This window comes from Aplidium turbinatum, chromosome 4 (genome assembly GCF_918807975.1).
Source record: "Aplidium turbinatum chromosome 4, kaAplTurb1.1, whole genome shotgun sequence".
Lineage (NCBI taxonomy): Eukaryota > Metazoa > Chordata > Ascidiacea > Aplousobranchia > Polyclinidae > Aplidium > Aplidium turbinatum.
Genome location: NC_137475.1, coordinates 4,141,568 through 4,201,953, shown reverse-complemented (window position 1 = coordinate 4,201,953; position 60,386 = coordinate 4,141,568). Strand labels below are relative to the sequence as shown.

The 60,386-nt window shown below is 38.9% G+C and overlaps 2 protein-coding genes and 1 non-coding gene across 4 annotated transcripts; 2 read left to right on the top strand and 1 right to left on the bottom strand.

The window, feature by feature from the left end:
* Positions 1-18,506: 18,506 nt before the first annotated feature.
* LOC145768400 (uncharacterized) lies at positions 18,507-23,860 on the top strand. Its single transcript, XM_082579883.1, has 4 exons — positions 18,507-18,643; positions 21,975-22,190; positions 23,327-23,789; positions 23,857-23,860. The coding sequence occupies exons 1-4, from the start codon at positions 18,565-18,567 to the stop codon at positions 23,858-23,860; spliced, it is 762 nt and encodes a 253-aa protein (XP_082436009.1). The 5' UTR covers positions 18,507-18,564.
* On the top strand, positions 23,748-39,940 carry LOC145769488 (uncharacterized). Of its 2 annotated transcripts, XM_082581134.1 has the most exons (7): positions 23,748-24,652; positions 26,720-27,064; positions 29,176-29,271; positions 31,271-31,339; positions 31,919-32,184; positions 32,418-32,600; positions 39,437-39,940. In XM_082581134.1, exons 1-7 carry the CDS (start codon positions 23,872-23,874, stop codon positions 39,497-39,499), a joined length of 1,803 nt encoding a protein of 600 aa, XP_082437260.1. In that variant the 5' UTR covers positions 23,748-23,871; the 3' UTR covers positions 39,500-39,940. The 2 variants fall into 2 exon arrangements, with proteins under 2 accessions (XP_082437260.1, XP_082437261.1); XM_082581135.1 differs by lacking the exon at positions 31,271-31,339.
* Positions 39,941-55,010: 15,070 nt separating this feature from the next.
* LOC145769761 (U6 spliceosomal RNA) lies at positions 55,011-55,117 on the bottom strand. Its single transcript, XR_014289077.1, has one exon. It is a non-coding gene; the product is annotated as a U6 spliceosomal RNA (small nuclear RNA).
* Between the last annotated feature and the right edge of the window lie 5,269 nt (positions 55,118-60,386).

Here is a 60,386-nt window from a genome sequence, read left to right as displayed (position 1 = left end):
TATCCTGACTCCCGAGGCTCAACACAATACCCAAAAATCACCACTCGCTGCTGTTATCCAACGCGCATGGGACACGCCTTCTTGACGATAAAAAAGTAAGGGTTTTAAATTTCCTGAAACATCCATCAATAAATGAGCTGCCAGAGCAAGAAGACACATATGGTCGCTCCGAAAAGATGTATCTTTAGCTTCTTTCTTGTGCTCATTTAAAAGCCATAAGATCTTGGCTTTTAAATGATTTGCGGCTATAGCTGTGATGGAAACTTTACAATCTTGTCAGATTTTCAGATGTTGGGGCTGAGGTTTTGATGTTTTCATAATTCTGTTCATCAAACCACCATCTTCGTATGCATTAGGGCTAGGCGCGGATTTATGGGGGGGACCGGGCCCCCCAAATTTTTGTGAGGAATTGTTGTAATTGTATGTTTCCCCATTAAATGGTTTGATATGCTTCTAAATAGCTGATATTAGTCCCACGGTGGACTTAACTCCCGGAGGGGGAGAATAATTTTTTGTTACTATTATGGTTGAAATTATATACATCGATCAGACTCCGTTATTTTCTTTCATACAACTTCAAATACATTTTAGCAGCAACATTTGTTGGAGCTGACTCAGCTCAAACCAATGCTGAACCAAATGACGTCAGTTGAAACAATCTGAAACATTATAATTTCAATCAATTACCGTACTCCGTAGGCTATATGGGGGAAAGGTGTGTATTTTGAACCCCTTAAAGAAAAATAAGCACAACTCAGCCAACTGCCGGTCAATGTGTATTATTTTTCACCCAGATACAGTCTAGGTAATTGCAAACTAGTGTAGAAAATATAAACCACGTACAATAAAAAAATACAGAATAATTAAGCAATAAAAAATGTTCAAAAATGGTCCAAATTACATACATGGTGTGTATTTTGGACCATTGGGGTGTGTATTTTGGACCATTGGAGTATGTAATTTAAACCAAAGTTGCTCGAGGTCTTCGCAATGAAATTTCTGGATGACGGTTCAAGAATCTCTTCAACCAATCTTTTCCAGCCAGACTCTTTTCACTGTTGAAGCGGGTATTGATATTATTGGCAGGCGCAATGTCATATGCAAGCTTTCTTAAGTCTATGGCCCTTAAACCATAAAATCTTGACTCCATTTCCAAAACATGTTTGACCAGTTGATCTTCAATATTTTCGGGAAGATCAAGTTGTCGACCAATAGTTTTTGACCCTTGTGTAGCATATTTATTGGTAGCGTATTATTGACATGCCTTAACACTGAAGCTTTGGGAATTTTGAACTGACGCGATGCTGCATAGGTGTGATGACTGGTCCAAATTACACACTGTCATGCACTGTTAAAAATTACCAACTATGACCTCCATACTTAGTTATAAGTCTTGTAATTGATCACAACATCTCCTTATAGGTTAAAGATAATACCAACATCATATCAGACTCAAACGTCATGCCAATGACATCTGAGCGCTAAGCAACCAACTCCCCAAAATAACATCAGCATACCCAAAACCACAAATTCCAATCTCCCATCCACGTTTCTAAACCTAATGAGCTGAGTTTTTCACATCCGGGTTATTATTATTTTTTCTTTCAAGCTGTTCAAAAATATTGACAAAACGATTTTTATTTTTTGAGTTAGGGGACTGGTCCAAATTACACACTGGTCCAAGTTAGGCTACACCACTTTCCCCTGCTGCAAACATAGCCACAACATACAAATAGTTTTGAGGGCATATATTGAATAAACGGACACATAAAAATCAAAAGCAGCATTAGAAAAATTGTTTTCATATAAAAAAAAAGTCATTTGCATAAAGATTCTCTATGGATATTTAAAGTTGTTTTCGTAAAAAAAAATCAAAATGAACAGACTAACGCGCAAGACGATGAAAAATCGTTTATTGTAAATAAGCTACATATAGCCTATACTAACGTTGATCGACATGGAAAAATCTACTGTTACATCAGTATAAGGAATGTACGACTTCTGGCAATTATCCATTACTGTGTTCCATAATTCTCGAATTGCAGCAAACTTGTAATTATTTCTTGTCAAACTTGCAACTTATTATATTGTTTGGGTAACTTAGCCTATGAAAGAAAGGTAGGCTACACAGCAAACTTCAGATGCAAACCGAAACCACCTCATACTTCCACTTAAGGAAATCATTGATTGCAACTTTCGAAATATTTTTGTAGCCTTGAGAATTATTTTACGCATACCAGTAGAGTTAGACTATCGTCAACGGTTGGGAGTTGAAGATTGAGGTTATAGCACACTGGGCACATCGCAGTTGAACATTATAGAGAATGACAAAAAAAAATTGGCAATAACAAAAAGAAAAGATGACCAAACCAATAACTTAGGTGCAAAACACGGTAGCCTACTTGACCGAAAACTTGAAAGTAGACGGACATTAATGATCATCGTAGCAATGCCGCTATGATGATCACTTTAAACTTTACAACAAGCCACTGTAGCCTAATTGATAAAAACAATAATAATAAAAAATCTTACCATCAACAGCCCAACAAAGCACGACAAGATTTTTAAAATAGAATGTGGAAGCAATTGGACATCATAAATTCTTTTAATCCTCAGGTTTGACTTTGTATCGTGAAAAGTTGCAACAAAAACAAACAAAATCTTTGTTTTGATAGAACTTCTCATTCCAAATGCTTGGCAGCAAGTTCCATTATTGTGTCATGATTAGGCCAACTGAGCCAAGTGCAAAGTTAAGAACTTAATTTCTTGTTTTACGAAATGGGAAGGTTAAGTGCACAGTTCAAACAATTTTATTCTGTTGTTTTGGCAAAAACTTAAATAATTTTTTTCAAAATGTTGGATCTAAAATTCTACGCCAAACATAATTTTATCAGGGAAATAATTTGTGTTCAGTTATTTTGAATAAAAAAACAGACAATTTGTTTGTGTTTGGAGTTTTCAGCTCTCCTCACTTTTCAGTTGGTTTAATTGTAACTCAATGAGTCAATTCAGCGTTGTTGTGCTTCTTAGGTCATTTGTGCTGAAATCGAAAAGCATTCCAGAATATCCCTTTCAGTTTACTGTGTTGAGAAAACCATCCACGATTTGTTTTGAGTTAGCTTCTCACAATTGTGAAAATCCCGATGCTAATTTCCGGTGATTGAAACGTCTCATTCATAGGCGTAGCCAGGGGGAGCGAAAGGGGTCATGCCCCCCCCCCCCCCAAACCCCAAATTTTCAAAGTTTGGATTCCGAAGTTGAACCCTTTGTTGAAAACATAATATAATTTGTATAAATTTATATCGTTTTCCAAGACATCTGTTTGTTTGTTTGTTTATCTTGTGAAATTTTATCTTGTGAAATTTTCCAAGACATCTGTTTGTTTGTTTGTTTATCTTTATCCTGCATTGCGGGAAAGCGGACGTGAGCGCTATGCATCGGTGTACGTCTTCCGACATACACCTGACCCACGCTGCAGCCGACAGCAATGTCTGTTTCCGGTTGTCTACTCTACTTATGACTTAAATTTGGTACTACCTATTAGTACTCGAAATCGATCACTAGGTAGAGGCAATTATCGTAAAGTTTCTTGCCAGAGAAACAACAGCAAGTGCGGGTGGCTGGAGTCGAACATGCAGGCTCTCGACTGCGAGCCCAACGCGCTAACCACTCGGCGGCCAGATTAACACCCCGATTAACACCCCCAGGACTTGTTTTAGACACACAGAAAGACACCAATAAATTTTGCAAATCGTAAATCGTGCAAAGTTTACGCGATTAACCAAAGGCGCGGGAAGTAGGGGTGCTCAAGGGGCTGCAGCCCCCCCTAGAGCTAATTCAGCCCCCCTGGAATTTTCGATTATTGCTTCAGCCCCCCCTAGAAAATTCTGACAATTTAAGGTACATGACGTTGTAAAGGAGGTGAGGCTTATTGTCGATGCCTACTTCGTTCAAAGAGCTGCAGTTGCAATTGGTGAATAGTCTAAACGTAAATCTTTATTCATGTTGCTTTTTGGTTCTGATGAAATTGCCTGCAATTTGCTGGGTTTCTGTCCTACTCGTTGGTGCGTTCGTGCTTCTGCCCTCGCTCGTGTTGTTAAGTGCTACCTTACCCTGTTGCAATGTCTGACCGACATGACAGAAGATAGTGCAATGAGAGGAGACGCACGTACAAAGATATTCGGCTTGGTAAAACAAGCACGCACGTTGCGACTTTATTTTGCGATTAACTGCAGCGGCCGGTGAAGTTTTTCAGCCTGCAGAAGCCGTCGCAAGATAGCTTCAAAACAAGAAGATCTCTGCTTCTACAGCTTTAGAATCCATCACCATTCTCCACAAACGGATCAAAAATCTCAGAAAAAATGAATCCATTTCCAAGCTTATGGAAGCAGCGAACGTCTTTACGCCTGCCTATAACCTAAAGACGCCAAAGGATCCCCGAGTAAGCAAAACTCCAGTAAGATTTTGAAACACAGAAGAATCGGATGCCTTGACGTCTGCGGGAGAAAGAACGTGGAAACGGCAATACACCGAAGCCCTTAATTTGGTTCAAGCTGAGCTTGATCGAAGATTCGACCAGGCGGATCTGCTTACAGCAGCCAACAAGGAGAAGGCCTTTCTGAGCTGTGTAAACGGTGAGGAAAGATCTGATACTGGAGATCATCTTACCCGATGCCATCAGAAAGATCGCCTAAAAATGGAACTGACCTTGCTCAGCGATGTTGTAAGTGGAAAAACCGCAAACTCCGTTCAAAAGGTTGCTGAGATACTATCGCAACTAACCCCTCAAACACTAGATCTTTTCAAAGAAACGCGAAAATTCGTGGAGCTCTGCCTTTGCCTCCCGGTTTTAGCTGCATCATCAGAACGTTTTTTTTTCTGCTCTAAGACGCCTGAAAACATGCTTGAGAAGCTCAATGACACAAAAAGACTTAGGCTACTCATCTTGCGTTGATACATGTCCACCAAAACACTGTCGATGCCAAAGAACTCATGACACAGGTTATACAGAAAACACCTGAGCGAAAAACAATCTTCGAAAACGTGTGAGAACTCATTTCCACAAACTGTCGTTTTCATATCACTTTCTAATTTGTTCGTTTTCATTTTGATTACCTGAACAGCTGCTTTGTTGTTATTGTTCTTCATTTGTTACAATTTACAAAGTGTGTGACTTGGCGTCGTTTCTGACACAGGAGGGGACCGAATGCTTACTACCGTACCATTTTTTTAATGTTCTCCCACATAAGGGGGGTCTGGGGGGCGAAGCCCCCCAGAAGCTGACAACACTACGGCAGCTTCAGCCCCCCCTAGAGAAAAATAGTTCCCGCGCCACTGCGATTAACGCTTCTATTAACTAATCTGTGGAAGCAATTTCAGAATCGCTTACTCTGTTGGGTTTTTGTGTAGCTGAGTTTTTTGTGTTCTCTAATTTTAGTCGTAGTTTTTGCCCGTTCGTGTGTAACAGTTACCTTTAATAAGTTAATAGCTGTTTATCTGCCTATAAATTTCATACAAATATTACCCTGAAAGTGTTTCCAGAAAGCGGTATAATCCATTATTTGAGTGTAATTTTGCAAAACTTTTAATAGCCGGCTGCCACGGCTGGCTATTATCCTATTAACACCCCCAGGACTTGTTTTAGACACACAGAAAGACACCAATAAATTTTGCAAATCGTAAATCGCGCAAAGTTTACGCGATTAACGCTTCTATTAACTAATCTGTGGAAGCAATTTCAGAATCGCTTACTCTGTTGGGTTTTTGTGTAGCTGAGTTTTTTGTGTTCTCTAATTTTAGTCGTAGTTTTTGCCCGTTCGTGTGTAACAGTTACCTTTAATAAGTTAGTAGCTGTTTATCTGCCTATAAATTTCATACAAATATTAACCTGAAAGTGTTACCAGAAAGCGGTATAATCCATTATTTAAGTGTAATTTTGCAAAACTTTTCCGGGGGAGCATGCCCCCGGACCGCCCTAGAATACACGTGCCTTCGGCACGCTTTAACCTCCTGCCAGCTTTATTGCTTCTCTTGCTTCACCCACCAGGATACGCCACTGCACATCAGGTGGCGATGTCTTACATCAAACACTTTGTTGTTCTCTTTAATTCATCAAATATTTGACCCCCCCCCCAAAAAATTTTTCTGGCTACGCCACTGGTCTCATTGTAGCCTACTCAATTGCAATTCATCCAACTTGAGTCACGTCTTGCATAATCATTTGTTTCTGCAAGTTTGCTGAATATAAATTGTTAGTTTTATTTTAACAATTGTGGAAATCCTGCTGCTAATTTCTTTAACCTGAAATACAAACGTAGCCTACTCTTACTGTGCTCCAATCTATGTGATCTAACTTGAGTCATATTGAGGCCATAATAGGCCATTGCTTTATTACTCTTTGAGACATTGCGCGACAATGAAAGAATTGATGAGGTTTAGAGATTGTTTGATTTGCAAGCTCAGCATTTGGTTCATAGAAACCAGCATCGGTTATAACGACGACTTCACACGAAAATAGAAAACCACCCACCGTTTGTTTTGACTTAGCTTCAAACAATTGTGGAAAACCCGCTGCTAGTTTCCTTATCCTGTAATACAAACGTACTCTCAGTGCGCTCCAATCTATGTGATCCAGTTTGAGTCATATCTTTGTTATTTTCTCCTCGATATTTTAAACTTTCTCGAGACCCACAGGTCTCGTGTGGGTCCGAAAAAAATATCTCTGTTGATTCGGTTAAGTACGTACTTAGGTGTTTATATACGTAGCCTAACTGTTTATTGGAGTGATATTTTGCACAAATGCTTTCACTTAGCTGCATTACCAACACATTAAAATTGCGATTTTATAAATGTTCAACGACTGTTAACACTTTGCTCCTCAAAGGGAGGCCAGATTTGCCCCCCCCCCTCATATTTCCTTTGATTATTTGAAGCACAGTAACGCCATGTAGGCTACTTGGTTTTTCTTGACTTTTTCTAAAATTGCCAAGCGGATCTGATGATATTAAATTTGATGCTAAAAGTTGTGTAGTTTTCTTGTAAATTCAAGATTTTGGTGAATTTTTGCTATTTCTAGCTAACTTCCAGCAAAGCGTGAAATGGATTACCTTGCGATGACAAGCCATAAGCTCATAATTTCTTCGTGCATCGATATGCGCGAGCAGAGAGAAACATCCTCTTGTTTTCCTTTGTTTGGTTTGACCTCAATAATACAAAAGACAAAATCTAGACACAAATTTTACTGTGAAGCCGATCTGAGATGTGCATTATCTGCTACGAATCATCGAATTGAACAATTGGTCACCAAAAAACAGTTACATCATTTGCATTAATGCAACTTATACCTGAAAACGAATTGCTGTTCTGCGTAATGTTTTTTTATTATTTTAAAACAAGGTGGGGCGCGAATTTTGTTAGAGTTGTAAAAGGGAGGCGTGTCTCAAAAAGTTTTAGAACCACTGATCTAATCAATAACCATTCCGGCACAATTTCATGCAGGATTCGATGTTTGCGTCTGCAAAACGTTTGTTTGATTCAAAACGGACAATGATCGCTCTACAAACGCTGAAAGAGGTGGAATTTCTGGCAATTTATACGTCTATAGGAGTTGCTTAAATTGCATCCACAAAATCACTAAATTTCAAATTAGATTTTGTTAAATAAAAACAAAGCATCATGTTTTCTGAATTCAAACAGCAATATGAATAACATGTCAATTAAACATCAAAGTAACATAGTTTTACGTTGTTATCAGTTTGTGTACCACCAAAACATGTACAGTAACTACCCCAATGGCTCTACTCATTGCCAACAAATCCATACAAAGCCGAAGGATATGAATTAAAACATTCCATTTGCTTTCGCAAAACACCAAGCCAAGTGTGATTGTGAGTGTGAGTACGCTTTGACTTGTTTAGCATGAAACGTAGATGTAACGTTGTTTGAAGGGAAAGTTTAAACAAACGCAGAATCAAGCAGTTGCAGCAACAAATGAATTGCGTGCGAACGATGAAAAGTATTTCTGCTTCACTACAATGTAATTACAATGTAACTACAATATTTTACGTTTCAGTTATTTGTTATAAGACGAAATCAAGTCAGCTTTTAAAAAATCTCTTTGGAGCCTTCCAGCCATGAGACAAGAGCATCGCCCATTGTTGACGCAAACGTTAGGTCACTATTGTTGTGAATACATAATTGTCTTTTAGAAATACTGTACCTTGAAAAAAAAGAGTTTATTTTGCTTTTCCAAAAAATTCAAATTAAACTGTAAATATTACCAGCCAACTAATTCTTGAAGAAACCATTCACTCAGGTAACACGGTCGTCGTCGTCGTCGTGTGAGCGTCTGGGGCCGAGGGTCTATCCTTTTACCACCCCAGATTCACGATGTTCCCGGACTACACTGGAAGGCTACTAGAGAGCAGCCAGTCTTTGGTTTCATCATCCATGACACGCAGCCCTTCCACTCCGTTAGGTGGCTTGAAGATGGAGCAGTCATTGATGATGTGGTCTGCGGTCTGTTCCTCGGCACCACATTCACAGGAGGAAGAAGAGGCCATTCCCCATTGGTGCATGGTTGAGCGGAAAAGCCCGACGCCCGTGCGGAGACGGTTAAGGCGTACCCATGCCTGTCTTGGTAGTGTTAGACCGATGAGGCGTGTGTTGGCGTTGGGGATGAACGAATAGAGTCTGGTTGCGGTTGACTTCCTTTCAGAACTCCATTTATGGTCCGCCCAAGCAGCCGCAGACATGTCTTGTACATCAGCTTCGTTGATAAGAAGTTGAGCGGCTGGCACGAATGGGTGTCTTGATTTCAGTCGACGGGGTGCTCGTTTGGGAGAGCAGAGATCTTGTGGTGGAGAAGGTGGTTAGGCTCCAATGCCCGTCGACCGAGGGACAGAGTGGCTTCTTCGCGACGAAGCTCAGCGGGTTGGATGCCAGCGAGAATGGGGAGATTGTCCAATGGTGTGGGACGCAGACATCCAGTCACTGTGCGCAGGGCGCTGTTTATGGCGGTGTCGATGTTATGGCAGTGAGCACTGCGGCACCAGACAGGTGCACAGTACTCTGCTGAAGAGTAGGCAAGGGCTAAGGCTGCTATACGCAAAGTGTCAGCCCTCGCCCCCCAGCTAGAGCCTGCCAGGCGCCTGAGTAGCGCAGCGCGGGATGTGAGTTTCTTGCGCAGTGACACTAAATGGTGGCGGTATGTGAGCGATCTGTCCAGTGTCACCCCAAGATATCTTGGTTCGGGGCAGAAGGACAGAGATTTTCCGTTGTTCTGGACGTGTAGCTCACGACCAGCTTCCCGATTGAGATAACACGGTAACTGGTATTGTAGAATGTACAGCATTTGCGTGATGTATTCAATTTGAATAAACTTCGCGTTTGACTATGTTCACTCAAAGATATTATTTATCAACCGACAAAATAATCGGCTTTGGTTCAGTTTTGAACTGAAATTTCGTATTTCTACTTCAGCGGAACAACGATTATATTGTCCAAACCAGTTAAGTCCAAAATTCGTTTAGAAAATAAGATGCTTCTGATAATCAAATGCAACTTTATAGCTTCACAGTTTTCAACTACAAACTACTGCAAAAAAAGACACATGAATATAATTACAGACTACAAAACCATGAAGTACTTGGTGCAATGCGGCGATTGGTTAGTCTATAAACAGCAGACTATATTGGTTTCAGTTCAGCTTGTTTTTTTTGACTTCCCACATTTCCATGCTGTAACATTTACGATATTTTATCACAGAAGATATGACCAATGACACTTAATAGCGCGCTCGGGGACGACATGATATACGGCATTAGAATGAATTTGGCACAATCGTAACATCTTGCAATAATGCACATCGAAAATAAGTCACTTGTGATGTATAGTTTTCCCAGTGCATCTATACTGAGTCTACGTTCTATGTTGGCCAACAACGACCGATTCCATTAGAACTTGATTGACCGACAAAAGCAACAATGTCATAAGCATACGTATGTGTCTTTAGACACATACGTGTGCTTTTCAGAAAAAATTTTTGCCTTTCAGAACGATTTAAAATCAAAAAATTCTTTCAACGAATGTGAAATCACGAGCAAAAGCTTTTTAACATTTGCCACATTTTTTTGAGATTTTGAGACAATTTTGACCAGAATGGGGGACGTACATCGACAGCACGTCAAAGCGTATTGTGAAATCATAATGCAATATTTTGAAAGTTTTGGATTTACTTTCATATTTCCGTGGTCAGTGTAGTAATACCAGGTGGTAATAAGTTTAACTTCAACTCTTCAAGAGTAAACTAGAATGATAACGCTGAAAAGCCCTGATCAAAGTTTGTTTGTTCAATACCGATACATTTTCACTGGAGGTCTTGAATTTTAAATTTATCTGGAAGACAACCCATTTAGTTTCAGCGTTTACAATTGCTTATTTGCATAATTCTGTGCTTTGATGATGTTAAACTCCTCATTATATTACATCATAATTTTGCGGTCTTTCCATCATATTCTAGCCACCCACGATTATGACATCACAGCAGATAAATCCATGTAATTTCAAAAATATGAATCCAAACTATTATTTGTTTTTCTGTTGCACCAAGACAATAGCGATTGTCGAGAAGCGTTCACTTCTTTAGTACACAACGTAAACTTGACGTATTTAAAAGGAAGATAAACTTTTAAGTCAAATAATGAATGCAGCAAATTGGTGGGGACAAAATGAAATGCTTGAGAGGGATTGAAAATATTTCTGTTTCCACTTAAAAAGATTTAAAGCAATTTTACGTTTCACTTGCTTTCAACAACAGGATATCAAGCAGACTTTAAAAAATCTTCGGTGAGGCTTTATGGTTTTTCAAACTTCTAACTTGGGAACGTATTGCTCGCACGATTATTGTCCGATCTTAACACTGTAGCCTACTAACAATTACGTCACATAGCTTATAAACGCGTGAGTTTCAACCTCACAACAAAAATGTGACACCGGTTACTAGTTTGTTTCAACTTAATTTTCGTTTAGTTTACAATAATCTTGAACCCAAACGTAAGGCTTAGGTTTCCTATGATATTTAGACGTTTAGAAAACAGCGCTGTAACTACGCGTTTCAATAAAGACGTATTTACCCAAGTAATACCGGCATACAAATCATGGATACTTTGACTATTCGACAAATTTATTTTTTTTATCCAGGCACCCGGTGATTGAAGAATTAGATTAAGTGATTTGGAAGGAAGCCAAACTTCATGACCACCTTCAGTCATGCCTTTGAGTATCCTCACTTCCTGAGAGTGGGGGGGGGGGGGGGTAATTTAAGCTGGGGCGGGAACGATGTTTTGACATCGACAAGGGCTTATTGGATTATCGCATCACATATACTTCTGGAAGGTGGCTCCCCAGACCCCGTTCGCATTACTGAAAGCTTCAGTTTCTTATACAGCGTCCTAGGCCGCATGTTTCGCGCCGAAGGCGCAAAATTTTTGCCTTTCAGAACGATTTAAAATCAAAAAATTCTTTCAACGAATGTGAAATCACGAGCAAAAGCTTTTTAACATTTGCCACATTTTTTTGAGATTTTGAGACAATTTTGACCAGAATGGGGGACGTACGCAAAATCCCTCTCTGTGTTCTTCCTTGGCTCAAGTCCTCTAAATTTGCACTTCAGACGCTAAAAGATTAGATTTAAAAGGCCAAAAGCGTTAAGGTCAAAGCTATAATCTATAAAACTTAATTTACAATTACATGAATACAGCACGACAACCTATGCCATAAGATCCACAGTGAAATGAAACGTTTCAGCATCTAGGGTTAGGCCTACATTCAACTCAGAAAAAAAAAGAAGCTAAAATGCAATAACTTTTACAAGAACTGAAAATAAGAAGACATCTTGATTGATACTACAAGAAGGCCTACCATCTGCGCCGTATAAGAAATAACACTAAACAAAAAATGCCATAACACCCAGGTAATACCTTGTGCCAAAATCTCACAAAAACTACAAAGAAATAACATTATAAACGAACACCTCAACTCAAAACAAAACACTGTGTGCACTCTGCTTCTATTCAAAGCAGAACAGTCACAAGTCGCCAAAGGCTTTAAATCTTTGTGCATTGTTGAAACAAATTCTTTGCAGATTTCATCTACGCTTAGTTCATCCAAATACACTTAATGGGCATGGCACATGGCAATGAAATTGAGTCTTGAAGCAGTCATTGTGCTTCGGAGCCATGTTTTTAAGCGGCGTAGCGAGCTAAACGATCTTTCAGCTTCTGCAGAAGAAGGGCCAAATAGCAATTTTACAAGTTTTTCCACACTGGCATAAAACTCTTTGACAATAATAGGCCTAAGTCCCATTAACTTGTTTGGAACATCGCACACATACTTGATCGGCCCAAATTTCTGATGAAAGTGACTTAAATCTTGGCCCAAAAATTTCACGTCGAAGCCATATCGTTCCAACGCTGTAACAGCACTGTCGTTGACTGTGCCAGATACTAAAACTTCAAGCATTCGGTGACTTTTAATTGCTTCGCCATTGAAGCGGTGGGTGAGGCCTTGCACCATGCTGTCAATAGATGCATAAAACTGCCTTCTGTAATGAGAAGCGAGGTCATGGAAAGCACTTTGCTCATAAGCGCTTTCTTGAAATTTGGACTTTAGCTAAGCCTAAAGCTATCTACTTGCAGCTGAAATTCCTTGTAACTGCATAAATTGTTCTTCTTTTCTAAGATTCTGGTACCGTAATTAACTTTTGAGTTTTCAACCAGCTCCATCATGTCGCTGATGGTATAAGACCTGATCTGCAACAGGCCAGTTATCTTTTCAAGTGGTTTGAATAAAACTTGGCAAAACTGCAATGCAAAGTATGTGTTGCCTTGCAATAATTGGGAATAAAGGCCTAATGATTTTGCATTGTTGAAATTTTGAAGTGTGTTTAGCAATGCTTCGTAGTTTGATAACACTGAAGAAATGGCCGGTACACGAGTTAGCCATCTTGTTTGGCACAAAGTGTGCAAGCCATGGTGTGGGATTCCTCCTGCAGGGCGATTTTGAACTTGCCAGACTGATTTTGCAAACTACTTAGCTCCTGAACAATTCCCATAGCAGTATGCAGGTCTCTATTGTACAGCATATTTGCGTTGTCTTGCGAGTCGGAGTTTCCAAACAAACAACTAAAAAGTTGTGCAACAAAATAAAAAAATGAAAATAAAACACAAAAGTAAAAAAAATATAAAAATTAAATTTTTATCTCTACATTAGTGGGGGGGGGGGGGATTATTTTGCAATAGTTACCCCCCCCCCCACTCCAATTGGTGGGGGGTAATCACCCCCGCGGCCCCCTCTAACGGAGCCCATGCACGTATCCTTTTCACTTCTTCGATTTAAAGTAAAAACATGACTAGGTTTCGGTGACTTTCGTAATGTACAAAAAGAGAGCTGGTAGTTGCCATGCTAAACATTTACCTTTTGCAACAGATTGAGTATTGCTTTTAGCAGCATGATCGTTGCTTACTTCACAATGCAAATATTAATGACCTGTTTTGGCCTATTTACCTTTTCATCAAACTATTAAATCGTATAGAAAACCTTCTAGACAATATGCGTTTTCATATTGAAGAAATGGCTGCTCTGATAAACCAACAATCCAAAGTTTGGTTCTTGATCACTTCTTCCTCTCGTTTTCAGGTTTATGTCAAGTAGTTGTGGATGAGAAGGTAAATTTGTTTTGTTCTCTTTTTCATGTGTGTTTTAGCAAAACGTTCTTCCAGGACACAGCTGCTTGATTTCGATGAGTATCGAACCAATGTTCAACTACTCAGCCTCAGAGCCAACAAACGTATCTTTTTGCCAATGTAATGATACGCAAAAAAATTGTCAACTCCACGTGTTTTCATTTGTTTAAAGCATTTTATGTTTCGCTCATGCTACCTTTTATGCCTCGCAATTGTTTCATAAATATCGTCTTGTTTTGATCGTTTGCGAGTGGCTTCAGTGGCGTAGCTAGGGAGGGAGGCGGACCGCCCCGGGCGGCACGTCTGGGGGCGGCACTTTCAGACTACGATTTTGGATTTTGATTATAACACAGGCCAACAAAAAAGTGTTTTTAAAAGGCACAACATGTTAGAGTCATTTTAAGGTATTTCGAGGCCCCTGATTCCGAAAATGCACTTGTTTTTTTCGAATTGGCTCTAGTTTTTGAGATACAGCAAAAATATTTTTTCGCAATTTTGAGCCCCTATAGATTTAACGTCGTGTCGGTTATTACATAGACAAAGCTGAAAGTAATCCCAGGCACATTTCTCAGTTGTATAAACGCTATTTGGAACCAATCACGTTGATTACAACCCAAACAAACAGCTATTCAACGTTTACTGGCCCAGTAACAATCAAAATACGACATGAAGCAAGCCTGAGGATACAAGATGTAGAATAATTATATAACTTGTGTTTTGCGTTAATATATTTGTTGACTTCAACAGTATCAGACTTACTAAGTAAGCTACTAAGTACAAACAAAATGCATACATTGTTTTGCTTAACAAACTAGACAAATAAGCAAAACAAAGCTATCGATGAACAAACCCAACTCTTTATTATGGTACGCCTACTGAGCAACACTCCATCAAGGTATGAAGGCCATTTATGTAACTACAGAATACAAAGTTATGTTCTTCAGTAAAGTAGCTGCTTAGAATTTTATCCTTGTTGCAGAAGAAAGTAATCTTGGCCTCGGAGTCAAGAATGCCACGTTGATCGAGATGAGGAGCCAAAATTCCAGCTGCCACTTTTGATAACTAAATCTCTATCTAAGTTACAATAGGTGGTAGAAATGGTTTTGAGAAAACCTTGACCTTGCTCCAAAAATATTGCTGAAGGTATTGAAGGTACTCTCGGTCATTCCCGTTTAACTATTGTTTCAAGCAAATCACTACTTGAAACAAGAGAGGGCAAAGAAAAAATATAAATAGCAACGTCCAGCAATGGCCGCCTTGCACACTCCATGTAAACATGATGTTCCAACTTCTTTTGTGACGACTTCATGCGAACACGTTCACCATACAGAAGTATCAATAAGGTGATTTCACGGCTCTCTTTATGCCATGGCACTCTGAACTTCTTCTTAGCCTCGAGCCCAGAAACGGGTTTGAGTGCAATGTTTGCATACTTTAGGAGGAACCCAGGACTTATCTTGATCAACCAGTTTCATGTCAAAGTAATAATAATAATGCTTGTTTTTATATAGCGCTGTATCCATCGCAGAATACGTTGCTCCTCAGCGCTTTACAATGCAGACAATGTCAATGCAGCCGTATAGAGGACATAGCATCCTATACTCGTCAAAGGCATATTTTATTAGCCTATAGATCAAAAAAAACTTCTTGCAGCAAAGACTTGGCCTTAACAAGGGCTTAGAATAAAATTTCATTTGTACAAGTATCCATTTCAGTAGGTCTATACCTTTTCAATATAAAGCTGCATTGATAAACACATAACTTTCGGGCTATTTTTCTTGTGAGGTACTGATTCACAACTGTTTTCATTGAATATTCACGTCTCCCTTACATTAATCACAGTTCATTTCAACCCTTGCTTGCGTTTTGAAGTTTCGTACAATATCAACCAATTGAACTAGACAAGTGCAATTATGACATCACAATGATAAGCAGGGCTGAAAATAATAGTGTGCCAATTGAAAGCTTTTGAGTAACGACTTTAAAAATATTTTCATTGTCAAATATCTCGAAAACGAGAGCCAATTCGAAAAAAATTAAGTGCATTTTCGGAATCAGGGGCCCTGAAATACTCTAAAATGACTCTCACCTTTTGTGCCAAAATTTTTTTGTTGGCCTGTGTATAATCTGATAAAAAACGCTTTTCATTTTTACATGCTTTTTCTTGAAGGGGCGGCAAAATCTGATTCCGTACCGGGCGGCACATTCCCTAGCTACGCCCCTGAGTGGCTTACAATGACTCGTTTAGAAGGCTGCACAATCTTCCACGCTATGTAAGCGCACGTAAACATCACATTGATTGTAATATTATTACATTTGAGAAGGAACATCTTTTCGTTTATTTAGCGCTGCATTAACTCAGGCAACAGGCTAAAAATGTCTTTGATTAAATCCGATTAATCAGACCACTTCAAACATTATCAGAAGGCTTTTTATTTTGATCCAGTGGTGTAATTAAAGGGAGGAAATTGCCCCTCCTCTTGCCCCCCTGCAAAAATGCAGCTAATGAGACGTTAATCAGGAACAACTGTTTTCAATTAGAATTGTGTATCTCATACTACAGTGCAGTAGTTTGCTTAATTAATCAGATTCGGTTAAATACATCCGTTATCTTGATCCAGCTGAAAACAATATGTCACCGTTGATCACAATTGGTGATGAGTTATCTAGATTCAGCATGTTCGTTTTGTAGAAACTGTCATTTGTGTCGCTTTTCCTTCATTTATAACCAAACTAGAATCAGCAAGTGCAATCCGCATGACCAGGAGCGTAGAAGGGGCAGTTGCCTCTCCCCTCCGAAATGTTTTTGTATATGCAACCGACTAATAGATTTGTATAAGCTATTCGACGTCGTTGTAAGAGTAGGCTGTAAGAGTATCTGGGGCCGAAGGTCTATCTTTTTACCACCTCAGATTCACGATGTTCCCGGACTACACTGGAAGGCTGTTAGAAAACAGCCGGTCTTTGGTTTCATCATCCAAGACACGCAGACCTTCCACTTCATTAGGCGGGCTGAAAATGTTGCAATCATTGATGATGTGGTCTGCGGTATATAACTATTGAAAAGCTGTGGAAAAGTTTGTTAAAAAGTTATCTTTCTTTGATCAAATTTATGCGTCATTTATTAATGTAACACGTTTTGCTTGCTAGTAGGCTACTAAACTAAATAAAAAAGAATCTGAATCTAACACTTTGACTGCTAATAGTAGCGTAGTCCGAAACAGTGATATGTAAGTTTGTTGTTTAACATTTTGCTTACCAGTATCCTCCTGCAATGTCGAATGTTTGTTTCTACGTATACGACGCACACCTGAGATCTAATGTAAACATTTAATTAGTTTTGTGTTGTATTTTGTGCGAAAAGTGCTTATATCTAACACGGTCGAAAGCTTTGCTATAGTCCAGAAAGCAGAGGTACAGGTCTTCCCTGTAGGCTATTCTATCGACCTGTCAGCAAGTTCCATTTTTACAAAAGTAGAACTTTAAACCTTCCTTGATATGATAGATATGTAGTCACTGACGAAGCCACACTTGTGTGGCGAAAGCTTCACATTAAACTTGAATTTATCAGTTTAATGCGGTAGCCTACTCTCCACTTCTTTGTTTTATTACTAATTTGTCCTGTGTTTGATTTCTTTCATTGTTTCAATAGGAAAACATTTCCGTCGTGAAATAAAATGTCAGCTCAAGTGTGAGAACAAATCAAAGCATATTGCTCAACTACTTCTTTCTATCATATCTGAGCATAGGAACAGTGGTTGCGGACTGGAAGAGAAAGTTTAGTGTCAACTATTCGGATTGTCTTTCAGCAAAGTATTTTATCTTACCAAGACACAGGTGCCTGATTTAGCTGGTATCGCATCCTCGTTCTTGCAGCATCGTGCAGGCGTTTACACAACTCACCCTCATAGCCACAAATGCATGTTGCTTCCTCATCGAATGAAAAACTAATAAGTTGTCATCTAGGCCTATAAAGATTGTTTTATTTAAAACTTCTCAATGTTTTTTTTTTATTGACGTTCAGGTCTGTTTAAAACAAAACTTGGAATTATTTTTTTCTTTGAAAAAATTTGTTGTTTTAATTTCGTTTCAAATTAAACTCGATGTACAAAGCGATACAATAATCTATTGTTCCATTTCATTATTGCTTCTGAAGATAAAATATTTCAATAAAAAAACTGCAGTTTCAACGTTTGACTAACGCTTGAATATTGGGAAATAAAAATAATTGCAAATCAACTTCAAATTGAAAACTAAACGATATTTCAACGTTTTGTAGCGTTGCTATTTTGCAAAGAAAAGAATCGTTCTGTTTATGCCTGTGAGTTGAAAAAATTTTTTTCCAAGAACATTTCTTTTTTTTCTGTTGAGTTTCTAGCCACGCACTCCTCACGTGATCACTGTTATAAAACGCGAGATGCTGAGCGCTTCTGCACAGAGGACGAGTTGGTTGGCCTTGGTCTGAATCTAGTGTTGGTCAAACTGGAAACAGTAAAAGTATAACTTGCTGTGTTTTTTCGGTGGTGAGAATAAGTTAGAGTTAGAACAATAATGTATGAATCCCGCGTATATGAGTTTGTACCATTTGACGTTAAACAAGGAGACTTGACGTCATAAAACATGGAGATTAATGAGCCGCTGTAGAAACTATTTTTCAAATCATGCGTTTGTGTTGGTTTGTTCAATATAAATTTTCGTTGCTTGATTTGTCTTGTTTACTTTGATAAGGAGGAAAGATGTTTATGACTCACAATTGTGTTTTGTAGCATCAACTACGTGTTAAGTTTTATTTTGATTTGGTGACTAACAGTTCACAAAAAAAATGTCTTTCACACAAAATCAAGAAGAAAACAGAACAATTTCAACTGAAGAGACTAAAGGTCCATTGCCAGGAAGTTCTGGTAGGTTCTAAACAATTTGTCTGAGCGATTCTTAAATTTAGCATCTTCAAGTTTATTACATTTACATAAACATAAAACTACGCAACAAATTAAGTATCGAACGTTTTCGACATCACAAGATGTCCTCTTCAGGAATAACATACATACAAATTAACTACATCTGAAAAAAATACAATGGTTAACTAAATCTATAAACAGAAAAAGACAAAAAACTGCACAGTACTTCTGACTAGCTCAAACTCAACGATATAGGCTCCACGAAAATCAAAGGTAACTGCATCAAAAGGTGTTAAACAGGTCACATGACATGGTAAAAAGGCAAGATGCGAAAAAACTAATTTTAAAATACAGAGAGCAAGAAAGACGAGCCGCAAGCATACAATTGTCTGTTTAAAAGTGGATTGTGACGTTTTATGTACAGGGCTTCCAAGATCTTAGTTTGATCCTCAGACCTGCCTCTAGACATGATCTCAAACTGCTTGATAGAAACGTTATTTTGGCATTCTGTACATGAAAAAATGTGATCTTTAATTGCGCTTTTCTGTATAGAATTCAAATTCAGGTGTTCCCCAGCTCTAGTCGATAAATGTCTTGTTTCGTTCAAAGTAGGCAGATATTTTCAGCTGAAGTCGCCTACGCCCTTTGCTTTATGTTCTAATGTCGTTTATAAATTCAGTTGTTTGCGTGATGCAAGCCTGTTCAAAGTAGGCAGATATTTTCAGCTGAAGTCGCCTACGCCCTTTGCTTTATGTTCTAATGTCGTTTATAAATTCAGTTGTTTGCGTGATGCAAGCCTGACATACATCGGTATGTCATTGTCAACAAGACATTTATCGACTAGAGCTGGGGAACACCTGAATTTGAATTCTATACAGAAAAGCGCAATTAAAGATCACATTTTTTCATGTACAGAATGCCAAAATAACGTTTCTATCAAGCAGTTTGAGATCATGTCTAGAGGCAGGTCTGAGTATCAAACTAAGATCTTGGAAGCCCTGTACATAAAACGTCACAATCCACTTAACCCCTTTGCGGTCCAACCTCATCCCTAGGATGAGAAATAAAATTATGTAATTTAGTCCAACCTCATCCCTGGGATGAGGTATTTATTTCAATCGTTACAGCAAGTCCAACGTCATCCTAGGGATGTTAATAGCGCAGATACGCGTGACTAGTTTCTTGCTTGGTACGTTTGGTGAAATTCTAGCTGATTTGGTGCCGTGTGCAAAAGCGAGGCGTTTTCTCCTTTTGCCGTGTGCAAAAGGAGAAAAACACTATGTTTGTACTATGTTTGTAGTGTGTGTTGTTCTTAGAATTCAAATACAAAACAAAAAATGCAACTGATATGGAGTTATACAATGCCCTAAAACTGCAGCCTCAGCAATATTTGTTGTAAACAGGCCCGGATTTAGGGGGGGGCAGAGGGGGCAGTTGTCCCGGGCCCCCCGACTTTCGAAGGGCCCCCCTATGTGGAAAAAATGTGATTTTGTGTTGTTTTTTCCTTTTGGTCTTTAAAATTTCTGCAAAATGCTGTGCAGTACTGGACTGATGCTACTGTATACGTAGAAATGGTTTTTCGCGCCGTAGGCGCGAAAAATTTTTTTGCACGGGGGGCCCCCCGATCTCAAAGTTCCCCGGGCCCCCCATCAGCTAAATCCGGCCCTGGTTGTAAATAATAATTAGATTGATTGATAGTGGTAAATAATAATTAGCAACAGTGTCGCCTAAACAGTAGTATGGGATATAAGCTAAGAATTGTGAAGAACAAACACAAAATGCGAGTGTTTCACCGCTGGAGGTGCCTTGCCAAACAAAAATAGCACAAACTAAAAATCGCTATTTTTCGTTTTTTCTCCTCAAATACGAAAAAACTCACACAGAATACGCCTTAGAACATGGAAAGGAAATGATTTAGTATAAAAAAAAAATTTGGACCTGTGGGGAAATTTTTGGTAAAAAAAATTGGACCGCAAAGGGTTAAACAGACAATTGTATGCTTGCGGCTCGTCTTTCTTGCTCTCTGTATTTTAAAATTAGTTTTTTCGCACCTTGCCTTTCTACCATATCATGTGACCTGTTTAACACCTTTTGATGCAGTTACCTTTGATTTTCGTGGAGCCTATATCGTTGAGTTTGAGCTAGTCAGAAGTACTGTGCAGTTTTTTGTCTTTTTCTGTTTATAGATTTAGTTAACCATTGTATTTTTTTCAGATGTAGTTAATTTGTATGTATATTATTCCTGAAGAGGACATCTTGTGATGTCGAAAACGTTCGATACTTAATTTGTTGCGTAGTTTTATGTTTATGTAAATGTAATAAACTTGAAGATGCTAAACTTGATCACGTTGCTCGGCTTCGTATGCCTATGGTTCAACAAGACAAACTCTCTACCGAAGCTCTACGATTCTTAAAATATCTTATGACGCCGTCTAGTGTTTGTAAGAGTTTTTGTACTACCATTGCATGGATGGCTGCATAGCCGAGTGGTGAGAACCTTCGTTCGACAGTTGGAAGGACGCCGATTCGACACAGGTGAAGAGCATGCTGCTGTTTATTTCGCAAGACACTTAATGACGTGTCTGAAGGTGGACACGAATATTGGCTTCCTTTCCCACGGAAGTTAACATTAATGACCAGTGCCGGTGTTAGGGTTATTCTAAGAGCATTAGGTTATTCTTAGGGTTATTCTGAGAGCATGTTCAAAATTTGGGTAGGCTATGGATATTACTGTAAAATGGTGCTGCTCGGTGGCATAGCAAAAGGATAAGATCATGCATTCTTGGGCATTTTTTGGAAATAAAGCTATGTTGAGTCTAGATGCAACCTATTTCGTCCCCTGAAGAATTCGTACCCTGACGAAATCGGAGTAAACAAAATCAAATTTCGTCCCCTGAAAAGATCGAGAGAAATCTGAAATGTTTGCGGTAACTCCGATTAGCAACTTCGGCTATGCTGTTTTTTTTTCTCGATTTTTTCAGGGGACGAAATAGGTTGCACCCACTGAGTCTTTCTTGTTGCTAATTCCTTTGTTGAACTCACTTGTTGAATTTTTCCATTTGAAATGACAAAATTACTGCATTTTCTGAGTAAATTGCGGGTTCCCTAGTTTGCGGGCCCTGTGCGATCGCACGGTTTGCACACCCCAAAGACCGGCGCTGTTAATGACAAAATAAACTAACTTAAGAAACGAGTGCTACAATATTTTGACATCTTCGTATCGCTGTTTTAGTGGTTTTGTTACTAAATAAAAATCGTCAACATTAGACAGTAGACACCCCTAAAAAGAATTAAAATGTGACATCATAACAATCCACTGTTTTGTTTCTTACAGAACAAGCTTCGAGCAACATAGCTGTCCTTCAACAGCAAGTAATTCAGCAGGACAACCGGCAGCAACATGTCCATCAACATCAAAATATTGATCATCAGTCGATCCAGGTTGACCAGCGACAGTACCAACAAGTAGTCCAGATTGACAACCGGCAAAACATAACCAAGATTGTTCTTCAACCCGAACAAACCAATGTTCGATCTGGAGATCAAGAAGGTTTGTCAAATGTTCGTGTTCATATCAAAAATAAAATCTACTAGTTTTAATAATTATACATTTCTTTGCAGCAGTGAGCTTTAAAATTTGCCCGTTTGTCATTGAAAACATTGCATTTTCAATTGTTCAAATTTTAATTGTTCACATCTTTGGCGAAATTTGATAAACTAAAAGATTAGATTTTAATAATGAACTAAAAAATTCGATTTTCAATTTTAAAAGATTAAATTACTAACTTAGATTTTTAATTGGTAAATATTTCTAGCTTAAATTTTTTTTCGATATGTCACATTGAATATAAGCTGCGTTTGTTTTGGAGAACCCCACAATTGTATTTGTATATACCGGTAATTTTAAAATTTATTTAAAACTAGCAAAACTTTTTACACTAAACCAATGTCATCTGAGAATGCTAAATTTTGTTGCGAAGCTAAATATTAGGATTTCTCTACAAGCTGATTGTTTGCAACAATTTAGCGACATTTTGAGTTGCTTTCCTAACACAGAGCAGTTGAAATGTTTGGTCTATGTTGACATGTCATTGATTGCGTATGGTCGTTGCAACGATGAAACTGTGATGTGAATCTTTCTCGATAAAATCAACTACAAGCCATAGCTGCGTTTCAACTAGTGTTGCCAATTTTGAAAGCTGCTAGGGACATAACTTTTATGTAAAAAAGGCTTAGAAGTTCCGCGGTATAGGTAGCCTACTTGCTGATACGTTTTTTGCGGAGTTGGAATCGTGGAAATATGCTACAAATTAGAGAAATTTAAATTTAGCTTCGCCTCCTAAGCTCAGTGCTTACGGGCACAACTTAAGATCAAGCGGCGCTGGTTCGGCTCTCGGGTTATGCGCTTGAGCAACGCATTTCAAGCACTGTTTTCCATTTAGCGGCACCTAGTGGATGGAATAACTTCCCGGCAACAACACTTCAACAATCGGAAAACTTCACTGCTAATCTCGGTAACCGTCTTTGCGTCAAAATCCCTATCAGAGGCTTTGTCAGGGGGATGAAGATTCAAACCAACGACTACACACAAATTGTGATTGTCTGGAACAACTGATTTCAACGTTTATTCAATGGAAAGTGGATTAAAAAAGAATGTGATTTTGAAAACTTATTTTTTTTCATTAGATCTAAACAAGGCCTTCGACAAACTGAAGGAAATAACTGGTCAACTCTACAAATCGGAATTTGATGTGGATGTGGCGAGGTTCGATAATCCCGCATCGAATTTTCCAGAAGTTTACCCTGAACTTCTGTCGGTGGACTTCTACGAAGGAAGGTTCATTCCCAACGACGACCAGTATGATCCCAAAACCAGACAAATTCAATTTAAAGTGTCCGATAAAAAAGTTTCGATTGATGAATTAATTTCACGTATTAAGTCACAAAGCTTCATATCAATCGTCGGTTACCCTGGGGCGGGAAAGACAACGTTATCAAAGCGTCTGGCAAGGCGTCTAGACGAAACTAGAGACTTTCTTGTTCTGAGGATACCTTTCATGAGCATGAATGATTGCGAGGATGAAAAATTAACTTTGAAAGAATTTTTACTTGGAGATGTAAATTTTGACTTAAAACAAACGGAAAAAACGTTTGTATTCAAATGGATAAAACATAACACTCAAAAATGTTTTTTCATCTTTGACGGGTTCGATCAGGTGAACTGGAACTTAATGGAAAAAATAAAAAAATCTAGTTACGACACATTATTGACTTACCAGGAACTTGTGTCGAATCTTTGTCAAAAAACTTTTTTACGCAATTGCCACATTCTTTTCACATCTCGACCACACGCCATGCTTGAAATTCCTAAAAAATGTCGTCCTAAGCAAACGTATTTTCTTGGAGACTTAACGTCTGAAAACATGAAAAAGTTATTTGATGCTTTAATAAATGATGAACAAAAATCAAGTAAAATTTTGAACAAGCTAACTGTAGAAACCCCGCATCTAGAATCCATGTGCCACAATCCTTTGATGTTACAATTATACTTAAGAGCTTCTCTTAGTTCATCACACGAGGCTGTAAATATTTCGACAATGACCAGAATATTTCAAAGAGTGCTAGGAGACCTCGAATCATCAGAACACACAATTGCTTTAACAGATGAAATTGTCCTTAAACTGTCACGAATCGCGTACAATGCAACAAAAAATGGAACCGTAGTAATCACAACTGAAGATCTTAGAAAAGAGAATCTTTTAAGTAAAGATGTGCAAGATATTGTCGTGGCATTATTTGCTTCAAATAAAAATTGTGGCCTTTTCGAGGGTAACCAACGGTTGTATTTTTCACACCAAACCTTTCAAGAGTTTTTTAGCGCTTTATACATGGTCCATCAAATGTCGTTAGATAATTTCACTTTGTTTGTACGAACTAATCTACTGGTCGGTCACTGGTCAGTCGTTGTTCAATTCTTATCCGGACTGCTGTTGGATTCGTGCATGAATGAAGGTAGGCTAATTATATTTTAGAAACAATGGTTTTGTTATTGTATTGAAATCGAATGCAATTATGATTGTCCATAATTATTGAAACCTGGATTTCAGAAGAAAAAAAAATGGTACAAAGACTATGTGCGGGTAGCCTATATGCAATTGTATAAATATCATGATAAATTGCAGAAGATGCAACTTGTTGAATCAAGTTGTATAGTTTCTTCCTTTTTTATAGCTCTTTTATGGAGTAAAACCATGGAATATCTCAAAAATTAGAGCCAATTCGTAAAAACCAAGGTCATTTTCGGATTCAGCGGCATCAAAATACCCCAAAACCGTTAAAACTTTCTTGGCACCAAAATGTGTGTTGACCAGTGTTATATTTTTTCTAACCCTTGACCAGTGTTATCCTTGATAAAACAGATGAAACCAAGTCAAAGACAACTTAATTACACGAAGCCTAGCTACAGAACAATATTAGTCTTCGCTTTTACATTTACAACTGCATTGTGGCATGCCTTGATTATAAGTAGCTTGCGAAATCCTAAATTACATTAGCTCTACTAAGTCAAGTCCGCCACGTTAGATCAGTTGGTTAAGCGCCTGACTTTGTACACAAAGAAACCTCACGATCAAGCGACACTGGTTCGGCTCTCGGAGTATGCGCTTGAACAACGCATTTGAGGATTACTCTCTATTTAGCGGCACTTAGTGGATGGAATATACGAATTTGCAGACAAGACTTCAACAAGCGGACCCCTTACTCTGTCAGTCTCGGTAACCGGCCAGGCGTCAGTGGTTCAAAGCCTCTACAAGTATGCGAAACTTCTAGGAATATGCTATCAGAAGCTTTATCGGTCCAAAGATAAAGATTCAAACCGACCAACTTGTCTGTTCAGTAACTCACAAATGGAAACAGTTGGTTCCTCTTAATGAAAGTGTGGTACCGGTACTGACGTAACAATCAATGCTGATGTCAGACCAACATTGAAAAGCTGAAGTGTGCGCGTAAAGCAGATGTGCAATTGTGCATCTAATCATAAAGAAAATGTTTTGGAAATATTATTTTATTTAAATTTGTTGTAGCTCTTGAATTGTGTGCCTGAGCAACGCATTTCAAAGCAGTTTTCAATACTTTAATTTAAAAAGCAAGAAATATGAATCACTTCATAGAATTTTTGACTTACAGTTCGTGCTGACCAGTGCCGGTCTTAAGGTATTTCGGGCCCTGTGCGGAATATGCTTTGCGGGCCCCAATGACAATGATCCAATTCAGTAGCGTATAGCTAGGTATTTTGAAAGGGGAGGGAGGTGGTTTGACGGTCGGTGGGCGAAGCCTGACGGCGTGATCACCTAGCGGCGGGAGATCTGGGGGGCCTTCTCCAGAAAATTTTGAAAAATTATTTTGAATTTGGGGCATTCTGAGAGCATGTTCAACAAAAATTTGGGTATGAATATTACTGTAAAATGGTGCTGTCCGGTGGCATAGCAAAAGGATAAGATCATGCTTTCTTTGGCATTTTTCAGAAATAAAGCTATGTCTCTATGTTGAGTCTGGATGCAACCTATTTTGTACCCCGATTTCGTACCCTGAAATCGGAGTGACAAAATCAAATTTCGACCTATTTCGTCCTTTAAAAAGATTGAGAGAAATTTTGAAATGTTTGCGGCAACTCCGATCAGCGACTTCCGCTCTGTTGTTTTTTTTCTCGATCTTTTCAGGATACGAAATGTTCAGGGGACGAAATAGGTTGCACCCGTTGAGTCTCTATATTTTCTTGTTGCTAATTCATTTGTTGAATTCACTTGTTGAATTTTTCCATTGGAAATGACAAAATTACTGCATTTTCTGAGTAAATTGCTGGGACACTAATTTGCGGGCCCTGTGCGATCGCACGGTTTGCACACCCCAAAGACCGGCACTGGTGCTGACTAATGAAAGCACATCAACTAGCCTTTGAATGACTAGTGTGGATTTCAAGTTATGTTCACATTATATCTGTGTTATGACACTTTTAGTATTGCTGCACACTACTGTGCTGTGGCACACTGAGGTAATTAACAATTGCTTTCTCGTTTTCAGATCTCTTGCAAGATTCTATTCTTCAAGCATCCCATGCTTCAAATCAACCACAATCATCTTTCCAGGATGCTTCAAATCATCCACAATCGTCTTCGCAGGATGCTTCAAATCAACCACAATCGTCTTCCCAGGATGCTTCAAATCAACCACAATCGTCTTCCCAGGATGCTTCAAATCAACCACAATCGTCTTCCCAGGATGCTTCAAATCAACCACAATCGTCTTCGCAGGATGCTTCAAATCAACCACAATCATCTTCCCAGGATGCTTTATATGTTTCTCAAAAGTCAAAACTTCAATCCTTAATAAGAAAATTGAAATATTTCACAAAAAAAATATTTCCAAGTAAGAAATTAATTAAATAATTTTAAGTTTGTTTATGTTGCTTTAAAACACACACTTCAACTAAAATAAGTTTTGAAATTTTATTTCACGAAACAAGTAGAAGATAACATTTTTTTTTCAAACCTATCAAATCTTTGTGCTGTTATATATGGTTATGGGCCAAATATATTTCAAATACTCAACTTTTAGGTTTACCACAATTTCAATAAAAATATCAAACTTTAGCCTTTATGCAGAACAGTCAAACCTTCACAACGATTGCAACTATTTTCCTATCCCCAACCAAGTGAGATTGCATGAACTACACAAACAATTAGAGCGTTGTCAACTCATTTCAATTGTTTCTGCGTTTCCAGTCAGATCAGTTTGCTGAATGCGAGTCGGAGTGGAGCAGGAGTCCAAAAAACTTGACTCAGCACACCTCTGCTACATCGTGCCTGACTATGCTTTCGCGCTCAACATAGCGGAGTTATTAACCAAACGTAGCCTACACGAGAAAAAAGTAGGCTGAGTGTGAAAAATGATATTTTGGCGTAAGCTGTATTAATGTGCCAACACCGTGTAAAGTTTAACTATCCTTTAATTTTGAATTCCTACTTTTACTCAGGGTTGATCTCTAAGTGGTCAAAACTGGTTTTGACCATTAAGCGGTGAAAACTAGGTTTAAACTGGTCAAAACTGGTCAAAACCCAGAAAAATATTTTTATGTAGTGAATGGTCGGCTACTTGGGCTATGGGCTATTTAGAAAATATAAAAGCAGTTGTGAGTTGTGACCATTTTGATATGCAGGCCTCGAAATAGCTGCCGGCCGACCCTGGAATAAATTCTTGTACTTCAGTTGACTGTGCAAATTGTTCATCGTTCTACCAAGCGTTTTTTGGTTCATCAGAAACTTATTTTTAGAATTTGAATTTTCTCCATAATTAAAATAACCAACTGATTGAAATATCAAAAATAAACAGAGAAATTAAATATTTTTTGTTCCAAATCCAGCATTTTGATTATTGTTGATCAAAACAAAATATAGTTGAACATCATTACTAAACATAGAGAGTAATATTTTTAATTCAATTGAAAAGCAACTTGATTCATACACTAAAGGGGTTTTGACCAGTTTTGACCAGTAATAGGCGGGCAAAACTGCCCGGTTTAAACCAGGTTTTAACTGATTTTAACCGGGCGGTTTAAACTGTCCCGGTTTAAACCGATCAACCTTGCTTTTACTACTACATATAAAGTAATTCCAACAACAAGCAATTTGAGTTATAAAAACCAAAAAATTCATAGCCTAACATTTATTGTTCACTTATTAAAGTAAAGTGTTGAGCAATGGGGCGCAGAAATTGAATCTTGCATAAGGTGCACCGGCCCTGCCCGCAAGCAAATGTGTGCCGCTCAGGGACATCTGCAAAATGTTGTCAAGAGTTTGTTCAACTTATTTCAAATAAAAATGTGTAAGTGAAGGCTATATGCCTACACAAGTTTGCAAAGCCAAAGCAAATGCGCATAGATTTTAAACTAACTATAATAATCTAACTGTTTAGCTAGACCTATACGCCTTGAGTTGTGACTCAACCATAAAGTTAGCAGTGATCTGTTAGCAAACTTATTACTGATGTAGAGTGTTCAAAGATCACATGATGCAAGCACAACCAAATCAATTATAGCTTCCTTTCAAGGCTCTCACAACCTTGTTGCTCTTGCTGAGCTTTCAAGGAACATTTTTGTTGATATCTGAGCTAGACAAGCACGTGACTATTTAAGCATCTTCTCTTCATTTTACAAACAATACAGAAAATAATTTTGCAGGCTACTTTTGAAACAAATTCAAACTGTGAGTTTTGGAAATTTGTGACTTTTAATAGAAACTTTGATCCAACGGTAGCAGGCTGCAAAACTCTTTTAAAATGGCAATATTGATGAATTACTAGTTTAAACATTTGAAACGCCAACATTCACTGCTGAAAAGTCAATATTACGTTATTGGTTATGTGCATATACTTAAACTGGGAATGTACTCACAGTTAATCTATTAAATAAAGTGTTCTTTTTTAAAAATCTGCTATCCAAAATTGAAGCGCATATTGCAAACATGTTTGTACTTTTATAGGTTCTTTAAGGTCAACTACTATCCAGTCACCTTCAGAAGAATCCGATGTTTCAACATTCCAACCACCTTCCCGGCAAACCAGATTATCTTCACCAGGTAAAATACATTTTACTTTGTACGTTAAATTAGGACTTTGACAACGCTACATAAAGTACTCTTTAAAGACAGGCTACATTAGTTCTGCAAAATGCAAAAGAGAAGACCTAAGGGTAACGAAAGCAAGGTACATTGTTAAACAAAAACAAACCAAATACACAACACCTCCCCAATAAAACTTGTGACCACCCATAACGAAGGGGTGGTTGGCGTCTTGTCTGTGACCGCCTCAATATGTGTCCTTGGTTCGAGACCGATGACGAGTCCTCGGTTGCCATCGGCGTCGAAGAACCTTCGGTCGAAATCGGTGTCGATGGATCAGGAACCTCGTCGGCTGTCGATGACGACGTGAAAGTAGTCTCTCCTGGATCCCCGTCTTCCGGCGAGATGTAGCCTAACGCGGACGTAGCTGGTTGATATGGCGTCTCCATATTGGACCTCGAGGGTCCACTCGAACCTGTAAACTACGACTCCCATGTCGCTTCACCACGACGGCAGGAACCCAACGAGGGCTTCGGCTTTGCTTGGAACCAAAGTACAAAGCATAACAAGAATTACCAACATCAAACTTAATTGTTTCCCGGTTTTGTTTCCGAGGCGTAGGACTCGTCGACGTTTTCGTGATCTGAGCTAAGGAAGGAAGTAAGATATCTAATTTAGTACGTAATTGTCGGTGGTTTAATAACTCACTGGGAGAGTAACTACTCAGTGGTTCTCAAACTTTTTCAGCTTGCGACGCACTAAGACAATAAAAAAAAATTCGCGGCACACTTAGGCTACTACAAAAGCAAAATTGTTTTAAAAAATTTTGTTCTGCAAATTTTAATGCGATGGGTGTGCCTGTTTTTGGGAACAAATAAGATTGAAACGAGGTTCCGTCGTTGCCAAGCACACCCGCATTTCGTCGTCAATTCCAAGAAGTTTCTCCGTTTTTTTCTTTTAATTTCTGTCAGAGCAGAAAATCCATATTCACAGAGCCATGAAGATGCAAATGGCAAGATTATTTTGATGGCTTTTTTACTGATCATTGAATAGGGTTTGTAAGCAGATAGCCAAAACTCTTCCAAGCTGTTTTGGGGAAACAATGCTTGAAAAAACGGGTCGTTTCGTAAATCAATGAGCTGCTCTTCTTCTTCGTTAGAAAGGTTGCTTGATTCATTGATTCCAAATGGATTAACTACCCATGTAAAGTTGTTAACAGCAAAGTCTGGGAAGTAATTTTGAAGTGCCAGCTTTAGTCCAGACAATGTGTTCATGATTTCAAGAATGATTTCCTTTTTTAGTGGAGATTCATTGAGAGCGGGGAACGAATCAAAGATTTCCTTTGAGACTTTAGTTTTCCACAACGTCAACTTTTCGTCCAATGATCGTAGCTTTGATGTTGCTGTGATTATATTTTCTGATGGCCCTTGGAGACTGGAATTCACATTGTTCAGTTTATCAAACAAGTCTGAAACAAACAGAACTTTCAGCCACCAACCTTCGTCGTGAAGAGAAAATCCGAAATCTTTTTTCTGCTCTTTCATGAAGGAAATAACTTGAGTTTTCAAATGGACCATGCGTTTTAACACCTTTCCTTTCGAAAGCCAACGAACCTCAGTGTGATAAAGCAAACATTCGTACTCAGAATCCATGGCTTTACAAAGTTGAGAAAAAATTCGATTTTGTAGCGGCCGAGATTTAATGAAATTTATCACTTGGATAACTTGATTCATAACGGCTTGTAAATCTTTAGGCAGAGATTTGGCCACGAGAGCTTCTCTGAGGATCATGCAATGCACATTTACCACGTTTGGATTTTTTGGAGCACATATGCAACAAATCCTATAGAAAATAGACTTTGACTGTATAGAAATAAAGTAATTGTACATCGACTATTTGCCCTCGAATAGTCTGGTTAGTGAAAGCATGAACTGTGGTAACGATAACGCGTAGGCTGTACGCCTGCAACGGTGACAATTGCAAGCCCTAATTTTCATGAGGGTGTGATTTTATTCAGGTGAAAAGTTGCAAAAACAAGAAATACTTATATTAGAGCTTTATGAGAAAATTCGGAATGTTGCTGCAAGTAAGTAAATGTTTTAACCTACATAACTACAACTTGCTGTCAATTTATTCAAGTAAAGTGATTTTAAACGTAAGTGAAGGAAGCATTTTGACAAATTGTTTTTTTTGCATTTTTCATGTTTCTTGGAAACATTAAAAAGCTGCGCGAAGCTGCAGACGACAATTTGTGTTGGTTGTGAACAAAGTTGCCAAACTTGCAGTTTTTCTGTAAGATTATTTTGCATTTTGTAAAGCATGTGCGTAGTTTTTCAAAAATTACAAGTTGGTTGTAATTTTGTATTCAATTACGATTTTAATTACAACAATTTTACCCTTTGCTCTAACCCCAATCTCATTTTCAAATCTGGCAGCATTTGCCACGAAACAATGCTTTTCGATCGTAACCATGGCAAATAGCCACTTTGTTGTTCAAAATAATTGTTTGTATTTTGTTTACGAGGTAAATAAATTAATGTTTATTCTTAAGTAAACAACTTGTGTTCAATGTTTGATTATTTTATGGTTAGAACCAAATTGTGGTTTTAGATGACAACCTGGTTAGCCGAGCTAATATTGATTGATATTATTCCTGCATTATTAGATCACAAAGATGGTCGCTCCATTATCGCCATCAGCAGAATCATGAGGGAAGGTAACGACGAGGAAGCGACCGTGGCTGTAGGAAGTCACTATGATGGAGGAAGGATAAAGATGGAATCCTCCGACGCTCAGAATGACATCCATGCAGTGACGTCATTCATAAAATCGATGCCAGGGCGGATTGGAAAGCTTGATCTGTATGAATGTGAAATGAATTCCAACCAATTCCTTCCATGGAAGGAAGCGATCAAATCGATGCCTGGATCAGTAAGTCATGTTTAACTTCTATAACCAACGTTTAATTACATTGATCCATGGTTGCATTAACATCAGTTGTTACGTTGATTCAACGTTACTTTACATTGTTTTATCGTCCGAGTCCAAATCAGTTTCCAATTTTTAATTTTTGATATTTAAGTTTTGTTAAACTTTCACAAATAAACAAAACGTCACAAACAACAACATTATTTACCTGTTGCATCATAATTATTTGTGTTCAGATTGTTCAGATGGATCTCGATGACAACCTCTTATCTATCGATGACGTCATTGAGGTAATGAGCAAAGTTAAGGAGGAAGTTGCAATGTGGAATTGCCTCGATAATGGTTATGGTAGGGGAAGATCTCCGAACATGATGGAACGATCCATGTTGAAGGAAGCTCTTGATCGGTCGGACAATAAGGTGAGAGTTACGTTATATCAATGTTATCTAACATAACATCTAGAGTACATTACGTTGTATCAATGTTATTTAACATAACATCTAGAGTACTATTACGTTGTATCAACGTTATCTAACATAACATCTAGAGTACATTACGTTGTATCAAAGTTATCTAACCTATCATCTAGATTCTAGAGTACATTACGTTGTATCAATGTTATTTAAAATAACATCTAGACTAGAGTACATTACGTTGTATCAATGTTATCTAACCTATCATCTAGAGTACATTACGTTGTATCAACATTATCTAACCTATCATCTAGAGTACTATTACGTTGTATCAACGTTATTTAACATAACATCTAGAGTACATTACGTTGTATCAACATTATGTAACATAACATGCAGAGTACATTACGTTGTATCAACGTTATCTAACCTATCATCTAGAGTACATTACGTTGTATCAACGTTATCTAACCTATCATCTAGAGTACATTACGTTGTATCAACATTATCTAACATAACATGCAGAGTACATTACGTTGTATCAACGTTATCTAACCTATCATCTAGAGTACATTACGTTGTATCAACATTATCTAACATAACATGCAGAGTACAATACGTTGTATCAACGTTATCTAACCTATCATCTATACTATAAAGTACATTACGTTGTATCAACATTATCTAACATAACATGCAGAGTACATTACGTTGTATCAACGTTATCTAACATAACATCTAAAGTAGTACATTACGTTGCATCAACGTTATCTAACGTAACATGCAGAGTACATTACTTTGTATCAAATTTATCTAACATAACATGCAGAATGCATTACATTGTATCAACATAACATGCAGAGTACATTACGTTGCATCAACGTTATCTAACGTAACATCTAGAGTACATTACGTTGTATCAACGTTATCTAACATAACATCTAGAGTACATTACGTTGTATTAATGTTGTCTAACATAACATCTAGAGCACATTACGTTGTATCAACGTTATCTAACATAACATGTTGAGTACCCTCCTTTGTATCAATGTCATCTAACATGACATGTAGAGTACATTACGTTGCATCAACGTTATCTAACGTAACATCTAGAGTACATTACGTTGTATCAACGTTGTCTAACATTACATCTAGAGGACATTACGTTGTATCAAGGTTATCTAACGTAACAATTATCTATGTTGTCTAAAATAACATCTAGAGCAGGGGTTCCCAACCTTTTTTACACCGTGGCCCCTTTTGAAAATTTTGAAAATTCAATGGCCCCTCTATTTTTTCAACCTTTTGAAAAAATTAAGAAACGTCATTTTAATTAAAAAACTTGTTTATACAGTAACCGGTAGTTAGAATGATCAAATGATACAAATCAGGGGTCACCAACTGCCGGCCCGCCACGCTGTTATGTGCGGCCCGCGGAAGGTATCAGCGTACAAGTATAATCAAAATTACTTTTCTTGAACAGTTAAAGATCATGAAGGCAAAAAATCCTTTCCGGGAAGCATATTTTCGCTTTGCATACGATACCACCGACCGACCAACAGTGTTGTACTTTGACGCCGTCAATTTGACGGCGTCAACTTTTTGTTGACGCTGAGGCTAGCGCCGTCATTTTTCTTTTTAATTGACGGAAGTGATAGCGCCGTCAACTATTTTGCCGATTTTAAGCGTCAAGCGCTATGCGTCATTGTTTGTTATCTCATCGTTTCACAATGAGGGTTTCACAATGTATTTTGGCCAGCCGACTCAACCGAACTACCGTCTTTCGCGTTGGTTGGAATGGCTACCTGGAATATAAGCGGAAGAAGTTCGCCAAATGGTGATCACTGATCACTCATATCGTGAGCAGTAGCCTATCGAGAACGAGGGATCAGAGAGAGAAAGCGAAAAATCAATGAATATCATCGCGGAGGTTGAAGATACTTTATTTCAGGAGCTCTATGCCCAGGGCTAGATTTACCAGTAGGCAGAGTAGGCAGTTGCCTAGGGCGGCAAATTATTGGGTGCGGCAAAATATGCGAATATATTACATTGATAATACTGTACTTGAATATAATAATTCACAACAGATATATTCAGATATATAGCAATTAATATAATGATATCACATCAAATCACACACATTTATAAACAGTGTGGCAAGTCATCGCCCCTAGAGTACTTCACGCTTGATTGGTTTTCAGCAATATGTGCTGCTAAGCACCTTTTTTAGTTATCTGTCTCGCTTAGTATGGAGGACTATAGGTTTTGTCTGCGCAACTTTTATTAATCCTTGTTCGGTTTATTTCACTGTTAGTAAATTTAAAGGAGCCTAGAAAAAAAGTTTTTAGTCAATGTTAGGTTGATGGAAAAGTTGCAAGCTATTTTGTGTACTTGCCTTGATGCTTAAAGTATGTAAACAAGCCAAAAAGTAAGACTAGTATACGAAAGAACTTTAGTTTCATGAAGTTTAATAAAAATGGCAGAATTGAGGACAAATGAGAACAAGTGCCTGTGTTGTATTGAAAATCACCATCGAAATATTTTTTTTGGAGCGGCACTTTTCTGATCTGCCTAGGGCAGCACTTAAGCTAAATCCGGCCCTGTCTATGCCCCTAAAAAGAGCGATTTTGTTGCAGTGGACGTTAAAAGATTTATATATGCTAAACCATCACAGCACGCTTGGAACATTGATACATTTCCGAGTGAACGTTTTCAAGGCTTGTTTTTGAAATACAACACACCAATACCATCCAGCGTTGCTGTGGAACACATGTTTTCACATGGAAAGAACATTATGCGTCCCAAACGCAGCAGATTGTCAGACAAACGTTTTGAAATGCTTGTGTTTCTACAAGGAAATAACTAATAGGCTGAGCAGCTAATTATAATAGCCTACTACAGTCTCAAAACATAATACCTGCTCTTTATTAATTATACCTATTGTTAGCCAAAACTTGGTTGAAATACTTCCGTTTTGTGAGACCCTGGCTAAAATAGCGCTAGAAATTAGCGCTGACGCTGGTGCCGCCAATTTCTTTTAGAGCTGACGCAGTACTGTACGCCGTAAATTTTTTAGGCAATTCGCGCTGACGCTGACGCCGTCAATTTATTTCGTTGACGCGTACAACACTGCCGACCAATCAGATTGTAGTTCTAGGTGGGGTTGCTTAAAGTTATTCCAATGCGATGTCCAGCCACACTGTCCCAGTGGTTGAATAAAACGTCTGTTTTGAAATTGTCTGTGAGTATAGGGTTGCTTATTTTAAATTTGTAAATGTCATGTAAACACTAGTGTGGGTTTCACCGTTATTGTGTTTCACGACCAGTGTTCTCTTTATGCAAGTTTTTGTTGGCAAAATAGGTCGGTGTGCCAACTCAATTTATAATAAACTGGCAAAATATTATACTGTATATTAATTTAAAGACTTTTTCTGGTTGTATTATGAAAATATTTAGCTTAGTACTGCAAAATGTTGTTAATCAACAATTCTTGCCATGCTGATAAGCACCGCAAGTGACAGTCAAACAAAGACGGTTTTATAGACTCTCACAAAAAGGATGAAAAACCAACTAATTGCTTTTTTAGAGGAAACATTGTTCTTGAGTTACGATAGAAACGTCTTTTTCGGTGATTTCCACAAGCGTTTGCTTCATGGTGCCTGGGTTTCTTTCTCCCTGTCATTGGAGCCTATTTTTCGCTGATATGTTTGCAGGTCACTATTGTTGCCTGCATTGCGATGTGTCAAACAGTTCCTTGTTTACTGAAGCTGTTAATTGCAAGATATCTTTTGTGAAGCGAAGTGACAACACCACTCTTGCTTGGCGATGAATATTCTGATGAAACTGCTCACCTTGCTATAAGTGCACAAAACAAGTGGCCTCGTTTATTAGGCATTGTTATAGGAGTCAAACGTGTTGTTAAAGGAGCTTGGCCTGGCAGTAGCGTTGTTCGACTAATTTTGCTGACTGCAGTATTTTAAGATAAATATTAACAACATGTAACGCTGGATACTGGGTACGAAATGCGTTTTTTTCTTGCATAAGAGTCAACCAGGGATATCTAAAGAAGGGGATACGAAGGCTTTTATTACGTGTGACAGTAGAAGGGCTATTGTTCATCGCAAATAATCTCTGTTTATCGTAAAATGACAATTGGCACCGATAGTAGTTTAATAAATCTTGTTATGATAACCTGCATTGCGCTGTTAGCATCAGGCCTGGATACTCACTGCATGCTTATGGTTACTTGTTAATTCAACTACCCGTATACTTGCTTTACATTTAGCCTATCGCAAAGGCTTTGTTAAGAAAAACAGCTTTTTGGTAACTTTTCAACTGTCTTTCCAAACAAGTATTCTTTAAATATGTTCTATGTAACATTTACTAATTGTCTTCTGTAGCTGACTGTACCAGTTGCACTACAAAACTTTCTGCAATTTTGAAAAGAACCGCATGTTTCACGCGCTGCAAACTACCGCCCTGGTAGTGTCATGAGAATAAGGCAATCGCTGTGAGCCTTCATATCCCCTTCTCTAGATATCCCTGGAGTCAACCCACCTAAAATTGTATTAGTGCGGCCGCCACAGCTCCCCTCAGCGCCAAAGTGGCCCGCATGCAAAAAAGGTTGGTGACCGCTGATATAAATACAACACACAATAAACATGATAGTACATTAATTAGTTATTACATATACAGTTAATATGATGGTTGAGCTTGTTATTGCTCTGACAATGTCTTAATTGCTGGTTTGGTAGTGGAAAGAGCAAGCCGCATGTCGCATTGAATATCCAAGACACTGCGCTGCTTTGTCTTCAGAAGTAACATTGTTGAAAACCCAAAAACAAATATTATTATTTTTGAAAGTACCGGGAATTAAAGACCATTTCATGAAGATTTGGGCAAAATGTACGAGTATTTTTAATAAATTTTAATTTATTTCTTTTGTTATATAGTGTTGGAGTGGACTTAGAGATGATAAATTTAAAAAATATCATTTTCAAATTCTTCCATCGCCCCCTTGAAAAAGGCTCATGGCCCACTAGAGGGCCATGGCCCCCAGGTTGAGAACCCCTGATCTAGAGTACATTACGTTGTACCAACGTTATCTAACATAACATCTAGAGTACATTACGTATCAATGTTGTCTAACATAACAACTAAAGCGCATTACGTTGTATCAACGTTATAACATAACATGTTGAGTACCTTTCGTTGTATCAACGTCATCTAACATAACATGTAGAGTACATTACGTTTTATCAACGTTATCTAACATAACATGTAGAGTACTATTGCGTTGTATCAACGTTATCTAACATAACATCTAGAGTACATTACGTTGTATCAACGTTATCTAACATTAGGGGAGAGTGGGGTTAGTTGGAAGGCGGGGTTAGTTGAAAAATGGTCATTTTTTTAACTCTCGATAACTTTGTTAAATATTTATTGCCAACATGTGAAGTAGTTTATAAAAACACATAATCCATGTTAGTTTCGATTTGTTGAGTCAAGGTATACCTGTTTGGCTGACAATTTTGTATTTTCTTACTTTCGAAGTAAAATTTTTGGCGTATTGAAAAACATCTTATGCGTCGATATCGTTAAAGATAGGCAGAAGTTTTTTGGTGTGTGTCAGCTGTAGGTGTTCTACAACACTAAGAAATAAGCAAATTTTAGTCCAACGCACCATGCTTCAATATTTTAAGAAAATAGTTTGTCATATGCTAATGGGGCTAGTTGGAAAATAGTGGGTGGGGTTAGTTGGAAAACGTTTTGATAACGGTATGACTATGTAGTATGATACGAGTATATCGTCGTGGTATGATAATAAGTAGTATAAGCGCCAATGTACTTGTTTTAAGCAGACATACATTGTAAAATTTTAATTTGAATAACTTGGAAAGTGCTATATATGCGACATCACAAGTTTTAACAATGCGTTTATTAAAAAAATGTTTTACGATGATTTGATGTAGAATTCATTGCATTTTGATTTTAAAGCAAGTAAACATATTTGCTTACAACCCCATGTAAATGTTTGTTGGTTGAAAAAATAGTATCCAGTTCATTGGTGGGCATCAAACTGGCGTTTTTCAACTAACCCCAGGCATGGGGTTAGTTGAAAAATCAATTGTATGTTTGTTTATTTTAAATTTTTATTAAAAGCTTAATTGACTCAATACTTATTTTTGGTTGTATGATAGAGGACACCATAGGTGATAAGTTAAGCCGCTTCAAGTTGTCAGGTTATGCACCAATTGTTTTAAATTTCACTTTAAAAAAAAATCTTTCCGACTAACCCCACTCTCCCCTACATGTAGAGGACATTACGTTGTATCAACGTTATCTAACATAACATGTAGAGGACATTACGTTGCATCAACGTTATCTTACGTAACATCTAGAGTACATTACGTTGTATCAACGTTATCTAACATAACATGTAGAGTACATTACGTTGTATCAACATTATCTAACATTACATGTAGAGTACATTACATTGTATCAACGTTATCTAACATTACATGTAGAGTACATTACATTGTATCAACGTTATCTAACATAACATCTAGAGTGCATTACGTTGTATCAATGTTGTCTAACATTACATGTAGAGTAAATTACATTGTATCAACGTTATCTAACATAACATCTAGAGTGCATTACGTTGTATCAATGTTATCTAACATAACATCTAGAGTAGTACATTACGTTGCATCAACGTTATCTAACGTAACATGTACGTTCCTTTGTATCAACGTTACCTAACGTAACATGTACGTTATGTTGTATCAACGTTGTGGAAACTTCTTTAATTTAAGTATTCACTTTGTCTTTTACAGAAGTTGAAGGTCAAGGTTGGCTACCTCTGTGACATCATCATCCACAAGCATCGAGATGATTGAAAGATGTTGTTGTTTATTTATTTGATGTTGTTTTATGTTAAATTATTGTTATTCGTTCTTTGTTAATTACATGACGACGACGAAGTATGAACGATAGACAACGTTGTATCAACGTAAACTTCAACGTTGCCTATAATGAGACTGTTGTCAGGAAAGGGTTGGGTGGACTGGTGACTTTTCTTCAACGACATCTAGTGTTGCAAATATATGAAAAAAATTTTTGTTTAAAAGTTGAATAAAAGTTCGTTGCGTACAGTGTTGCCAAGTAAGTGGCTGACTGGGGTCTTGGCTGACTAGATGACTGCTTATGGTCTTTCGCTACCATCCTGATTGCGCCATAATCTTACCAACAGTTGTAGCCTACAATGTATTGTTTTGAAAATTACATTTAGGCTACTCTGCTTGTTTGTTAATTTATGGCGCTGTTGAAAAAAAATTAATTGACCTGACTAAGTCAATTATGAAGTGTTGCCAGAATTTTTTCTTTTCAAATTTCAACAAAGAATTTAAGTCAGCGATCTGGAAGTAGCTGTCGAGATGAGCCTTGATTGCAGGTAACATCAAATTAGTTTATTTGTTAACAGTGTTGATAGAAAAAATCATTTTAGAACCGTTTCCATAAAAAATTATAATTTTCTTGAATTAAAGATTGTAGCGGACGCTGCTTTTCAGCATACACGCTCATACGTAGCCATCAGTGGGATGGCGACATTCCTGGGCGAAGTCGGCAAGGAATGGTCGGACACGAGGTCGACTTTGCTGCTGTATATCCACTGACTCAAATCCAAACGAGTAGTGCTTGCTCACAAGTAGGCTATATTTGTTTATGATTTTAATCTTCGATCCAGTAACACAAAAAGCGAGAAAAGAAAACACCCGAATGGCTAACGTTCCACCACCAAACCTGGATGTAAAGTATTGTCGCTTCTACATTATTAACAACCTTGAGTCAGAAACCATAGCTGCTGCACCAAAATCATAGCATACAGACTCTAAACATAATACTAAACTGATACAAACGTTATACTAGCGGCAGCAGAAGTAGAAGCAGTAGCGACAATAAAACTGATACATTGGTATCTGACATCTAGTATAGTGACATACTGATTCTGATATTTGGTTTTTGATAAAACTGATTTTCGATACTGATTTTTTATAAAGTGATTTAAATTTATGATTTAAGCTTCTTTAAGAAAGGTTCTAGTTTGGAATAGCGAGTTTTACATACGATCATACAACGCAATACGACTGCAAATCTACATAACGACGAACCATGATAGGAATTCGGCAAAGCGCCTTACAAAAGATTGATTACTGAATTGAATTCCCGAGACGTGCAAAGCAGTTCGCGGTATGTGCTCAAAGGCCAGAACTTTCTGGAACAATTCTAATGACGTGGAACGTGACGTCAGAGACAGAGCTCTCTGGCGCTACAGTGATATACAAGAAGTTTTTAAGATTGAACAAAGACGATTCTTAACAAAAGAGACGGAATCGTAATTTCTGTAATGAAAAAAACAGAACGCAAAGTTGTTAAACTGCACTTGCAAGTTCGAACTTTCGATTGACCAAAGGATGCGTCTAAACCAGGTAGGCACTTTAACAAGCAGATTTCTAATAATCCACGCGCGTATCCAATCCAACCACGAACCAATGAGATGCTACGTCATCTGTACGTTATCTGTTATTGTGACCATTCCAGCATTCAGCCAGAGAATTAATAATTACTTTGAACTTTGTTTGGTAATTACAGAAGAAAAAAGAGCTATAGCAGAGGTGGGAATGCCCTAACCCTAACCGCCCTAACCCAATGCGCCAAGCCAACCGATGGCAAAGCGATGATTTAATTTAGCTAGAATTTGCGTTTTTCCTTTATTCTTCCCAAACGCAATCTTGATGACGTCATGAAAAGCGTAGCTTCTGATTGGTTCGTGCTGGATTGGATATCTGCATGTTAAAGTGCCTACCTCTAAACCAGGTGCATCTAAATGCCCATTGTCAGGGTTGCCAGTTTTGAAGATTACGGGTTAAGGTTATTGTCCGACAATCCTTCAAAATGTCTGACAATTTTCAAGGGTTGCCAGATTTGCAAATTTTGCTTTCCAGTAGCGCAAAATTTTTAGCAGTTGCAGGTTATGATATCTTTGATTTTCTATTATTTAGACTCGATTTTTATAGAATAAATACTATTTTTAGTTAAAAACATCGGGTAACATTGACAGTAGGTTTTTACATGTAGGCCTACCCTCCAAATCAAAGTTTTTCACAGCGACCCCCTCAGAGCAATCAACGCAGCCTCGCGATCCCCCAATAAAAGCATTCTACAAAAGCATATTTAATTCAAAATTTAACCAAGTTTGATTCATGCCGACATCCAGTTATGTTTAGTTTCGCTGTTTCAATTTAAACTTCCGAAACCAAAAAACGTCTTTTGCGATGTTATTATGCCTTTTATTAGATTTCCTCCGAACGTTATTTCCATTTTCTATCAAGCTTGGCTAGATTATTAGGAGAAAAAATAATGAGAATAATCTACATTTTCGCATTGACACCAATTAAATTTATATCTTTTATGGATTTATTGAAATCAGTTTCAGCGAGATGGTTGGTGCTGCATATTTTTAACTATTAAGCTTCTCGATGCGTGCACCTGTTTCTGAAAGAACTTTCAAAGAAAATAGCCGACACTACTCCCGTACTTGTTACCTCTCCCGTACTTGTTACCTCTCCCGTACTTGTTACCTTGCCGTGGTGGGGAGGCTTGAGTACCTCAAGGATCCTGTGGGCTATACCGACGGGGGCTCGTAGCCCCTGGCAGGTCTAACCATGTCGGACAGGTTACAGGTGAGAGGTCAGACAAAAGACAGTACAACAACAGCCGGGCAGACGGAGCCCGTCAGCCTTGGACGGCAGTTCGTCTAGGGGAAGGCAAACCCTGATTCAAAAACCTCCGCTGTCTTGCGGCTACATCCAGTCCTGGAAAAGGCTACGGGAGTCAACCCAGACAGAAAATCCGGAGTGGAGTACGTGAGGCGGTCGACTGTCAAACTCTGATATCCTTCCGGCAACTCCTGCAGCCAAACCGTCGCCGAGTGTCACGCTTTGCGTTCCCTCGGACCACGCCGGAGAGGCAGAGAGGGGGGTCCTGTTGTGTTTTTGGGCAGCGCAAGACCTCCATACAGACGCCCAGGCCAGCACTCTGGAGAGGTCACTCCAGTCGCCCCCATCCCTGGGTGCGAAAAACAAACCGGAGGACAGCAGTTTACGGGTTATAAGTCTTTGCTAAATTGACCTAAAAGCTAGACGCCACGGGTTGTCTTCGACAGTGGGAAGGATCCTCGAAATCCTACTGGTTCAGCTACCGCCCGCTTTAAGCCGGGAAGCCCCCGGCCAGTTAGGTGCTGACCCGTCACGACTTACCTGCTTCATTGGGTGTGTGGAGCTTAGAGTCTTACTCGATAGGTGGGTTGTATGCCATACACCAGACAACAAAGTAAGAAATGACAGAAGTAAACAGAAAACTCTAGCCATTCGTATTGCAAGCTGGAATGTACGAACTATGCGTACTGGTCTATCCGACGACTTAAGAGATATACAGGACTTTCGTAAGACTGCAGTGATCGATCGCGAACTCTACAGATTGAACATTGATATAGCTGCTTTGCAAGAAACAAGACTTCCTGACAGTGGGTCCCTAAAGGAGGACTCCTATACCTTCTTCTGGAAAGGGAAAGCAACGGATGAAACCAGAGAACATGGAGTTTGCTTTGCCGTTAGAAATACCATGCTGCACATGATAGAACCCCCTACGGGAGGCACAGAAAGAATCCTTACACTGCGCCTTTCCACGCATGACGGTCCTGCAAACCTCGTGTGTGTGTATGCGCCAACACTGCAGGCCACACCTGAAGCCAAGGATCAGTTCTATGAGCAATTAGACAAGGCTGTTCAGGAAATCTCAGCATCAGAGCACATCTTCGTCTTGGGGGACTTCAACGCCAGGGTGGGGGCAGACAATGAGTCTTGGCAAAATGTGCTGGGTCACCATGGGATTGGCAAAATGAACGACAACGGGCAAAGGCTCCTCGAGCTTTGCTGCTACCACAACCTTTGTGTAACAAACACTTTCTTCCAAAACAAGGCTATCCATAAAGCATCCTGGCGACACCCCAGATCGCAACGATGGCACCAGTTGGATCTAGTCATCACACGACGTACCTCTTTAAACAGTGTCTGCAACACAAGATCATACCACAGTGCAGACTGCGACACTGACCACTCTCTTGTTGCCTCAAGGATATCAATAAGGCCCAAGAGGCTGCATCACATCAAGAAGAAAGGCCAGCCAAAAATCGATGTCAGCAAAACCACCCTTCCAAACAAAAACCAGAAGTTCTTTGAACGTCTTGAAGAAAGCCTGAACATTGCCCAGACTCAGGACGCAGAACACATGTGGGAGTCACTGAGTAAGACCATCCACCGTGCAGCCGTCCAGACCTATGGAGAGAAGGAGCGAAAGAACACAGACTGGTTTGAAGCACACATCTCTATGTTGGAACCTATTATCGACCTGAAACGTAAAGCACTGCTCAGCTACAAACAAAACCCGAGCAGTCAGAACCTACAAGCCCTAAAAGCCGCCCGACACAAAGCTCAGCAAACCTCACGCCGCTGTGCTAACAACCACTGGCTTCTGCTGTCAGAACGTATCCAGTTTGCATCAGACAGTGGCAACATAAGAAAAATGTATAAGGGCATCAAGCAAGCAACAGGAAAACCAATCAAAAAGTGTGCCCCCCTTAAAGCATCGACTGGCGAGATCCTTACAGACAAGAACAAGCAGATGGCACGCTGGGTGGAACATTACCTGGGACTATATTCAACAGAAAACTCAGTCTCTCAAGAAGTGCTAGGCAACATTGAAGATTTACCTGTTATAGCAGAGCTTGATGCAGAACCTACTTTAGAAGAACTGAGTAAAGCCATTGACTCTATGCAAAGCGGGAAAGCACCGGGAGAGGATAACATTCCAGCCGAGCTCATAAAGTGTGGGAAACCTGTCCTGCGAAAATCACTGCACGAGCTACTGCGTCTTTGTTGGAAAGAGGGCCAAGTACCGCAGTCCATGCGCAACTCCAAGATCATTACTCTGTACAAGAACAAGGGGGATCGCACTGATTGTAACAGCTACAGAGGCATCTCTCTGCTTAGCATCGTGGGAAAAGTCTTTGCCAAGGTGGTCCTTAGGCGCCTTCAGGTATTGGCCGACAGGGTCTACCCTGAATCTCAGTGCGGGTTTCGCGCCCAGAGGTCCACAACAGACATGATTTTTTCCGTACGACAGCTTCAAGAGAAGTGCCGTGAGCAGCAGAGGCCGTTATACATCGCCTTTATTGACCTGACGAAGGCTTTTGACCTTGTCAGCAGGAGAGGCCTTTTTCAGCTACTGCAGAAGATTGGCTGTCCCCCACAGCTGCTTAGCATCATCATCTCCTTCCACAAGGACATGCAGGGTGTGGTCAGTTACGACGGGGAGACCTCTGAACCCTTCGCAATTTGGTCTGGTGTGAAACAAGGATGTGTCCTTGCGCCGACTTTGTTTGGGATTTTCTTCTCTCTGTTACTGAAGTTTGCATTCGGTCACTCCACATAAGGTGTCCACCTACACACCCGCAGTGATGGGAAACTGTTCAACCTGGCCCGACTGAGAGCCAAGACGAAGGTTCGCACAGTGCTGATTAGAGAACTGCTGTTTGCCGACGACGCAGCACTGTCAGCACACGCCGAGCACGAGCTGCAGCAGTTGCTCAACCAGTTTGCACACGCCTGTAAGGAATTCGCACTGACCATCAGCATCAAGAAAACAGTAGTCATGGGCCAAGATGTCCCCAAGCCACCTGTCATCACCATAGGACCAGAAGTGCTCGAAGTGATAGACCACTTCACCTACCTTGGCTCAACGGTCACCAGCAACCTGTCCTTAGATAAGGAAATCGACAGACGGATAGCCAGGGCTGCAGGAGTGATGACTCAACTCGGGAGGAGAGTGTGGGACAATAATCTTTTGACACTTAACACAAAACTCAAAGTGTACCGTGCGTGTGTTCTTAGTACTCTGCTGTACGGTAGTGAGTCCTGGACCACTTACGCCAGACAAGAAAACCGCCTTGAAAGCTTTCACCTTCGTTGCTTGAGGCGCATTCTTGGTATTTCCTGGAAGGACAGAATACCCAACACCACTGTTCTGGAACGTTCTTGCTCCCTGAGCATACACCTTCTCCTCTGCCAGCGACGTCTACGCTGGTTGGGGCATGTATCCAGAATGAAAGATGGGCGCATTCCAAAGGACATTCTGTACAGTGAACTTGCCACAGGGAAACGCCCAGTAGGACGACCCGCACTGCGTTACAGAGACGTTTGCAAACGAGACATGAAGCAGACTGACATAGACCCTGCCAGCTGGGAACTGATCGCAGCAAATCGCAACAGATGGCGCTACGAAGTCAGTGCGGGTCTAGCAAAGGGTCAGTCGAGGCGGAGGAAGCAACTAGAGGAAAGAAGACAAAGAAGAAAAGAGAGACAGCAGCCCCAGAACTCCTCTGATTTCATATGTCCAAACTGTGGACGAGACTGCCACGCCAGGATTGGACTTCAGAGCCATATGAGAAGCTGCCGTACCCAGAGTGCTACCATCATCTGAAAAGATGGAAGGATGCCTACTACTACATTTTTTCAATGCCATTGGAAACGTTACCGAGAAATCTATATTTCGTATACTGTATGATTCTGAATAATCTTGCTTTTTTCCATAGCGTGGTTACAGGTTAACTTTACAGGTTAGTCTACACAAAACAACATATAAAAATTGGTGAAAAATATCAGATGCTTTCTTTTTGTTAAAGCCTTGCAACGTCTGAAAGCTTAAACAATAAAATAAACTCAGGTCGATTGCTAAAAAACACATTTTTTAATCTTTTCTCGCAAAAAAGAATTGAAAACAATACAATGGATTTTCAGGCCCCTCTCGACTCTCCGAAAAACGTTTCGCGATCCCCCGGTTGAAAACCTCTGTTTTAAATCAACGGTTCTCAACCGGGGGTCCGTGAAAGTTTCCAAGTTTGTAGTATGATTGATAAATTACGAGATTTAAAAACGGTTTGTGCTTTATTTGTGTATTCCAGTGATTCTTAAACTGTTTGTCGCAACGCCCTGGTGCGTCGTTTGAAATTTTAAAGGTCGTCGCACAAAGGTTCGGCTTCCTAGATAAAAAAAAATCATATAGCCTAAGTGAGTTCAGTTCAGTTTAGTTTGTTTTTATTTCTGACAATCACAACGAAAAAACAATATATGACAAACATAACAGAGGTTTAGAAAAAGGTAGAAGCGACAAAACGCGGACGTTATAACGTGCATGATAGGCAGTGTTGGGCATTATCGGCGATAATTATCGGCGATAAATTTTTATCGCTTATCGTTATCGCTCAATTAGTTTTTCAGTTATCGTTTATCGTTATCGCCAAAAGCAATATTTGATTATCGCCGATAATTAATCGCCGATAAATTTTATTTTGGATCAACACACGTGGAAAGATCATGAAAAGTAATATTTTTACTAGCCCTAGTTAATGAAACTAAAATTAAAGCCAGTTCTTCCTCAGTGCCTGAAGTGTGTGTGCACAGGTCGTTATCAGGGGAGGGGGCACGCCCCCCTGCAGCGACGGCCCTGACAACACAATAATTTTTAGAGTTGCAAATTACAATGCAATGAAATGCATGCAACAAGTCTCTTGTTGTTTTGCTGCAATGGGCAATCGCGAGTGAATTTTCCAATTAAAATGTAAGCGCACAGGCGGTACAGATTCCTTTGAAGCGAAGCGAAAGAAATTGGCAAGTGGTTTGTGAAAGTGTCGCAACACGAGGCCGCTTTTACATCGGAAACATGGTCTTTCGCGCCACCTCACGATCAACTATTTTATTCTTGTGTTTTCTTTTTTCGTTTGAAGGGTTAGTTTTTAGTAATTGTCGTAAAAAAATCAAATCTCTCTCGTCAAAACATGAAACTTACTGTTTTAAGCGCATTAAATCTTTAGATGAGTAGATTAACTAAAATTGCAAGAACTTGCCTTGAGACGTGCGGTTACGTCACAAACTCAGATTAAAAGACAAAATCCACACACAATAACAACACAAGATCGGTTATATACTGTAAGATCGATTTTTTTCTAGCTTGGCGATATAACTTTAATCCAAAAATAATAACCGAATGAATAAGTGCCATTTAACTAAAAAAGTTAACCCATTTGTGCCGAAAGTGAAAGTACTTAAAAAAAAATTTCGGAAAATTTAAATATTGCATAATTATGACCTAAAAAACATATCACAATTATTTTTTTCCTAATTGTGTTTGTACTTTTTGAGAAAAAAGCCGTCCAAAATATAAGACGCTAGGCAAATCCGTTATCAAATTTCACAAGTTTCTTGTGCGTAATGCTTAAGCGTTATTACATGTTACTTATCGCTCAAAGTGATAAATGGGAAATGTCTTGTTCATGTCTTGTCATGTCATTATTGTCATCGAGCATTTTATTGAAATGAAAGTTCAAAAAATATGAAGATGAAAATTAGCAAAGTTACACAACATCACTGAAACAAATCATTGCGGAATATTGCTTGAAGCATTTAACATGCAGACCGACATCACATTTTTTGCATCTTGTAGTAGTTTTTGCATGACAATAGACGGATCGAGTTGCGTGGTAAAATTATGCTAAATACAGTACAACCTTTCTCATTTACTGTAGCCTACCTATGCGACATAGCCTACCTTAAGCAAATATTTTTATTCCCACTAATACAGTGCCTACATTGTAATTCTTATCTCAACAACTCAGCGTTCTGCCATTGCTTTAATGATGGTGTTCACAATAAAAACAAAAAAAAAATATCTAAAATTATCAGTAAATTACGATAATTATGTTATTATTCTTAAACAAACACGACTAATTTGACAAGCTTGATGGATTTCACAGTATGCACATTTTACTACCAATAACGCTTAGGAATACTGATAAATTTTCAAGCATTTTGCGTTTTTGGGAACTTTTTCAATTATTGCTGACTTTGCTGTAAACAGCCCTTTAAGCAGAAAGCAAAATACAAAGTTTGAAATTTTTTATGGTATTTTCATTTGATTTAATTATTTTGCCTACTGCACGTAAGCGGCAGTGTAACTCAATTGATAAATGCATCCAACTGGTATCTGAAGATATACGGTAATTATAAGCACGGCGGTTACCTCAGTGGTTTGATTCTGGATCAAGAGGTTGAAGATTCGATACCCACTACCGCTATTGCGATTCTATTTATGCATAACTTACAAAAAGTTTTGTCCCTTTACAGTATATTATGTTCAATTTTTCGGCATGTTGATGAAAACAGTTCGTGCTGCATGGGATGGGGCAGCGCTAATCAGGAAAAAAAAATATCGTTATCGGACATTATCGGCGATAATTTATCGTTTATCGTTATCACTTAACTTTTTTTTGATTTATCGTTTATCGTTATCGCTTTAGGCATTTTTCGTTTATCGATTATTGTTATCGCTTAACTGAAAAATGAGTTATCGCGCCCAACACTGATGATAGGCCTACCAAAGCAGGACAATCAGTTTAAAATATGGCACGGTCGCAACACCTCAATAAAAGTTTTATACAGTAAACTTAGAAGAAAAAAAATAGGTTAGTGAATTTTTTTTTTAACAATTTATATAAGTAAAAAAAAAAAAAAAAAAGAAGACAGTTGCTATGTTGATCGACCTTGGTGGGTTATCAAATTGTTGATGGTCTTGAGGGGAACACTCTTGATGCGTTGGCTCGTCACGTAAAGCAAGGTAGGCAAAGAAAACCCCTGAAAGAAATCCTACCACTGGCAAAGCCATTTCAGAACGCAACGCACCAGGTCTTGCAAGACCAACAAAAACAATACAGTAGATATTATTAAAACAGCATAGAAATATAAACAATTTGTTGAAGACTTTTTTCTTTTTAAGTCACGTAGATAATACTGGTAGTCAGTTAATTGCGTTCCAATTAGTCGTAATCGTAGACGTATATGCAACCCGTATGCCGCCGCAGGAGACGGAGTGCCACATGCACGTAATATTGTAAGCGCTCTTGAAACATCAGACAGAAACTACAGTAAGAGAACGTTTAGTCGTGGTCAGTGCAGCCCAGCAGTAGGCTACAGAGTTAGGGAGGCAGCAACCTCGACGACGTGGTTTCAATTCACCCTCGTCAACAGTTTTTCTCTTCTTTTAATTATCAAAGTTCAAAGCAAGAGTCAACTCTCTGGCCGAGCGCCAGAAGGGCCACAACAACCTGCAGTTAACTGGTTCACAAGAAAAAAAAGCGTAATCTTTAAAGCGTCTGTGGTCATAACACTCCATCCGCAGCAGCGATCCACGTACCACAAACACGTCAACCCTAGTGAGTTGGAATGCAAAAAAAAAGCTCAATCCATGAAGAATTAACCAGGTAGGCCTAATTTATGTACGCAAGTGATATACAGCATGTTAAACGAAACAATGACATGGTGATCCGCCAATCGTCAAATAAAAGCAGTGGTTGATTGGGTAAGTGACGTCAGCTTTGAGGGTGTTGTGGCAATTTGTCATGCTTGGATGAAAAGATTCCTGCAAAGGAATATAAGAACCAGCAAGCCAGTAGATCTGTATATTTTTATTAGCCAGTATATCACTGTCTTGCAGTAATATTTTGCCTCCCCAATGTTGAAGGTTTGTTTAGGGAGACGCTGATCTGGCATTCGCACTACATGCCCGCACCATCTAAGTTGATTTCGAATAATGCGGGACTCAATGCTTGTTGTTTCAGCCTCTTCTAGCACGCTCAAATTTGTTCTTTTCTCTTCCCAGCTGATATTCAGAATTTTGCGCAGGCAGCGTTGTTGGAATCTTTCAAGAGTTTTAATATGGTTTCGGTAGGTGGTCCAGGTCTCGGAAGCATATAATAGTGTTGTGATAACTACTGCATTGTAGACGGCGAGCTTTGTACTTTTTCGTATGTTATGGTTGTCAAATATTCGTGAGCGAAGTTTTCCAAAAGCAGTGCTAGCACAATTTAAACGATGTTGTATTTCATCCTGAAGGTCAGCGTTGTCTGAAATTTCACTTCCGAGGTAGCAGAAGTGTTTCACATTTTTTAGAGGTGTACCATCGAGAAGGATTTCTGGCAGAGCACTGGTACGATCTTTAAGAAGTGGTTGAAAGAGGACCTGAGTCTTGTTGATATTGACGCTAAGTCCAAGCCTCTTGTATGCTTGATGGAAAGCATTCAGAATCTGCTGTAGGTAGTTTTCACTCAGTGCTGCTACACAGTTATCATCGGCATATTGAAATTCCATGATACTCCGTGTTGTAGTCTTTGATTTATTTTTAAGGCGGGCGAGGTTAAAGAGCTTTCCATCCATGCGGTAAGATATGTCAATGCCAGATGGAAGGTCATGGTGGACTATTTCCAAGATAGATGCAATAAAAATTACAAAAAGAGTTGGTGCTATTACGCAGCCCTGTTTCACTCCAGAGTTAACCAGGAAAGGTTCAGAACTGTTGTTGCTGGTCTGTACTCTGGCAAACATACCATCATGAAGAAGACGCAGAATACGAAGAAATTTGTCTGAACATCCGTATTTCGAAAGTACATCTCACAGGAGATCTCTGGAGACGCGGTCGAAGGCCTTAGATAGGTCAATAAACGCCATGTACAGTGGTTGATGTTGTTCACGGCACTTTTCTTGCAATTGTCTGAGGGAAAATGTCATGTCTGTGGTGCTACGCGATGGCCTGAAGCCAGCCTGAGATTCAGGAAGGATCTTCTCGGATATCAGTTTGAGGCGATTGTTTAAAATACGTGCTAAAATCTTGCCAGCAGTTGCTAACAGAGAGATCCCACGGTAATTTCCACACTCTGATCGATTACCTTTGCGCTTGTATATGGTGATGATATTAGCATCTTTGAAATCAGATGGAACAATTTCATTTGTCCAAATTTTGATTAGCAGTTGATGAAGGTTACGTTGGATTAAACTGCCACCTACTTTGGATCTACTTTTCGCTATTTCTTTTTGTTTAGAAGAAACATGTAATAGTTTTAACGATTCCCTAAAAGAAGAATCACGACACCATCTAGATGTAGTTGTTCTGCTCGCGTTTCCTTCGTCTGCCGCATCACGAGATTGATACCCCTGGAAAGGAAATTTAATTCTGAACACGATTCAAAAAGAAAATTCCGAAAATTATTTCGGAAAAGTATTTTTTATAAACGCTTAATTGAAGGCGTCTATAAACGTTAAAATCTCTATTTATTTTTAAATACGTGAGATATTTACCCGATTTTCAAATCATTCTGATCGCGTTTCCTTCGTCTCACCAGATTGACACCCCTGGAAAGGAAATTTAATTCTGAACACGATTCAAAAGGAAAATTCTGAAAATTATTTCGGGAAAGTATTTTTATAGACGCTTAATTAAAGGCGTCCATAAACGTCAAAATCGCTATTTATTTTTAAATACGTAAGACATTTACCCCATTTTTAAATCATTCTGCTCGCGTTTCCTTCTTCTGCCGCACCAGGAGATTGACACCTCTGGAAAGGAAATTTAATTGTGAACACGATTCAAAAAGAAAATTCCGAAAATTATCTCGGGAAAATATTTGTATAGACGCTTAATTTAAAGCGTGTCAAAACGTTAAAATCGCCATTTATTTTTAAATACGTAAGATATTTACCCGATTTTTAAATCATTATGCTCGCATTTCCTTCTTCTGCCGCACCAGGAGATTGATACCTCTGGAAAGGAAATTTAATTGTGAACACGATTCAAACAGAAAATTCCCCAAAATTATTTCGGGAAAGTATTTTTATACACGCTTAATTGAAGGCGTCTATAAACGTTAAAATCTCTATTTATTTTTAAATACGGTACGTAACATATTTACCTCATTATTAAATCATTCTGCTCGCGTTTTCTTCTTCTGCCGCACCAGGAGATTGATACCCCTGGAAAGGAAATTTAATTGTGAACACGATTCAAAAAGAAAATTTCGAAAATTATTTCGAGAAAATATTTTTATAGACGCTTAATTGAAGTCGTGTCAAAAATCTCTATTTATTTTTAAATACGTAAAATATTTACCCGATTTTCAAATCATTCTGATCGCGTTTCCTTCGTCTGCCGCACCAGGAGATTGACACCTCTGGAAAGGAAATTTAATTGTGAACACGATTCAAAAAGAAAATTCCGAAATTTATTTCGGGAAAGTATTTGTATAGACGCTTAATTGAAGGCATGTCAAAACGTTAAAATCGCCATTTATTTTGAAATACGTAAGATATTTACCCAATTTTTAAATCATTCTGCTCGCGTTTCCTTTGTCTGCCGCACCACGAGATTGACACCTCTGGAAAGGAAATTTAATTGTGTGAACACGATTCAAAAAGAAAATTCCAAAAATTATTTCGGGAAAGTATTTTTATAGACGTTTTTGTTATGCTTACTTTTCTTGCCAATTCACATATAGCAGTTTTAATATACGATTTTATGTTTTACTTTTCGCAATTGCACTTGCTTTATCTTTGACAAGTCGAGCTTTTTATTTAATTTCTGTGTTCACTGTTCATTTGGCTATGGAAAAAATATAACATTTGCTTTGATGTGGTAACGAGAAGTGATTTTATCAGCTTCCAAGTGTTGCTACTTTCATCGCATTGTTTATCGCGCAAGTTTTTACGGATCATTTTTTCAGGCGGATCGCGCAGAATTATTCTGCCAGAATGACGGTGGTGTTTTTAGCACTAGTTGCACCGTTCCTCTGATGAAAGTAAAAGCAACGACAAACAGGTTGATTTATTGCTTCACTGACATTTTGCGATATCAGACTGAATAACATACAAAGAAAATTTACAAAGTTACAGTGGGTATATAGCCTACTGCAGTGTGGTTGAAGGCAAGAAAAAATGAAACTTACATTATTTTAAAGGTTGGCCAAAAGATGTGTGAACGGTGACTTTCCACATTAAATTACGTAAAAACTTCCTACATTAAACAGAAAGTTGAAGCAGTGGAATCCAATCAATATGTTTGTCGTTGCTTTTACTTTCATCTGATGAACGTTGCAACTAATGCTAGAAAAGAGAAAACGTTTATGGAGAAAAACGGCCAGCGAAAAAACCTAGCCATGAATTACAAAAATATTAGTTTGTTTACATCTTTTTACCCTCGGACTGTGACAGCCTCTGATCGGTTACTCTTGGCAGTGTCTCGTACTTTTGGATTGGGGTTTTGAACCACTGACGCAGAAGCGGTTGCCGAAATTGTCAGAGTAGAGTTGGGTGCAACCTAGTTCGTACCCTGAACAGTTCGTACCCTCAATTCGTACCTTGATAAGATCGAGAGAAAAAATTAAAAAAAGCCGAAGTCGCTGATCGCAGTTTCAGCAAACATTTTAAAATTTCCCCCCTGAAAAGATCGAGAGAAAAAAATAGAACAAAGCCGAAGTCGCTGATCGGAGTTTCCGTTTTTCCGCAAACATTTTAAAATTTCCGGTAATGATCCTAAGAGTTTGCCAAAGTCGCTTTTTCCGCAAACATTTTAAAATTTCCGGTAATGATCCTAAGAGTTTGCCGAATTTGCTGATTGCAGTTTCAGCAAACATTTAAAAAGGGTTAGGGTTAGGAAAAGATCGAGAAGAAAAAATTAAAAATAGCAGAAGTCACTGATCGGAGTTTCCGCAAACAAACAAACTGAAAAGATTGAGAGAAAAAAATAGAACCGTTTTTCCGCAGTTTCCGAAAACATTTTAAAATTTCCAGTAATGATCCTAGGGACGGTAGGGAGACCGGGGCAATATGAACCACAAAAATTCAGGATGCTCTCTATCGCTCCCTAATTGATGTAGAGCAGGGGTCACCAACTGGCGGCCCGCGGGCCGCATGCGGCCCGCCACGCTGTATCGCTGCGGCCCGCGGAAGGTATCAGTGTACAAGTATAACCAAAAATACTTTTCTTGAGGAGTTAAAAAGCACGAAGGCAAAAAATACTTTCCGGGAAGCATATTGTCGCTTTGCATACGATTCCACCGACCGACCAATCAGATTATAGTTCTAGGTGGAGATTGCTTAAAGTTATTCCAATGCGATGTCCAGCCACACTGTCCCAGTGGTTGATTAAAACGTCTGTTTTCGATTTTCTGTGAGCATGGGGTTGCTTATTTTATGTTTGTAAATGTCATGTAAACACTAGTGTGCGTTTCACCGTTATTGTGTTTCACGAGCAGTGTTCTCTTTATGCAAGTTTTTGTTGGCAAAATATGTCTGTGTGCCAACTCAATTTATAATAAATTGGCAAAATATTATATATAAATTGAAAGACTTTTTCTGATTGTATTATGAAAATATTTAGCTTAGTAGCCTACTGCAAAATGTTTTTTTTTTTTAAAGAAATATGGAACGCTTCACGATTTTGCGTGTCATCATTGCGCAGGGACCATGCTAATGTTCTCTGTATCGTTCCAATTTTAGTACATGTACTGCCGAAGCAAGTACTGCAAAATGTTGTTAATCAACAAATTCTTGCCATGCTGATAAGCACCGCAAGTGACAGTTGTCTTAGAAAGACGGTTTTATAGACTCTCACAAAAAGGATGAAAAACCAACTCATTGCTTTTTTAGAGGGAAGCCGGAAGACTGTTCATGAATTACGATAGAATTACGATTTTTCGGTGATTTCCACAAGCGTTTGTTTCATGGTGCCTGGTTTCTTTCTCCCTGTTAATAATCATTCGTTATCTCCGCTTGCAGCAGATTGTGCATCAACATGGGTTACTTGACAGGGTTCCATGTGATTTTATGAGCCGTACTGCTTCCATGCTGGCTCAAGGCAGATTGGAAGAGGGTGCACCAGATTATTACCCGATTTATCTTCACTGCGTTATGTAAGAAAGAACACAATCGGTACGCTTTTTAAAGTCTTTGGTATGACCCGACCTGGAATCGAACCCAAGGCTGTGTTATTGGAGTTATTTTTGTGGATAACTCCCTGTTATTGAAGCCTATTTTTTGCTGATATGTTTGCAGGTCACTATTGTTGCCTGTATTGCGATGTGTCAAACATTTCCTTGTTTACTGAAATTGTTAATTGCAAGATATCTTTTGTGAAGCGAAGTGACAACACCACTCTTGCTTGGCAACGAATATTCTGATGATACCACTCGCCTCGCTATAAGTGCGCAAAACAAGTGGCCTCGTTTATTAAGCATTGTTAGAAAAGTCAAAAGTGTTGTAAAAGGAGCTTGGCCTGGCAGTAGCGTTGTTCGATTAATTTTGTTGCTGCGGTATTCTAACATACATATGAACAACATGTAACGCTAGGTACTGGGTACGAAATGCGTTCTTTTCTAGCATAAGAGTCAACTTAACTAAAATTTTATTAGTGCGGCCCGCGACAGCTCTCCTTAGTGCCAAAGTGGCCCGCATCCAAAAAAGGTTGATGACCCCTGATGTAGAGTAATGAAATTTTCAGGTTGCATAGTCTTTAACATTGTCTATAACATATCACAAGTACAATTCTCTAACTTATCAAAAATTTGAAATATTGCAGTTTTTCATGAAAAATTGGCCTGGGGTATTATGAACCTTGCCGGGGCATTATGAACCAATATTAACAACTTTTTATAAAATGCTTCAATGCAGTCATTATCAACCCGGAAATTTGTAGAGTGGAGTTAAGAAGATTTTTAGGAACTTCTTGCGTTTCTAGTCTGACAGTTTGTATTATTTGAATAGGAAAAGCCTAAGTTGTGAAGTTCCAATGCAGTCAACATGTCTTCACTTACGTAGTAATCTACACAACTGGTCTCCTAACAACGATGGTTGTGTGGTTTGCATGCAAACTTAGCAATGGATTCAGACAAAAAACTCATGACCAACCACTGGTAAAGAAAGCAAGCAAGCAAAATTTATTTTTACGTTTTTCAAAGACATGCAGATTATGAAATCACAACAGTTCACTCAGTCACATAGGTTAATGTTCAGTTTACTTAATCCCTTGATCAGTTAACTTCATGTTCAGTGTTGAAGTGACATTCAAATCGAATTGAGCCAAATGTTCTGGCTGTCTGTCCTGTGTAGGTGGGATAAGGGAGAACCTGCTCGATTTGGCCAGTTTCTACATATTTCACATCACCAGATGGGGTCTTCTTGAATATTGAATTTTCACTTTTGCGGTAGAAATCTATCTGAAGCTCTGTGTCCTCTTTTGCGAGCACTTGTCCAACATAGCAGACAGATCTCTTTTTGCCTTCAAACTTCACTAGAACAAAGCTTCCCACCTCAAGCTGTTCAGTCTGCTGTTCGCCTTCAGGCCTGCCAGTTTTGTGAAGAGATTCAAGTTGGTCATCATCTGAGTCATCATCCAGTGGGACTTGCTCATCCTCATCGTCTGTTGATTCAGAGTCCTCTGTAGCAGGCTGCCTCTTCCTTCTCTTAAAGAGGGATATTCTTTTACGTGGCTTGCCAGTTGCCACACCAGAATGACTAGAACTGCTTGCAGCTGACTCGGGAGTTGCAGTCAAAATCTGGGCTCGGCCAGCAGCTCTCTTACGGCAGGGGCCATCACTTATTGTTGCTTGTGGCAGTTTGAACGCATCAACCTCTGGCAATGTCTTTGGTTCGGTATTACCCTTCAATACTTCTGATAGTAGAAATGCATCTTCAGAAAATCTGTGAAGATCATATGGGTATGCTCGTGGCTCAGGGTTACCTGATTGGCCTTTTTAAGGCCAAATCTCTCGAATTTGGCCTTTTTTAAAGTCTGTTGGCCTTAGAAATTATATATACATTTGGTCTTTTTCTAGATTTGGCCTTAAATTTGGTCTTTTTTAAATTTATTCTTTAAAATGCATAATATAATCAATATTTCTCATATATCGTAACCTTACCAGATGAAAACCATATTCACCATTGTTCAAGACATGTTCTATGCTTGTTTAATACTCGTAATGTGACGCTGGCGCCGAGTCAGACTGCGCTCAACCATGAATGAACATATGCAGTGGCGTACGCAGGGGGGGCCATTGGACCATGCCCCCCCCCCCCTTAAAATGTTTTAGTAGTTAACGACGTAGATTAAGGCATTTAATATGTTTTGCATTGCTCTGTCAAAGCAATTACTGTAACAATGTCGTTTTATAGACTAAGCCAATACGAAATACATGGCCCAATCCACCCACCCCACCCCAGGGATGCCAATGTAGCATAGTGTTCTGTAAGCCTATTATAGTGATTAGTGAGAGAGAAATGGATAACGTCTAAACTAAAACCATACTGGGATATCATGAAGACGTCTGGGATATCAATGGCCAGTGGCGTAGCCAAGGAGGGGGGTTGGGGGTTACAACCCCACTTTGGCACGCGTGTGACGTCACGATATTGAGCATGATGCTTTCAGTCTCTTTATGCTTGGGAATGATGCTTTCAGTCTAAAAAAAACTTGCCTAATTTTAAACAAAACTGCATTAAAAGAGCGAGTTTTGCCAATACCAAACATTCAAACATCTCAGCCAGGAATTAACAACAAGAAAACATAGAGACTTAGCTTTATTTCCGAAAAATGCCGAAGAAAACATGACCTTATCCTTTTGCTATGCCACCTGACAGCACCATTTTACAGGAATATTCATACCCACATTTTTGTTGAAAATGCTCAGAATGCACCAAATTCAAAGTCATTTTTCAAAATATTCTGAGGGAGGCCCCCCAGACCCCCCGCCGCTGGGTGTCGTCAAACGAAAACGCCGTTGGGCGCCGCCCGCCCGTCATCAAAACCCCGCCTTTAAAAATTCCTGGCTACGCTTCTCTCAATGACCCCCCTCCCCCCTTGAGAAAATCCTGCGTACGACACTGAACATATGCGACTACTTTTGGTAAGAGTAAAATTCTCACGACTGATATTCTTCAACCACAACTTCAACAAACTTAGATTGTTTATCGGATACCTATGAATTGAAACCCCAGAAGGAATGTTTGAAGTTCCATCACCAATTTTACAATTTAGTGCTGAGCACCAATATGGCATTTTTAAATCACAAAGTAAGCCTAATTAAGTTACACTACCGGTAGTTCTGGAACAAAGAAATTACTTCAGTGTCTATATAATTGAAGTTCATTATCATTAAATTTTGAAATTCCATAACCAATTTAGTGCTGAGCAGCAATATGGCATTTTTGAATCACCAAGTAAGCCTAAGTTACACTAGTTCTGGAATAACGAAATAGCTTTATTGCCAGGGAGTCGAACCGTTTGATTTTTCCGGTTCGGGTCCGGTTCTGGTTCAAAGATTGTTTCAAAATTTGGTTCAGTTCCGGTTCGGGTTCGAAGAAACTTAAAACCGGTTTTATAAGTTCCGGTTCGGGTCCGATAAAATTAGGCCTAGGCCTACTATTGCCCAACTACTAACTAGCCCAATGGGGCGTGAAAACCGCAAGGTTGGCAACACTGATCTCAACACTGCTTTGCTCAATTAACTTGCCTTTGTTGTTTGTTGCACAAGTTACAATCAAACTATATTGTCTATGATGTCACAGAACAGAAGTTGCTTACCTCAAACTTTCCTCTCCAAAGCATCGATGATAGTGGATCGTGTGTTACGGAATAGGCTATAATTCATCCGTACAATGTGGCCTCCAAGATAACAACATGCTACGTACAACTTCACTTACCACAATGCGAACAATGACGTAATGCTGGAGTGAACCGCTTTTTTCAACCGGTTCGGGTTCGGTTAGGGTTTAAGCTAACTCAAATTTTCGGTTCAGTTCCGGTTAAGGTTCAGACAAAATCGCACCAAAACCGGTTTACAAAAATCCGGTTCGGGTTCGGTTCGACTCCCTGTTTATTGCCTATATCATTGAAGTTCATTATCATTAAATTTTAGAGTTCCATGACCAATTTTACAATTTAGTGCTGAGCAGCAATATGGCATTTTTAAATCACAAAGTAGGCCTAAGTTACACTAGTTCTGGAATAAAGAAATAACTTTTTTTTTTTATTATCTTTATCCTGCATTGCGGGAAAGCGCACTTGAGCGCTATGCATCGGTGTACGCCTTCCGATATACACCTGACCCACGCTGCAGCCGACGGCAATGTCTGTTTCCGGTTGTCTACTCTACTTATGACTTAAATTTGGTACTACCCATTACTCGAAATCGATCACTGGGTAGAGGCAATTATCGTAAAGTTTCTTGCCCAGAGAAACAACAGCAAGTGCGGGTGGCTGGAGTCGAACATGCAGGCTCTCGACTGCGAGCCCAACGCGCTAACTGCCTAGCCTATATCATTGGTGAGCAGGACAAAATCATATACAAATATAGCAACCTAAATGAAGACCTTAACCCCTCAGTGTTCAGCTAAACTTGGTTAAAATAAAAACATAGCTTCATTGCACATCTACTAAAATATATTTCTTAAGATAATGTAAAAAACTACCCCACTGCCTGGCTGTAGCCTACATTGCATGCAACCACTTGAATAACCTAAACCACTGTATCTAGTTGTGCATCACAAGTAAGTAATGGAGCTGGACTACTGGTGAAAAATCGTTAAAGCGGAAACTCCAATCCTTCTAATTCCGTGATCCATGGCTCAACCCTTTAAAGCCAGCCAGTGGTGCCAGATCTCACCACTGTAGCGGATTTAAACTTAGCCTATCCGCTGCAGATCTTTTATACTTGCTATTTTTCGGGCTACTTTCAGAAATATTTTTACTACAATTTATTAGAATCCGCTACAAGTCATAAAATATCAAGAAATATGA

Bases quoted from the DNA above. Each gene is read 5' to 3' on its own strand.
- LOC145769488 (XM_082581134.1), top strand. From the start codon at position 23,872: ATGGAAAAAATAAAAAAATCTAGTTACGACACATTATTGACTTACCAG. The intron at 24,653-26,719 runs GTAGGCTAATTA...TCTCGTTTTCAG, and splicing joins GGATTCGTGCATGAATGAAG to ATCTCTTGCAAGATTCTATT. The intron at 32,601-39,436 runs GTGAGAGTTACG...TGTCTTTTACAG, and splicing joins TTGATCGGTCGGACAATAAG to AAGTTGAAGGTCAAGGTTGG.
- LOC145768400 (XM_082579883.1), top strand. From the start codon at position 18,565: ATGTCTTTCACACAAAATCAAGAAGAAAACAGAACAATTTCAACTGAA. The intron at 18,644-21,974 runs GTAGGTTCTAAA...TGTTTCTTACAG, and splicing joins TCCATTGCCAGGAAGTTCTG to AACAAGCTTCGAGCAACATA. The intron at 22,191-23,326 runs GTTTGTCAAATG...TTTTTTCATTAG, and splicing joins TCGATCTGGAGATCAAGAAG to ATCTAAACAAGGCCTTCGAC.